Source organism: Periophthalmus magnuspinnatus, chromosome 5 (genome assembly GCF_009829125.3).
Source record: "Periophthalmus magnuspinnatus isolate fPerMag1 chromosome 5, fPerMag1.2.pri, whole genome shotgun sequence".
NCBI classification, from domain to species: domain Eukaryota; kingdom Metazoa; phylum Chordata; class Actinopteri; order Gobiiformes; family Gobiidae; genus Periophthalmus; species Periophthalmus magnuspinnatus.
Window position 1 is genome coordinate 4,810,755 of NC_047130.1, and position 69,522 is coordinate 4,880,276.

Genomic DNA, 69,522 nt, shown 5'->3' on the forward strand with positions numbered 1-69,522 from the left:
AACCTGGAGCCAGGCCTGGGGTGGGTGCTCAGCAGCGAGCGCCTGGTGGCCGGGCCTTTCCCCACGGGGCCCGGTCGGGCCCGGCCCGAAGGAACGACGTGGGGCCGTCCTCCCGTGGACCCACCACCTGCGGGAGGAGCCATGCGGGGCGGGTGCAGAGAGATCCGGGTGGCAATCGAAGGCGGGGACCTCGACGACCGGATCTCCGGACATGGAGACTAGCTCTGGGGACGTGGAACGTCACCTCGCTGGGGGGGAAGGAGCCTGAGCTTGTGCGGGAGGTTGAGCGTTACCGGCTAGATATAGTTGGCCTCACCTCCACGCACATCTTGGGCTCTGGAACCCAACTTCTTGAGAGGGGTTGGACTCTCCATTTCTCTGGCGTGGACTGCGGGGAGCGGCGGCGGCGAGCTGGTGTGGGCTTGCTCATTGCCCCACAGCTCAGCTGCTGCGTGTTGGGGTTCACTCCGGTGAACGAGAGGGTCATGTACCTGCGCCTTTGGGTCGGGGACAGGTCTCTCACTGTTGTGTCGGCCTACGGGCCAAGCAGCAGTGCAGAGTACCCGGCCTTCTTGGAGTCCCTGGGAGGGGTACTAGACAGTGCACCAACCGGGGACTCCGTTGTTCTCCTGGGGGACTTCAACGCCCATGTGGGTAATGACAGTGACACTTGGAGGGGCGTGATTGGGAGGAACGGCCTCCCTGATCTGAACCCGAGCGGTGTTTTGTTATTGGACTTCTGTGCTAGTCACAGTTTGTCCATAACAAACACCATGTTCGAGCACAAGGGTGTCCATCGGTGCACGTGGCACCAGGACACTCTAGGTCGGAGGTCGATGATCGACTTTGTTGTCGTGTCATCTGACCTCCGACCGCATGTCTTGGACACTCGGGTGAAGAGAGGGGCAGAGCTGTCAACGGATCACCACCTGGTGGTGAGTTGGATCCGCTGGCGGAGGAGGAAGCCGGACAGACCTGGCAGGCCCAAGCGCATTGTGAGGGTCTGCTGGGAACGTCTGGCGGAGCCCTCTGTCAGGGGGGTCTTCAACTTCCACCTCCGGGAGAGCTTCTCTCTGATCCCGGGGGAGGTTGGAGACATGGACTCCGAGTGGGCCATGTTCTCCACCTCTATTGTCGATGCGGCTGCTCGTAGCTGTGGTCGTAAGGTCTGTGGTGCTTGTCGCGGCGGCAATCCCCGAACCCGGTGGTGGACACCGGAAGTAAGGGATGCCGTCAAGCTGAAGAAGGAGTCCTATCGAGCCTTGTTGGCTCGTGGGACTCCTGAGGCAGCTGATGGGTACCGGCGGGCCAAGCGTGCTGCGGCTCGGGCAGTCACAGAGGCAAAAACTCGGGGTTGGGAGGAGTTCGGGGAGGCCATGGAGGAGGACTATCGGACGGCCTCAAAGAGATTCTGGCAAACCGTCCGACGCCTCAGGAGAGGGAAGCAGTGCTTCACCAACACTGTTTACAGTGCGGGTGGAGAGCTGCTGACCTCGACTGGGGATGTTGTCGGGCGGTGGAAGGAATACTTTGAGGATCTCCTCAATCCCACTGTCACGTCTTCCGAGGAGGAAGCAGAAACTGGGGACCCAGAGGCGGACTCGTCCATCACCCTGGCTGAAGTCACTGAGGTGGTTGGCAAGCTCCTCGGTGGCAAGGCTCCGGGGGTGGACGAGATCCGTCCTGAGTACCTCAAGTCTCTGGATGTTGTGGGGCTGTCTTGGCTGACACGTCTCTGCAACATCGCGTGGCGGTCGGGGACAGTATCTGTGGAATGGCAGACCGGGGTGGTGGTCCCTCTGTATAAGAAGGGGGACCGGAGGGTGTGTTCCAATTACAGGGGAATCACACTGTAAGGTCTATTCCAGGGTGCTGGAGAGGAGAATCCGACCGATAGTCGAACCTTGGATTCAGGAGGAGCAGTGTGGTTTTCGTCCTGGTCGTGGAACACTGGACCAGCTCTATATTCTCCATCGGGTCCTCGAGGGCTCATGGGAGTATGCCCAACCAGTCCACATGTGTTTTGTGGATCTGGAGAAGGCATTCGACCGTGTCCCTCGTGGTGTCCTTTGGGGGGTGCTCTGGGAGTATGGGGTCCGGGGCTCTTTGCTAAGGGCTGTCCGGTCCCTGTATGACCGGAGCAGGAGCTGTGTTCGCATTGCCGGCAGTAAGTCAGACCTGTTCCCGGTGCATGTTGGACTCCGCCAGGGCTGCCCTTTGTCACCGGTTCTGTTCATTATATTTATGGACAGAATTTCTAGGCGCAGCCAGGGGCCGGAGGGGGTCTGGTTTGGGAACCACAGGATTTCATCTCTGCTGTTTGCAGATGATGTTGTCCTGATGGCTTCATCGAGCCAGGACCTGCAGCAGGCACTGGGGCGGTTTGCAGCCGAGTGTGAAGCGGCTGGGATGAGTATCAGCTCCTCCAAATCCGAGGCCATGGTTCTCGACCGGAAAAAGGTGGTTTGCTCTCTCCGGGTGGGTGGTGAGTCTCTGCCTCAAGTGGAGGAGTTCAAGTATCTCGGGGTCTTGTTCACGAGTGAGGGAAGGATGGAGCGTGAGATTGACAGGCGGATCGGTGCAGCGTCTGCAGTGATGCGGTCGCTGTATCGGTCCGTTGTGGTGAAGAAGGAGCTGAGCCCAAAGGCGAAGCTCTCGATTTACCGGTCAATCTACGTTCCTACCCTCACCTATGATCATGAGCTCTGGGTAATGACCGAAAGGACAAGGTCGTGGATACAAGCGGCCGAAATGAGTTTCCTCCGCAGAGTGGCCGGGCGCACCCGTAGGGATAGGGTGAGGAGCTCGGTCACACGGGAGGAGCTTGGAGTAGAGCCGCTGCTCCTACACGTTGAGACGAACCAGTTGAGGTGGCTCGGGCATCTGCTCAGGATGCCTCCTGGACGCCTCCCTAGGGAAGTGTTCTGGGCATGTCCCACCGGGAGGAGGCCCCGGGGAAAACCCAGGACACGCTGGAGGGACTATGTCTCTCGGCTGGCCTGGGAACGCCTTGGGGTCCCACCGGAGGAGCTGGAGGACGTGTCTGGGGTGAGGGAAGTCTGGGAGTCCCTGCTTAGACTGCTGCCCCCGCGACCTGGCCCCGGATAAGCGGAAGAAAATGGATGGATGGATGGTAATAGAGCAGGTGGGTGTGCAGATACAGATTCCTCTCAGTGTGTATTGGTCATTGACTGTCACTAGTTTATGAGTTGTAAAAATCAAGCAAAAGCTACCACACAATGGCTTATCCTCAAAATACAAGTCAGAGCTTTATAATGAAAATGTTAAGTGTGTTTTCAACATTGGAGTTTACAGTTGGCTTGATTTGGTTTGAAGCTCATGTTTTTCCATAGTTAAAATATAATATTTATACTTCCGATAGGATTAACATACTACACAGGTCATTTTCATTGTATAAGTGGCTAAAGCACTTAATTAAAAGTCTTATAACAGAAATGTAAATGTGATACCGTAAATTTCGGACTACAGAGCGCACCTGAATAAAAGCCGCACCAGCTAAATTTGAAGAGAAAATCAATTTTGTACATATATAAGCCGCACCTGAATAAAAGCCGCAGGTTTTCATATTGTAACATGAGATATTTACACAGAAAGACGGTGCACTGACACGCTTTTTTTTTAAACTGTGCCTGAAAATTGGAACCAACACGACAACAACACGGGATGAACACATCTGCAGGTTTAGAAAATAAAACTGCACCAAAACGGAAAATCTGCTTTTATTTCCTCTGAAAACTTTTGTCGTCTTTTACATTGACCAAGTTGGATTCATTGATGTCGAGCTTACGAGCAGTGGCTCTATTTCAGGAGTCGGCAACCCGCGGCTCCGGAGCCGTATGCGCCTCTTTCAGCCTTATACTGCGGCTCTGTGTGGCTGAAGTGTATTTTATTTGTGTTAGCTCTTTTTTGTTGTAGTTTAAATTGGAAGATTATTATGATCTTAAAATAAAATTATATTTTCTTATTTTTCGTTGCTCAAAATAAGCGTCACACTCGCGGAACAATGTTCAAAACAAACACCGCTTACGTCTCACGTCTCACAGACACAGACACTGACACAGTCCTGCGTAAAGAGCCCTGATTTTTAGACGCTGTGCGCACAGGGGTCAGGAGCAACTTTCGCCCGTCCCTAATGACGCAGTAATAAGCTCGTCCGTAGATGTATCATGAAAATCCTGCTGGAAATCGCCACAGAAATCTGTTTGATGTAATAGCAAGTATATGATCTGCTCTTGTCTCTGCGGAGACACGACGCACAAAAGTAGAGCCACAAGCGAGTGAAAATGAGCCAAAACAAAAGTCTTTGGGGAGCTTTTAACAAAGGGGAAAAGGACAACTGAGGAGCCAGAAGAGGAGACTACGACCTCCAAGAAAAAGAAAGATAAATTAAAGCCGCAAGCGGCATCGAACGGCCCTCGCGGGCCGTGCTTCGCACTCGGCCGACCCGGCACTCCCTGTGGGTGGCGCTAACGCGCCACTTGTCCCTTTTTTATTGCGGCTTTGGGCTGCACTTGTCACCAAACAAGTCAAAACACATTCGAAGTGCTGATGCACAAAATGCAAAAACATGGGTTTTCCAGGCATCGCCATGGCAACACCGTGCAAAATACAAACTTGGCCCCTTGGACTTTTTTGACGGGGACGACCTGAAGAATCACTGTGCCAAATTTCACATTCCTCAATGAAGTGAATAAGTCGTTATAAGACTTTGAAATGTATGAAACTTTGGAAATTTTCCCATTAGGATTACATGGGCGCTTTCGCGCATCGCCATGGCAACCCAGTGAAAAATATGACTTGGGTCTGATTGACTTTTTTGATCAGGATGACATGAAGAGTCATGGTGCCAAATTTCACATTATTCCATGAAACTAATATTTTTCCCATGAATGGGAAAAATTGGGAGGTTTCCCATTAGGATAACATTGGCAGTTTGGCGCATCGCTATGGCAACACGGTGCAAAAGACGACATAGGTCTGATTGACTTTATTGATTGGGATGACCCAAAGGAATTTTGTGTCAAATTTGGTAACATTTGGGAAAACTAAATTTTCGGCCTTCCATACAAATTTATTAGATGTTCTGTAGGGGGCGCTATCGCGCCAATTTAGTTTCTGTCATAATGAGTAGCTTTAGGCCCATAAGTTTTACAACTGATTTGAATTTGAGCCAAATCGGACTTTGCATGCGCAAACGGGAGCAAATTTTGAAATTTGAAAATTGCAAAAATTCCGATGGAATTTTGCGGCTTCGCCGCACGGAAACCGTGATAGGGATCATCATAAATTGGATAACTTTTGATGCCCCACTTGTCTAGATGATGTACAGTGAATTTCAGCCCTGCAGGTGAAGCGCCTTCAGAGGAGTTGACGAAAATGCGACGTCAGCGAAAACGCTGACTCAGCATTTTGGAATTTTCAATCCAAGATGGCCGACTTCCGGTGTGTCAGGGGGCGTGGCCATAATAATATTTTTTGTTTGGCATCACTTGAAGAATGCGTGTACCGAATTTCGTGGCTGTATGAAAAAGTTGACGTCGACGTCTCCCATTGACGTCAAAAATTTGACTTTTGCAGGGGGCGCTGTCGCGCCATTTTTTTATGCCCAATGATGCACCATATAAAAAAATAAATTTTTCGCCAGACCTGAATGATGGGCAAAATTTGGTGAGTTTTTGAATATATTTAGGGGGTCAAATTAGTGCTCAAAGAGCAGAAGGAAGAAGAAATAAAATTAAAGCCGCAAGCGGCATCGAACGGCCCTCGCGGGCCGTGCTTCGCACTCGGCCGACCCGGCACTCCCTGTGGGTGGCGCTAACGCGCCACTTGTCCCTTTTTTATTGCGGCTTTGGGCTGCACTTGTCACCAAACAAGTCAAAACACACATTTGAAGTGCTGATGCACAAAATGCAAAAACATGGGTTTTCCAGGCATCGCCATGGCAACACCGTGCAAAATACAAACTTGGCCCGTTGGACTTTTTTGTCGGGGACGACCTGAAGAATCACTGTGTCAAATTTTGTGTTCGTCGTTGACGGTAATATGTCGTTATAAGACTTTGAAATGTACGAAAATTTGGAAATTTTCCCATTAAGATAACATGGGCGCTTTCGCGCATCGCCATGGCAACCCAGTAAAAAATATGACATGGTTCTGTTTGACTTTTTTGATCAGGATGACATGAAGAGTCATGGTGCCAAATTTCACATTATTCCATGAAACTAATATTTTTCCCATGAATGGGAAAAATTTGGAGATTTCCCATTAGGATAACATTGGGAGTTTGGCGCATCGCCTTGGCAACACGGTGCAAAAAAAAGCATGGGTCTGATTGACTTTATTGATTGGGATGACCCAATGGAATTTTGTGTCAAATTTGGTAACATTTGGAAAAACTAAATTTTCAGCCTTCCATACAAATTTATTTGTTATTCTGTAGGGGGCGCTGTCGCGCCAAATTGATTTCTTTCACAAACATTAGAATTAGGCCGGAAAGTTTTACAACTGATTCGAATTTGAGCAAAATCGGACTTTGCATGCGCAAACGGGAGCAAATTTTGACTTTTGAAAATTGCAAAATTTCCGATGGAAATTTGCGGCTTCGCCGCACGGAAACCGTTAAAGGGATCATCATAAATTGGATAACTTTAGATGCCCCACTGGTCTAGATGATGTACAGTGAATTTCAGCCCTGCAGGTGAAGCGCCTTCAGAGGAGTTGACGAAAATGCGAGGTCAGTAAAAACGCTGACTCGGCATTTTGGAAATTTCAATCCAAGATGGCCGACTTCCGGTGCGTCAGGGGGCGTGGCCATAATAATCTTTTTTGTTTGGCATCATTTGAAGAATGCGTGTACCGAATTTCGTGGCTCTACGCCAAAGTTGACGTCGCGACGTCTCCCATTGACGCAATGTATTTTGACTTTTGCAGGGGGCGCTGTCGCGCCATTTTTTTATGCCCAATGATGCACCACATAAAAAAATAAATTTTTCGGCAGACCTGAATTTTGGGCAAAATTTGGTGAGTTTTTGAATATGTTCAGGGGGTCAAATTCCTGCTCAAAGAGCAGAACGGGAAGAAATAAAAATAAAAATTAAAGCCGCAAGCGGCATCGAACGGCCCTCGCGGGCCGTGCTTCGCACTCGGCCGACCCGGCACTCCCTGTGGGTGGCGCTAACGCGCCACTTGTCCCTTTTTTATTGCGGCTTTGGGCTGCACTTGTCACCAAACAAGTCAAAACACACATTTGAAGTGCTGATGCACAAAATGCAAAAACATGGGTTTTCCAGGCATCGCCATGGCAACACCGTGCAAAATACAAACTTGGCCCGTTGGACTTTTTTGTCGGGGACGACCTGAAGAATCACTGTGTCAAATTTTGTGTTCGTCGTTGACGGTAATATGTCGTTATAAGACTTTGAAATGTACGAAAATTTGGAAATTTTCCCATTAAGATAACATGGGCGCTTTCGCGCATCGCCATGGCAACCCAGTAAAAAATATGACATGGTTCTGTTTGACTTTTTTGATCAGGATGACATGAAGAGTCATGGTGCCAAATTTCACATTATTCCATGAAACTAATATTTTTCCCATGAATGGGAAAAATTTGGAGATTTCCCATTAGGATAACATTGGGAGTTTGGCGCATCGCCTTGGCAACACGGTGCAAAAAAAAGCATGGGTCTGATTGACTTTATTGATTGGGATGACCCAATGGAATTTTGTGTCAAATTTGGTAACATTTGGAAAAACTAAATTTTCAGCCTTCCATACAAATTTATTTGTTATTCTGTAGGGGGCGCTGTCGCGCCAAATTGATTTCTTTCACAAACATTAGAATTAGGCCGGAAAGTTTTACAACTGATTCGAATTTGAGCAAAATCGGACTTTGCATGCGCAAACGGGAGCAAATTTTGACTTTTGAAAATTGCAAAATTTCCGATGGAAATTTGCGGCTTCGCCGCACGGAAACCGTTAAAGGGATCATCATAAATTGGATAACTTTAGATGCCCCACTGGTCTAGATGATGTACAGTGAATTTCAGCCCTGCAGGTGAAGCGCCTTCAGAGGAGTTGACGAAAATGCGAGGTCAGTAAAAACGCTGACTCGGCATTTTGGAAATTTCAATCCAAGATGGCCGACTTCCGGTGCGTCAGGGGGCGTGGCCATAATAATCTTTTTTGTTTGGCATCATTTGAAGAATGCGTGTACCGAATTTCGTGGCTCTACGCCAAAGTTGACGTCGCGACGTCTCCCATTGACGCAATGTATTTTGACTTTTGCAGGGGGCGCTGTCGCGCCATTTTTTTATGCCCAATGATGCACCACATAAAAAAATAAATTTTTCGGCAGACCTGAATTTTGGGCAAAATTTGGTGAGTTTTTGAATATGTTCAGGGGGTCAAATTCCTGCTCAAAGAGCAGAACGGGAAGAAATAAAAATAAAAAAAATAATAATAATATTTTTAGCAAAAACAATATATCCGATAACATTAGAAACACATATTATACGTTTTTTGAAAGCTCTGGACCTTCCCCACGTCACCGTGGGGTCAATGGCGAATGACGAGCGCTAACGCGCTCGTCATTCGCCATGACGTCGGGGTCCGCCATTGACCTCCCATTGACTTCCATTCATTTTAGCAGTAACAAGTATGGCCCATGCCGCAGGCATGGGGGCTTGGATAGGGCTCAATGCCAGGAGTGTGTTTGGGGACATGAGCGCTTCGCGCTGCGTCAGCGTCAACATTGAGTCAATGGGCTTCGCCCATTGACTCAATGTTGACGCTGACATGCTAGCAACAACAAATATGCAAACCCATGCCTACGGCATGGGTTGCTAGGACACAGGAGTCTGTGCAAGGTCGCGGTGCTGCCACGAAGTTGCGCGCGTCGCGCGCAACTTCGTGAAGACAGTCTGCAACGATGAGTGCTTCGCACTCATCGTTGCGGAAGCAATAGGCCCTACGCCCTGTAGGGGCTCGGGCCTAATTAAAGCCGCAAGCGGCATCGAACGGCCCTCGCGGGCCGTGCTTCGCACTAGGCCGGCCCCGCACTCCCTGTGGGTGGCGCTAACGCGCCACTTGTCCCTTTTATATTTCGGCTTTTGGCTGCACTTGTCACCAAACAAGTCAAAACACATCGGAAGTGCTGATGCACAAAATGCAAAAACATGGGTTTTCCAGGCATCGCCATGGCAACACCGTGCAAAATACAAACTTGGCCCCTCGGACTTTTTTGACGGGGTCGACCTGAAGAATCACTGTGCCAAATTTTATGTTCGTCGTTGACGGTAATAAGTCGTTATAAGACTTTGAAATGCATGAAAATTTGGAAATTTTCCCATTAGGATAACATGGGCGCTTTCGCGCATCGCCATGGCAACCCAGTGAAAAATATGACAAGGGTCTGATTGACTTTTTTGATCAGGATGACATGAGGAGTCATGGTGCCAAATTTCACATTATTCCATGAAACTAATATTTTTCCCATGAATGGGAAAAATTTGGAGTTTTCCCATTAGGATAACATTGGCAGTTTGGCGCATCGCCATGGCAACACGATGCAAAAAAAAGCATGGGTCTGATTGACTTTATTGATTGGGATGACCCAATGGAATTTTGTGTCAAATTTGGTAACATTTGGAAAAACTAAATTTTCAGCCTTCCATACAAATTTATTTGTTATTCTGTAGGGGGCGCTGTCGCGCCAAATAGATTTCTTTCACAAACATTAGAATTAGGCCGGAAAGTTTTACAACTGATTCGAATTTGAGCAAAATCGGACTTTGCATGCGCAAACGGGAGCAAATTTTGACTTTTGAAAACTGCAAAATTTCCGATGGAAATTTGCGGCTTCGCCGCACGGAAACTGTAAAAGGGATCATCATAAATTGGATAACTTTAGATGCCCCACTTGTCTAGATGATGTACCGTGAATTTCAGCCCTGCAGGTGAAGCGCCTTCAGAGGAGTTGACGAAAATGCGACGTCAGTGAAAACGCTGACTCGGCATTTTGTAATTTTCAATCCAAGATGGCCGACTTCCGGTGCATCCGAGGGCGTGGCTATAATAATCTTTTTTTTTTGGCATCACTTGAAGAATGCGTGTACCGAATTTCGTGGCTCTACGCCAAACTTGACGTCGCGACGTCTCCCATTGACGCAATGTATTTTGACTTTTGCAGGGGGCGCTGTCGCGCCATTTTTTTTATGCCCAATGATGCACCACATAAAAAAATAAATTTTTCGGCAGACCTGAATTTTGGGCAAAATTTGGTGAGTTTTTGAAAATGTTCAGGGGGTCAAATTACTGCTCAAAGAGCAGAAGAATAAAAAAAATAATAATAAAAATAATAATATTTTTAGCAAAAACAATATATCCGAAAACATTAGAATGACATATTATACGTTTTTTGAAAGCTCTTGACCTTCCCCACGTCACTGTGGGGTCAATGGCGAATGACGAGCGCTAACGCGCTCGTCATTCGCCATGACGTCGGGGTCCGCCATTGACCTCCCATTGACTTCCATTCATTTTAGCAGTAATAAAGATGGCCCATGCCTGCGGCATGGGGGCTTGGATAGGGCTCGATGCCAGGAGTGTGTTTGGGGACATGAGCGCTTCGCGCTGCGTCAGCGTCAACATTGAGTCAATGGGCTTCGCCCATTGACTCAATGTTGACGCTGACATGCTAGCAAGAACAAATATGCATGTCCCATGCCTACGGCATGGGTTGCTAGGACACAGGAGTCTGTGCAAGGTCGCGGTGCTGCCACGAAGTTGCGCGCTTCGCGCGCAACTTCGTGAAGACAGTCTGCAACGATGAGTGCTTCGCACTCATCGTTGCGGAAGCAATAGGCCCTACGCCCTGTAGGGGCTCGGGCCTAAAAATAATAATAATATTTTTAGCAAAAACAATATATCCGATAACATTAGAAACACATATTATACGTTTTTTGAAAGCTCTGGACCTTCCCCACGTCACCGTGGGGTCAATGGCGAATGACGAGCGCTAACGCGCTCGTCATTCGCCATGACGTCGGGGTCCGCCATTGACCTCCCATTGACTTCCATTCATTTTAGCAGTAACAAGTATGGCCCATGCCGCAGGCATGGGGGCTTGGATAGGGCTCAATGCCAGGAGTGTGTTTGGGGACATGAGCGCTTCGCGCTGCGTCAGCGTCAACATTGAGTCAATGGGCTTCGCCCATTGACTCAATGTTGACGCTGACATGCTAGCAACAACAAATATGCAAACCCATGCCTACGGCATGGGTTGCTAGGACACAGGAGTCTGTGCAAGGTCGCGGTGCTGCCACGAAGTTGCGCGCTTCGCGCGCAACTTCGTGAAGACAGTCTGCAACGATGAGTGCTTCGCACTCATCGTTGCGGAAGCAATAGGCCCTACGCCCTGTAGGGGCTCGGGCCTAATAAAAAATAATAATAATATTTTTAGCAAAAACAATATATCCGAAAACATTAGAAACACATATTATACGTTTTTTGAAAGCTCTCGACTTTCCCCACGTCACCGTGGGGTCAATAGCGAATGACGAGCGCTAACGCGCTCGTCATTCGCCATGACGTCGGGGTCCGCCATTGACCTCCCATTGACTTCCATTCATTTTAGCAGTAACAAGTATGGCCCATGCCTGCGGCATGGGGGCTTGGATAGGGCTCGATGCCAGGAGTGTGTTTGGGGACATGAGCGCTTCGCGCTGCGTCAGCGTCAACATTGAGTCAATGGGCTTCGCCCATTGACTCAATGTTGACGCTGACATGCTAGCAAGAACAAATATGCATGTCCCATGCCTACGGCATGGGTTGCTAGGACACAGGAGTCTGTGCAGGGGGCGATGGGGGACGAGTCCTCCTATTGACTCCTGTTAACGCATGTCAGCGTCAACATCGAGTCAATGGGCTTCGCCCATTGACTCAATGTTGACGCTGACATGCTAGCAAGAACAAATATGCATGTCCCATGCCTACGGCATGGGTTGCTAGGACACAGGAGTCTGTGCAAGGTCGCGGTGCTGCCACGAAGTTGCGCGCTTCGCGCGCAACTTCGTGAAGACAGTCTGCAACGATGAGTGCTTCGCACTCATCGTTGCGGAAGCAATAGGCCCTACGCCCTGTAGGGGCTCGGGCCTAATAATTAAAGCCGCAAGCGGCATCGAACGGCCCTCGCGGGCCGTGCTTCGCACTAGGCCGGCCCCGCACTCCCTGTGGGCGGCGCTGACGCGCCACTTGTCCCTTTTTTATTGCAGCTTTGGGCTGCACTTGTCACCAAACAAGTCAAAACACATTGGAAGTGCAGATGCACAAAATGGCAAAATTTGGTTTTTCCAGGCATCGCCATGGCAACACCGTGCAAAATACAAAATTGGCCCCCTGGACTTTTTTGACGGGGACGACCTGAAGAATCACTGTGCCAAATTTTATGTTCGTCGTTGACGAAAATAAGTCGTTATAAGACTTTGAAATGTACGAAAATTTGGAAATTTTCCCATTAGGATAACATGGGCGCTTTCGCGCATCACCATGGCAACCCAGTGAAAAATATGACTTGGGTCTGATTGACTTTTTTGATCAGGATGGCATGAAGAGTCATGGTGCCAAATTTCACATTATTCCATGAAACTAATATTTTTCCCATGAATGGGAAAAATTTGGAGATTTCCCATTAGGATAACATTGGCAATTTGGCGCATCGCCATGGCAACACGGAGCAATAAAACACATAGGTCTGATTGACTTTATTGATTGTGATGACCCAATGGAATTTTGTGTCAAATTTGGTAACATTTGGAAAAACTAAATTTTCGGCCTTCCATACAAATTTATTAGATGTTCCGTAGGGGGCGCTATCGCGCCAATTTAGTTTCTATCACAATGAGTAGCTTTAGGCCCAAAAGGTTTACAACTGATTCGAATTTGAGCCAAATCGGACTTTGCATGCGCAAACAGGAGCAAATTTTGAAATTTGAAAATTGCAAAAATTCCAATGGAATTTTGTGGCTTCGCCACACGGAAACCGTAAAAGGGATCATCATGAATTGGATAACTTTTGATGCCCCACTTGTCTAGATGATGTACAGTGATTTTCAGCCCAGCTGGTGAAGCGCCTTCAGAGGAGTTGACAAAAATGCGAGGTCAGCGAAAACGCTGACTCGGCATTTTGGAATTTTCAATCCAAGATGGCTGACTTCCGGTGCGTCCAAGGGCGTGGCCATAATAATCTTTTTTGTTTGGCATCACTTGAAGAATGCGTGTACTGAATTTCGTGGCTGTATGCCAAAGTTGACGTCGGGACGTCTCCCATTGACGCAATGTATTTTGACTTTTGCAGGGGGCGCTGTCGCGCCATTTTTTTATGCCCAATGATGCACCACATAAAAAAATAAATTTTTCGGCAGACCTGAATTTTGGGCAAAATTTGGTGAGTTTTCGAATATGTTCAGGGGGTCAAATTCCTGCTCAAAGAGCAGAAGAAAGAAGAAATAAAAATTAAAGCCGCAAGCGGCATCGAACGGCCCTCGCGGGCCGTGCTTCGCACTCGGCCGACCCGGCGTTCCCTGTGGGTGGCGCTGACGCGCCACTTGCCTCTGTTTTATTGCGGCTTTGGACTCCGTTTGGCACCAAACAAGTGAAAAGACATCGGAAGTGTTGATGCACAAAATGGCAAAATTTGGCTTTTTCCAGGCATCGCCATGGCAACACCGTGCAAAATACAAACTTGGCCCCCTGGACTTTTTTGACGGGGACAACCTGAAGAATCACTGTGCAAAATTGTATGTCCGTCGTTGACGGTAATAAGTCGTTATAAGACTTTGAAATGTACGACAATTTGGACATTTTCCCATTAGGATAACATGGGCGCTCTCGCGCATCGCCATGGCAACACAGTGAAAAATACGACATGGGTCTGATTGACTTTTTTGATCAGGATGACATGAAGAGCCATGGTGCCAAATTTCACATTATTCCATGAAACTAATATTTTTGCCATGAATGGGAAAAATTGTGAGGTTTCCCATTAGGATAACATTGGCAGTTTGGCGCATCGCCATGGCAACACGGTGCAAAAGACGACATAGGTCTGATTGACTTTATTGATTGGGATGACCCAATGGAATTTTGTGTCAAATTTGGTAACATTTGGGAAAACTAAATTTTCGGTCCTCCATACAAATTTATTAGGTGTTCTGTAGGGGGCGCTATCGCGCCAATTTAGTTTCTACCATAATGAGTAGCTTTAAGCCCGAAAGTTTTACAACTGATTCGAATTTGAGCCAAATCGGACTTTGCATGCGCAAACGGGAGCAAATTTTGAAATTTGAAAATTGCAAAAATTCCGATGGAATTTTGCGGCTTCGCCGCACGGAAACCGTAAAAGGGATCATCATGAATTGGATAACTTTTGATGCCCCACTTGTCTAGATGATGTACAGTGATTTTCAGCCCTCCAGGTGAGGCGCCTTCAGAGGAGTTGACAAAAATGCGAGGTCAGCGAAAACGCTGACTCGGCATTTTGGAATTTTCAATCCAAGATAGCTGACTTCCGGTGCGTCCGAGGGCGTGGCCATAATAATCTTTTTTGTTTGGCATCACTTGAAGAATGCATGTCCCGAATTTCGTGGCTGTATGAAAAAGTTGACGTCGACGTCTCCCATTGACGTCAAAAATTTGACTTTTGCAGGGGGCGCTGTCGCGCCATTTTTTTATGTCCAATGATGCACCACATAAAAAATTAAATTTTTCGCCAGACCTGAATTATGGGCAAAATTTGGTGAGTTTTGGAATATGTTCAGGGGGTCAAATTCCTGCTCAAAGAGCAGAAGAAAGAAGAAATAAAAATAAAAATAATAATAATATTTTTAGCAAAAACAATATATCCGATAACATTAGAAACACATATTATACGTTTTTTGAAAGCTCTCGACCTTCCCCACGTCACCGTGGGGTCAATGGCGAATGACGAGCGCTAACGCGCTCGTCATTCGCCATGACGTCGGGGTCCGCCATTGACCTCCCATTGACTTCCATTCATTTTAGCAGTTATAAGTATGGCCCATGCCTGCGGCATGGGGCCTTGGATAGGGCTCGATGCCTGGAGTGTGTTTGGGGACATGAGCGCTTCGCGCTGCGTCAGCGTCAACATTGAGTCAATGGGCTTCGCCCATTGACTCAATGTTGACGCTGACATGCTAGCAAGAACAAATATGCATGTCCCATGCCTACGGCATGGGTTGCTAGGACACAGGAGTCCGTGCAAGGTCGCGGTGCTGCCACGAAGTTGCGCGCTTCGCGCGCAACTTCGTGAAGACAGTCTGCAACGATGAGTGCTTCGCACTCATCGTTGCGGAAGCAATAGGCCCTACGCCCTGTAGGGGCTCGGGCCTAATAATAATAATAAAAATAATTAAAGCCGCAAGCGGCATCGAACGGCCCTCGCGGGCCGTGCTTCGCACTCGGCCGACCCGGCACTCCCTGTGGGTGGCGCTAACGCGCCACTTGTCCCTTTTTTATTGTGGCTTTGGGCTGCACTTGTCACCAAACAAGTCAAAACACATTGGAAGTGCTGATGCACAAAATGCAAAAACATGGGTTTTCCAGGCATCGCTATGGCAACACCGTGCAAAATACAAAGTTGGCACCTTGGACTTTTTTGATGGGGACGACCTGAAGAATCACTGTGCCAAATTTTGTGTTCGTCGTTGACGGTAATATGTTGTTATAAGACTTTGAAATGTACGAAAATTTGCAAATTTCCCCATTAGGATAACATGGGCGCTTTCGCGCATCGCCATGGCAACCCAGTGAAAAATATGACATGGGTCTGATTGACTTTTTTGATCAGGATGACATGACGAGTCATGGTGCCAAATTTCACATTATTCCATGAAACTAATATTTTTCCCATGAATGGGAAAAATTGGGAGGATTCCCATTAGGATAACATTGGCAGTTTGGCGCATCGCCATGGCAACACGGTGCATAAAACAACATAGGTCTGATTGACTTTATTGATTGGGATGACCCAATGGAATTTTGTGTCAAATTTGGTAACATTTGGGAAAACTAAATTTTTGGCCTTCCATACAAATTTATTAGATGTTCTGTAGGGGGCGCTATCGCGCCAATTTACTTTCTGTGATAATGAGTAGCTTTAGGCCCGAAAGTTTTACAACTGATTCGAATTTGAGCCAAATCGGACTTTGTATGCGCAAATGGGAGCAAATTTTGAAATTTGAAAATTGCAAAAATTCCGATGGAATTTTGCGGCTTCGCCGCACGGAAACCGTAAAAGGGATCATCATAAATTGGATAACTTTTGATGCCCCACTTGTCTAGATGATGTACAGTGATTTTCAGCCCTGCAGGTGAAGTGCCTTCAGAGGAGTTGACGAAAATGCGACGTCAGCAAAAACGCTGACTTTGCATTTTGGAATTTTCAATCCAAGATGGCCGACTTCCGGTGCGTCAGGGGGCGTGGCCATAATAATCTTTTTTGTTTGGCATCACTTGATGAATGCATGTACCGAATTTGGTGGCTGTATGAAAAAGTTGATGTTGACATCTCCCATTGACGTCAAAAATTTGACTTTTGCAGGGGGCGCTGTCGCGCCATTTTTTTATGCCCAATGACGCACCACATAAAAAAATAAATTTTTCACCAGACCTGAATAATGGGCAAAATTTGGTGAGTTTTTGAAAATGTTCAGGGGGTCAAATTACTGCTCAAAGAGCAGAAGAAGAAATAAAAATAATAATAATAATAATAAAAATAATAATATTTTTAGCAAAAACAATATATCCGAAAACATTAGAATGACATATTATACGTTTTTTGAAAGCTCTGGACCTTCCCCACGTCGCCGTGGGGTCATTGGCGAATGACGGGCGCTGACGCGCCCGTCATTCGCCATGACGTCGGGCTCCGCCATTGACCTCCCATTGACTTCCATTCATTTTAGCAGTTATAAGTATGGCCCATGCCTGCGGCATGGGGGCTTGGATAGGGCTCAATGCCAGGAGTGTGTTTGGGGACATGAGCGCTTCGCGCTGCGTCAGCGTCAACATTGAGTCAATGGGCTTCGCCCATTGACTCAATGTTGACGCTGACATGCTAGCAAGAACAAATATGCATGTCCCATGCCTACGGCATGGGTTGCTAGGACACAGGAGTCCGTGCAAGGTCGCGGTGCTGCCACGAAGTTGCGCGCTTCGCGCGCAACTTCGTGAAGACAGTCTGCAACGATGAGTGCTTCGCACTCATCGTTGCGGAAGCAATAGGCCCTACGCCCTGTAGGGGCTCGGGCCTAATAAAAATAATAATAATATTTTTAGCAAAAACAATATATCCGATAACATTAGAAACACATATTATACGTTTTTTGAAAGCTCTCGACCTTCCCCACGTCACCGTGGGGTCAATGGCGAATGACGGGCGCTGACGCGCCCGTCATTCGCCATGACGTCGGGCTCCGCCATTGACCTCCCATTGACTTCCATTCATTTTAGCAGTTATAAGTATGGCCCATGCCTGCGGCATGGGGGCTTGGATAGGGCTCGATGTCAGGAGTGTGTTTGGGAACATGAGCGCTTCGCGCTGCGTCAGCGTCAACATTGAGTCAATGGGCTTCGCCCATTGACTCAATGTTGACGCTGACATGCTAGCAAGAACAAAAATGCATGTCCCATGCCTACGGCATGGGTTGCTAGGACACAGGAGTCTGTGCAAGGTCGCGGTGCTGCCACGAAGTTGCGCGCTTCGCGCGCAACTTCGTGAAGACAGTCTGCAACGATGAGTGCTTCGCACTCATCGTTGCGGAAGCAATAGGCCCTACGCCCTGTAGGGGCTCGGGCCTAAAAATAATAATATTTTTAGCAAAAACAATATATCCGAAAACATTAGAATGACATATTATACGTTTTTTGAAAGCTCTGGACCTTCCCCACGTCACCGTGGGGTCAATGGCGAATGACGAGCGCTGACGCGCTCGTCATTCGCCATGACGTCGGGGTCCACCATTGACCTCCCATTGACTTCCATTCATTTTAGCAGTAACAAGTATGGCCCATGCCTGCGGCATGGGGGCTTGGATAGGGCTCGATGTCAGGAGTGTGTTTGGGTACATTAGCGCTTCGCGCTGCGTCAGCGTCAACATTGAGTCAATGGGCGAAGCCCATTGACTCAATGTTGACGCTGACATGCTAGCAAGAACAAATATGCATGTCCCATGCCTACGGCATGGGTTGCTAGGACACAGGAGTCTGTGCGGGGGGCGATGGGGGACGACTCCTCCTATTGACTCCTGTTAACGCATGTCAGCGTCAACATCGAGTCAATGGGCTTCGCCCATTGACTCGATGTTCACGCTGACATGCTAGCAACAACAAATATGAAAACCCATGCCTACGGCATGGGTTGCTAGGACACAGGAGTCTGTGCGGGGGGCGATGGGGGACGACTCCTCCTATTGACTCCTGTTAACGCATGTCAGCGTCAACATCGAGTCAATGGGCTTCGCCCATTGACTCGATGTTGACGCTGACATGCTAGCAACAACAAATATGAAAACCCATGCCTACGGCATGGGTTGTTAGGACACAGGAGTCTGTGCAAGGTCGCGGTGCTGCCACGAAGTTGCGCGCGTCGCGCGCAACTTCGTGAAGACAGTCTGCAACGATGAGTGCTTCGCACTCATCGTTGCGGAAGCAATAGGCCCTACGCCCTGTAGGGGCTCGGGCCTAAAAAAAAATAATAATATTTTTAGCAAAAACAATATATCCGATAACATTACAATGACATATTATACGTTTTTTGAAAGCTCTCGACTTTCCCCACGTCACCGTGGGGTCAATGGCGAATGACGAGCGCTAACGCGCTCGTCATTCGCCATGACGTCGGGGTCCGCCATTGACCTCCCATTGACTTCCATTCATTTTAGCAGTAATAAAGATGGCCCATGCCTGCGGCATGGGGGCTTGGATAGGGCTCGATGCCAGGAGTGTGTTTGGAGACATGAGCGCTTCGCGCTGCGTCAGCGTCAACAATGAGTCAATGGGCTTCGCCCATTGACTCATTGTTGACGCTGACATGCTAGCAAGAACAAATATGCATGTCCCATGCCTACGGCATGGGTTGCTAGGACACAGGAGTCTGTGCAAGGTCGCGGTGCTATTGCTTCCGCACTCATCGTTGCGGAAGCAATAGGCCCTACGCCCTGTAGGGGCTCGGGCCTAATTTAACAGACAATACCTACTTATAATCTGGGTTTGTCGCTGCAGGTGACTCACGCGCACAGTCTGCTCTACGTAACATACGGGAAAAGCAAATAAGGCAATGAAACCTTCAAAACTGCTTTGGCACATGGAGAATAAGCACCTGGGATTAAACGATACGCCTTTAGAGTTTTTCTTTTTGTTGTTTTTTTTTTTTTTGAAAGAAACTGCGGAGCAGAGTAGACATAATCACATAATCAGCGCAGGGCTCCCTCTGATGCAGCGGTTTGGTGAGTTGTATTTTTTTAATGCACTTAAGTTGTTTTTGCCATATTTATCTGCCACGTGTAGAAGGCTTGTCCGTGAAAATAAAACCCAGGGGCCGTTATCCAGTAAAAAATCCATAAATAAGCCGCACTGCTGTATAAGCCGCGGGGTTCAAAGCGTGGGAAAAAAGTAGCGGCTTATAATCCGAAATTTACGGTAATTTGATTCTTTTAATAAACCATTTAACTTGGATGGATGCGATGCAGCATGACCACAGTGCGCACGTCTGATGTTGCTCACAGTGGTCCATGGGACCGCTCAGGGAGTTTGTGTGTTTGCTCAGACTCGCGAAAAATTAGAGGGAACATTGGTTCCATCCTATCTCTTGTTGTGTTCTTAGGCAAGACACTTCACTTAACTTGCCTGTGTATCATTGTGGTTACTTTTAAGTGTTTTTCTTTCTCTTTTGGTTAATTATTTATATGACATACCCTTAGGTGTCCCGTTTCATAGTTAAGTATTTTTCTTCAGAATCCAGTGTTTGTTCAGACACACCCGGGCACTATCACACAAAGAGCAAATAATCGTAAACGGTCTTGAGACCACAGGTTCATTCTGAGGAAGTCAGTGCCCACGCTCACACCCACACACACACGCACACGGTCACACCCACACCTGCACTCAGATGCACACACACACACACACACGCTCACACCTGCACTCAGATGCACACACACGTAAACACACAGACACACATGCCCGCACACGGGAAGGGACTCAAGAAGAGACTACTGTTACAATTTATGTAAGTTCTGTTTTGAACTTAACATAAATTGTAATGGTAGGTTGAGTAATGCTCTTCATTATACTTTATACATGTAATGCTCTACATATACATTATAAATCATACTTTAGCTCTTTTAAAGGTGTATATACAGTTCCATCGATTCTACTCCAAAAATGGAATTTTACTTTTTTTTTTTTCCTTTTTTTTTTTTTTTTTTTTTTGGAGTTGATCATTAACCCCTTTCGAGGGGTTAAAATAAACTCACATAAAAACGTTTTTAGAGATTTTTTACCTTTTTGGGGAGTTAAGATTTGGGGGTTTATTATAATATTCATTTCATACATATAAAATTATAGAAAAGAGTGGCTGTGGATTTCCTTCAATAATCAGAAGGTTATACTCAAGGCTTTGGAAGGGCTGAAATAAACACAAAATACAAGACACTTGCTTATAAAAAGGTGCAAGACTTCTTTAAACAAACCTTTTGATATTTCACCAGATGTTCTGTAACTTCCTCAACACTGATTTTCTTTGTCCACTTTTTTGCAGCAGCTTGTGGTGAAAGAAGATACAGCAGAAGAATCAGCAAATCATCTCTAAAACAAATCATTACTTGTTAATATAAATACAATCCTAACGTGCATCAAAGTTAATAGTTATGCCTTGTGAGGAAATAAATAATATACAAATTGTATGTGTTTACCTTGCTCCTCTGTGGCCCCACAGAGGAGCAAGGTAGCTTCACTGAGGGCTGCCATTGGACATTTTCTAAGATATGTCTCTATCAGGGTCTGTGCTTCTTTGATTACTTTAAAGTTCATGGTCCATTTTTCGTGGAATCTTGTAGAAATCCCATCTTCAAACATCAAAGAAAAATCTATTAATGGAGAACAAGCAACAAGTATTACCCACCATCAGTATTCACACATCTTGTGGCAGTGTTGGAAAGAATGAATTCACACTTCATATTTATCAGTTGAAGGTTTGTCTAATCTTTGAGACCAGTTCTTCGTCAGTTGTGTGAGTAAGAAGTACCATTGCTTCCAGGCATTCATCACCTGAATGCTGCACAGAAGCAGGCAGTCTTGGAGACATTGGCCCACCTTTGTGTGGCTGCTTGCTGCGATCTATAGACACCATTCTCAACTGGCACTGCACGGTTTTTAGACACCACTGAAGGAACCCAGAGTTGCTTTTCATATCAAGGACGTGTTCCTAAAAACAACAGATTTAGCCCAGTTTCCAACATTTAAAATTGTGAGAAAGTGAAAGTCTTAGATATTCCTTTTTGGAATATGGAGGAGAACAGCTCTACTATGCCAAGAGCACGAAACTCTTTAGTTTGTCTGCGAACTGCTCTCCTAGATTAAGAGAAAAACATGAAATAGTTTGTAATAATGTTACAAACACAAGGCATGTGTGATACAGTATTTTCTTACCCTTCTTTTTCACACATGGCAGCAACGACATTCACCATAATGCGTTGAGTTGAGTCTTTCAAAGTTCCAGTTTCTATGTATTCTGTAATTACATTTCTGCTCTCAGAATTACATCTCAGAACTTTCTTCACATTCTGAAATAAAAAAACCAAACAAAAAAAACAGAATCTGTAAATATTTAAAAAGTGCACTGTAACTTTTCTGGTGCGAGTTCCACTACCCACTTGCCTCAGTGGAGATCATATAGCTTTGTCTAAACAAATTCACAGTCATAAACTTGCTTATCTTACATCTATACAGTATACAAGTGTATAGTACAAGTGTTTTATTGATATAAAACATATACAGTATTGTGTTAGTGGAAATAAATTAATGACTGAAGATTAAGACTGTGGAACATTTCACCAGAAAAGTTGCATAGTGTACCTTTAATACACCATGAAGGCTATCACACTAACTGCAAAAATTATTATTTTTTGGATGAACAGTATATAATTTCACTCAAAACAGACTCACTGCTTAGACTGCTTGAGATGGACAATGGGTCAGTCCCACATATATACATTTTGGATCATTGTCATCCTCTAAAATTCACAAGTCTGTCAGACGTGATATTCCATGAATAGGCACATAAATTAATACAACTTTTCTTGTCTTACTTACCAAGTGTCATATAGTCAGACAGGTTTGAGGCATCACCAAACACATTTAGGTCTGTGCAGGCAGACAAATTCACTGGCTCCAAGTGAAGCACTAAAATCAAAAACTCATTTTAAAAAGCATAGACAGCTCTCCTTAAACATACTTTAATAAATCATATTAACGCACATTTAGGCCTACTTGTAGCAATGATGAATCCCATGTCTTTATCAGCCAGATCTGCAAAGACGTCCTCATCAACATCCACTCCATGGTCATCTGTGACCTCAACAGTGGTTCCCCACTATCTGGAACTTCTCAAACTAAAACACAAGTACAATATTTACTATAACTTTATGTGAGTTGATCATTTAATGTATTTGTGTGTATTTATGCACTCACCAGTGTGTGAGATCTCATCTTTCTTATTGCCAAAGAAAAGTAGCAATGACATTATCTGCTAGAAATAAACCATATTTTAATGTTTGTTGTACATAAATACACGTTCACGTATAAATGCAGAAAACATTAACATATCTAATTAAGACCGAGGCTACACAGTCACTTATGTCCACTCTGCTGCTAAAGCCACTGCAAAGTGTTAAAATGTCCGTAACATCTAACACACTGGGTCATTTGTGGTGTGGGTCTGCTAGTTTCCACCTGAGGCAGTGACACCGCCAACCCCTGCACCTGTCTAACCCCGGCACCTGTCCAACCCCTGCACCTGTCCAACCCCGGCACCTGTCCAACCCCTGTACCTGTCCAGTCCCGGCACCTGTCCAACCCCTGCACCTGTCCAACCCCGGCACCTGTCCAAGCCCTGCACCTGTCCAACCCCGGCACCTGTCCAAGCCCTGCACCTGTCCAACCCCGGCACCTGTCCAAGCCCTGCACCTGTCCGGGCCACTAGGTGGATCATTCCGTGGTCAACATCGGTGCTGAAAATGCGTTCAAGGCTATAGCTAAAAAAACACTAACTGTTCTATTGAAATAGAGTGAGCGAAGATACACCAGCAAAACTTACAAATTAGTGTATCAATGCTAAATTGTAATGACTCTTGGTTCACAGAGCCTCGCTATTCTCCGTGAAGCTAAAGGTTTATCCTACCTCGATAAACGGAGCCTCGCCTGCATTTGAGCTGAACAGGTGCTTTGTTGTTGACTCCTCTCACACTGTACATGAAAGACAACATTTAGAGCGAGAGACATTAACATCTGTCTAAGAGGTCATAAAGTGTGTCTTACGCCACTGAAGAGGAGACACCAGCGGCCATGAGCCCGCTACAAACTCAGGCAAAGTGTGGGCGTGAGCCGCAGTCAAGATAAAGTTTTACAACGTTATGTCACGTTATTTAATATTATAGCTCGATTACACACATAATTACTGCTGAAATAATGTAATTCACTACAAAATAATTTGTTTTATATACCTTGCGATGAAGACCTTGCTGCGTTTTCTGAGAGAAAGAATTATTTGTGCTCTTAAACACCTGTTCAATTAACCCCAAAACTGAACCCCATGCAGGGATGCTGGATAACAGACTGTGCTGCAAAACATACTGAATAAACTTCTAAATAGTTACACCTTTATACTTTTCTGGTAAACTCCTATTTTTTCTACCCCTCAAATTTAGTGTGTACTTATTACACCTGCCTAGTCCATGTGGTGTATAATCCGCAAATATGGCACCTCAGCTTTAATCAGTCCTTTGATTTAGAGTCTCATGGCTTCACACATTTGTTCAGTGCTTTGTCCTCTAAACACTATTAATACCTGGCCAAATCTGATTGCCAAAGCCAGATTTCATCATATCTCAGAAACTAAGCAAGGCTAGGCTTGGTTAGTACATGGATAGGACCACAGTGAATATCAAGTGCCACAATGTCCTATCACCCACATTTGGACTCCTAAAAAGGAGCGGTACAGATCACTTTATGCAGTGGAAACACTCAGGGTCCACACTATACCACCCTGTACCGGCCCTATGGAAACGAGGCTTATGATTATCAGTCTCACTTCCTTCAGTCTATGCCAGGGCGGCTGTGGCTACAGTAGTGCCTTACCACCAGTATGGAATTAATAAACAATGCACAAAATTGACTGTGAGCATCTAGAAAAGTGCTTTATAAGACTTCTGCATTATAATTATTATAAAAATATGCAATTAGGGAAGTGATGTGTGATGTCATGTAGTACTTGAAATTACAATGGCCACTGAAGAGGGCATGCACTCAGTTTTTGTCTATTTCTGACAGGAAAGCTGCACATAAATCCAATTTAAATTATTTATTTATTTATTTATTTATTAAATGGCAAGAAAGGACTAGGAGCAGTAGATGATATTAAAACACTATGTATAGAGTTTAGTAACAAAAAAAGTTGATGTAGTTACACTTTAAAATAGCATCTACACCAAAGTTTTGTACTTGACAAGATTTGTTGATATCTCACTCTAAACCTGATAAATTTATAACCTGAATTTTAGGTACATTTCCAGCCAAATCTAGTTTACTCTAATACTAAATAAAATACACAAAATAAAACTGTCTAAATTTTTCAGATTTACAGGGGCAATTTTTACCTTTTAAACACAAAAATGCCTTATTTATTTGAAAAATGTAACAAATATTGTAACAATTTAACTGCCTAATTTTTGAAGCAGGAGTCGCAGCATTAGGTCAGAGGTTTCATCCCAGCTCTTATTGTGTTCTTGGGCAAGACACTTCACCCGATTTGCTGTGTATGATTGTTGTTATTTTAAAGTGTTTTACTTTCTCTTCTGGTTAATTATTTTATGACATCCCCTGAGGTGACCCTTTTCATAGTTCAGAATTTTTCTTCAGAATCCATGGTGCGACGCGCCAGAGCCTGGCCCCTCCTGGGTCTTCACCTGTGGCTACCACTGTCACGGTTCCTGCTATGCTCTCCCTGTGCCCTCGTCTTCCCCCCTCCCTCACCTGTCTGTCTCCGGGCAGAATCCGGACTCCTCCCACGCGCACCTGCTCCCCATCAGCGCAATCAACGCCACCTGCCGCGGATAAGAGGGGTTCGGACGAGTCACTCGGGGCCGGAACGTCCGCGTGTTTCACGTGATTATACTCATGGCTTAGTACTTTGATTCTTGCTTGTACATTTTTGTCTCATTGGAACCTTTTTGCCCTGCTCCAGATCTCCGCCCCAGAACCTGCTCCGGACTACCCCAGCACCCGCACCTCCGCCTGGTATGGTCTTGTGTCTTCACTGTCGTGCACTTTTGTCTCTCTGCGCTCACGGACCCGCACCCACGCTCCCCAGCTACTTTGGATTTATGAACTATGTTATGTCGGACACTATGCTATGAAGCAGCCTCGTTCCCCGGCCTTGTGGATAAATGAACTTTGGTTTCTATGAACACTTATTGTGAATAAAGACATTGTTAAAGTTTCGTGAGTCTCGCAGCTTCGGTCCCTACGCCCCGCTGGTTACGACAACCACTCCTTAAAAGGGCCCGCCTCATGCCACTCCTGGCTGCAAGGTTCTGTCAGGAACAACTACTTTTGTTCTGTGTGATTCTTGTAATTTGGACTTTGAAATTGTGACACTCATAGATCTTTGGTTAATTCTGAGACTTTTTTTGTTTTGTGTAATTGTAATTTTAGTGCTATTGTTTTGCTAGCTGTATTTAAGTTACACATTGAAAACTACTGTTAAGAGCCTCTTTGTTAGTTTTTTACTTTAACATTTGTTTTAAATTATAACTTTAGTTTCACAATGTTCCACCTTGTTTTGTTACTTTCCCTAGCTAAGCTGGGTCGTAACAATGCAGTGTTGGTTCAGACACACCTGGGCGCTATCATTCAAAGAGCAAATAATAGTAAACAGTCATCTGAGGAAGTCAGCGCCCCACGCTCACACACACACACCCCGACAGACACATGCACACAAAAGTGACTCAAGAAGAGACTACTATTACAATTTATGTAATTCCTGATCGGAATTTAACATATATTGTAATGGTAGTTTGAGTAATGCTCTACATTGTTTTTATTACACCTGCCTAATCCATGTTGTGTAGAATCATCAAATATGGCACTTCAGTTTTAATCTGTTTAACCCATATGTCCTTTGATAAGAGTCTTATAGCTTCACAAATTTGTTCAGGGATTTGTCTTCTAAACACTATTAAGGCCAAGTTGATCATTTCACCTTTCACATTCAAATGCCTTTCTCCACCTAAATACACTAAACACATGTTTATTTATTTAAAGGACAATATGCAGTTACATTAAAAAGATGGCTGCACCAGATTTAGCATAATGCTACTTTCCATCTGTAGTCCTAAAACAATTAACACAACAGTTGTTAGTTTGTGTTGTTTTCAACACGTTTCTTCCTCCAGACCGACACCATTTCACAAACTGAAGCAGAGTCAGCCCCACACAGAGAACTGCAGTGTCATCGTTTTAAATACTCATAGAGGACAGTGTATTCTTCATCTGCACCAGAGCCAAAGGGACAATTGCGCTGTTTTGGCGCAGTTGAACGAAGCGGACACAGCTGCTCATCTGTGCTGTACGTGCGCGCGCGTGTGAATGACGCTGCAGTAGTGGGACCGGAAGTACAGACGTGATCAGAGGCGGCACTGCTGAAGAGAAAGTGTCTTATAAGTGAGTGTGCCCCTCCTCGCTCACATTCACGGTAGTGCGGAGCCACAGTGAGCTCCCATCAGGGTGTAAACATGATCCTGCTCCCGCTGTTCTGTCTCCTGTGTCCGGGCTTTGGACCAGCGTCTGCGCAAGAGATCCGTAAGAAAACTACACGATACTTATTGGCTCATTTGTCACAGTTTGTGCTGTTTCGACACCTGCATCACTGGATTAGCCCAGTGATTTTAGACATCAGTGAAGCCTGTTTCACATTAGGTTGTTTTACTGCGAAGTCTGTTATTGATGAAAGTGTGCACGTGCTCGTGCACAATGTCTTATTGCACTTATAGATGCTACATGTGACGTCATTAGGTGTGTCTCATAACTTCAGCCTGTATGGATGCGCAGGCCTTTATAGACTCGGCTCCTGCATATATATTATGTGGACTTTAGTGACCTCTAGTGGCGAGAGCTTCCATCGTCTTGTGGTGCATGAAAAACATTCACAGCCTGATTCTTCCTTTGGAGGAGGTCTGACTAAAGCCTATGTTTAATTAAAGTAGGCCTACAAAAAACTAAAATGTTCTAACTATAGTCTATTGATGAAAGTACTTATGCTTAAATGTTGCTCTGTGCATTAATTGACCTACTGTGGCTTTTCAAGTTTCTTTTGTATCCTCCATCTCTCCGTGATGTTAGTAGAGTCGGTTTAAAAAGATTGTCTATACCTGATACTTGTTGTGTTGTGTGTTGTAGGGCCTGGTGTAGTCACTGTGTCAGAAGGTGCACATGCTCTCCTCCCTTGTGCTCTGGGCCCTGGACAAGACAAGTTTGACTGGAGAAAAGACCACGGAGTAGAGAAGAAGGAGGTGTTTATGTATAAGAGAGGCTCATACTACGGCCATGGCCTCGACGGTCAAAGTGAACAGTTCAGAGGTCGTGTTTTGTTCTTTAAAGATGAACTCAGATCTGGAAATGCCTCCATAAAAATACAAAACACACGTCTGGAGGACAATGGCACGTACACCTGTGTGTTATTTAAGCCAAACACCAATGAAGTTGAAAAGGAGATTACCATTAGGCTCAATGTTGGTGAGTATTTATCACAGTCATTCAAATAAACTTTGTTTTACAGCTTCTGTTTAGCTTCATTGTGTCTGCTTTTTGTCTGTTGTGTGGTGTGTGCTGTTTTAGTTTGGATTTGCATCTTTTTCATGTATTTGCTCCTCAGTATTTTCTGTTGCCATTTAATACATAAAAGACAAGGTCCTAAGACTTAAACCTGCTCAGATCCAGGTGCAAATCACATGCTCTGCTACAGGTAATGTTGAGTCAAGTGTTCCACTGAGGACCAGGCTTGGACTGGATAGTCAGGGACATAAAATACTTGTACTCATATCATTTGTTTTATCACACAATTATTAATGCCTTTCAAAATGTTCTTTTTTATTTCTTGCAGTTGGTGTTTTAAAGATTAGAAAGAACATCGCTGGTGAGTATTCTGAAAAACATCAACATGTGAAATGTTTCTGACTGGAAGCAATTTGAATCTTATTTTCATTTACTATTGACCTAAACAGACTGGGTTAGGTTGGATTCAGGTGATAAACTCTGAATGTAACTGTTTAAAATGAAGTTGTTAATAATGCAATAGTTTTGACAGTGTTTATGGGTAGTAGCTCTGAAATCACAGGGTTTATCCACAATATAAAACAAATGGCACAATGTGAAAGACCTTCTGACAGAACAAATGTTTTTATTTTACATAGTACTATTGTCTGAAAAGACTTTAAGAGGCCACAAGATTGATATGGCAAGTTTGTGAACCAAAATCTCAATTAATTACATAATCTAGTTTCACAAACTTTGAGCCAATTGAGTTTTACCTTACCCTCCATTTGAGGTTATGACATCGCATTGGAACAGAAACGTTTTCTGTATTTTCAACCAAGCTTTTTAAGCAAAACTATTATGCTATTGATTTCACTTGAAGGCTGTCAACTAAACTTGAACTGCCACCTTATCATGGTGGGGGAGTTTGCATACCCAAATGATCCTAGAAGCTATATTGCCTGGGGCACTATGCCCCTGGTAGGGTCTCCCATGGCAAACTGGTCCTAGGTGACTGGTCAGCCAAAGAGCAGTTCCCAATACCCCTATGATGAGTAATATATCAAGGATCATGAGCAGCCGGGGCCCCACCCTGGAGCCAGGCCTGGGGTTGGGGCTTGAATGCAAGCACCTGGTGACCGGCCGGGCTCAGCCCAAAAGGAGGACGTGGGTCCATCTTGTTCACGAGTGAGGGATGGAGGGAGCGTTAGATTGACAGGCAGATCGGTGCAGCGTCTGCAGTGATGCGGTCGCTGTATTGGACCGTTGCCGGAAGGCAAAGCTCTCAATTTACCGATCAATCTACGTTCCTACCCTCACCTATGGTCATGACCTTTAGTTAATGACCAAAAGGACAAGATTGCAGATACAAGCGGCCGAAATGAGTTTCCTCTGCAGGGTGGCTGGGCACTTCTTTCAAGATAGGGTGCGGAGCTCAGTCACACAGGATGAGCTCAAAGTAGAGCCGCTGCTCCTCCACGTCGAGAGGAGCCACTTGAGGTGGCATCCATTCCGGATGCCTCCTGGACGCCTCCCTAGAGAGGTGTTCTGGGCATGTCCCACCGGGTGGAGGCCCCAGGGAAGACCCAGGACACACTGGAGGGACTATGTCTCTCGGCTGGCCTGGGAACACCTCGGGATCCTCCTGGAAGACCTGGAGGAAGTGTGTGTGGAGAGGGAAGTCTGGGCCTCCCTGCTGAAACTGCTGCCTCTGCAACCCAGCCCCGGATAAAGTGGAAGAAAATGAATGGATGGATGGATAGTAGGATGATCAGCACAGGTGAAAATGACTTAATAAAAAAAATGTCAGAAAAAATTATGTACTGTATCCCTCATTCAAAAAAATCAACTTTACTTTAGATAGTTTTTTTCATTAGGAACAGAAATGTCTTCCATTGTATTCCTATGTCAGTGAAATAAAGTAACATTATGGGGAGAAAAGTTTGAATTATTTTCCTTTTATGTTGTTTAAAAAGTCAAAGAGACACACATCCTATTTTACAGTCTTTTGCCTGTACAATGACAAACCTCTTCCGTTGTAACCCAATAGGAGCCAAAGGTAATCACCATTATGAGCAGACTGAAACACTTTGGTTGTCTGATCATGTGAAACCTGAATCATTTTGCAGTTGTGCTGAAGTGGGCGATCGCAAGGCCTTTATTGCCATTTAATTATACTTTTTATGTTCTACTTTTGATAACAACAACAGTGTTTAGTTTCAGTGTATTTTTACTGAAATGCCAAATACATTTTGAATCTTGTTTTTCTCTTGGATCTTCTCTCTCAGGGGCAGTTCCTAGGCCAAGTGTTCAGCCAATTCGTATAGAAAATACCTGGTGGTTATTGCAATGTCAAGTTCAAGGTCACCCTAAACCTGAGGTGGAGTGGAGAGACAGTGCTGGAAAGCCCCTTCTGCTCTCAACTGAAGATAAACATGTAACATGGAGTGAAGACCTTTCAGGACGATTTTTTGTGGAACTTGAATTAAATGTGACCAGGAGTGACGAATACACCTGTGTGGCAACTCAGAGAGAGATTCACCATCAGATTAACAACACACTGCTAGTAAGAATTCAAGGTGAGAGTTATTGTTAAGGTGTAACAATGAGTGAACCTTCAGCTGTAGCAAAAACACCAATATTTACAAAACACAGAAGGTAACAAATATTTTATGTTCATTATTTTAGATATTGTAGATGCTGTTGCTGTGTCAGAAGGAGAAGACGCTATTCTGCCTTGTTCTCTGGAATCTAGAGAAAATATTCACAGGTTCAGCTGGAGCAAAGATCATAAGGAAGTGTTTTTCTACGACACTGACAGAGTGAAGTCAGAGGAACAACGACTTACACATTTTGAACACAAACTCAAGTCTGGTAACGCCTCCATCAAAATACACAACACACAGAAGTCTGACAGTGGACGTTACAGCTGTAAAATCCCAGATATCCAGACATCATACGTTATACTCAACATAGTAGGTATGTCCTCATTCAAACCTAATATGACAATTGCATCTTAAACCCATTCCACCATTCCCACTTTCCGTCTTGGATGTCTGTTGCTGTGTGTGTGCGTGCGTGCATGCGTGTGATTTTTATTTTATTTTCAAAGGTGCTATTGACATGAAATGTTTTATCTGATGTTAATAACAAAAATGCCAACCTACAGTGTGCAATTATGTGAAAAGACCCATTTACAGATTGAAAAGTAGAGACTGTTTATGAAAAAAATGCTTCAAGTCCCCTTCTGTGTTGAGAAAACATGCATTGGTCTGATGTGATGTTTGAAATTGGACACTTTTTTAGGTTTTCTATTTCTCAAACCTAGTGATTACTTGGGTCTTTTTCACATCTTGGCTTTTTTTTTCTCTGAAACCAATTTTTGAATTTCCTTCACTGTGTTTGTGAGCAACCTCACACCATGACGTAGTTAATGTGCACTATCATTTGATCTCTCTTCAGTTTTAGTCTAGTCATTTGACCGGGCCGTAGAAAGATAGCTAGGAACCTTATTAATCCTGAAGGAATTTTTAGAGTGACCAACTTCAGGTTCAAGGGTGGGTGAAGGCCTCATGTAGAGGGTGTGGGGCATTGTCTATGATCGCCATAAATCTGTACCGTGTTCTATGCTCCATCACCTCTTCCACTTGAGCCATCCAAAAAACCCATCCAGACACAGGGAGAAACATGAAAAACTCCACACAGAAAGGCCTGGGCGACCAGGGGATCGAACCAAACCTTCTTGCTGTGAGGCATGAGTGATGCCACTCAGCCACCGTGCTGCCTACACACAGAAACAAAGCAACAGGAAAAAATCAGACAAAACAAGAACAGTTATTATTATTAGTTATTATCAGTTTGTGAAATAATATGAGTCAATAGTTCATAAAACACACGGGAGGCGAACCAGGCGTGCGGAGTGTTAAGCAGAAACAGGGAACACCAGGACCAGACGAAGACAGGATCGGACTCAGGAACAGAGCAAGCCAAGCGGGGGAAGTCCGGAGCAGACACGGAGACAGCCAGGGCTGGAGCGGGACAGGACCGGAGACGAGACCGGGGGGAACCGGACAGGAGTAATCCAGGGAGCGAGGACCAGGGCAGGAGACAAGAAGCAGGCCGGAGACCAAAACAGGACAGGAGGCGAAGACGAGGGGTGGACTGTACCGGAGCTGGAGCGCAGGGTCAGGAGCAGGAGTGAGCGAGGGAGCAGGAATCTGGGAAACAGCAAAATCCAGTAAGACACGAGTAGACAGGTAACAGGATACAAAACTGAGCTGGAACATTCACGTTTACACGCGGACGGTCTGGCTCCAAGTGTCATCTGCCGAGCCCTCATATACTCGACAGCAGGTGGTGATGATTGCGCTAATGCTCTCCAGGTGCGCACGGGAGGAGTAGGAACTCCGCCCAGCTCCGGATTCAGACAGGTAGGGGAGGGGGAGAGCACACAGGGAGACAGACAATGCAGGCATCATGACACTTCTGCATTGGTGTTAGGATGGAAGTAGGCTGTATACAGTGTGAATAGAAATGGCGAGAGCACTATGCCTTGGGGTGCAAACATGAAACACAATATTACACATACATAGTTCATCGTAGGTACTACCTTTTGGATTTTTACATTTTCAAGAAAAAGCAGTTGTTTTATCCTTTGCTTTGTAGTGTTGAATGTAGGGATTAATGTAAGAGGAAGGAGTTTGTGCATTTAACATACTTACGTTTGAAATTGCATTGATTACCAAGATAGATACCCATGGTTTTTAATACAGGTTTTGTTAATGCATAACAAAGATGCTTGGAGGTTATGGCTTATTTTCTAATAATAAGAGTTCTGTAATTGATTCTAATGATTTGAATTTTTTGTGTTTCAGAAAAAATGAAACACAATGGTAAGAATTTCCTCTTGGAATCATACTTCCTCAACTATGTGACATAAAGTCAAAGTAATGGTTCAAATTGATGATGAGATGAACATGTTCAAAACACAGATGCACCAATCCAGCTTTTTCAGTTCCTATACCACTATTGATACTTTGGCTTTAAGTATCTGCCAATAACCCATACCGGGATTTGGACTGAAAATGGCATTTTTTTCCCCCCCTCAAAACACAGTTACCTTATTACAGAATTGATCCATTTATCTTATATACCTGTCATTTATCATCTGATCCGATGACACAGAACCGATACCCAATCTAGCAAATTTCCCTGGATCGGTGCAGATATTCAATACCAGTATCGGTATTGGTGCATCCCTAGTTCAAACACTACATTTATACAGGTAGGACAGTTCACAACAGCAGAATGTAATGCTAACAGTGAAAATTTAACCACAACAATCAGATTATGGTATTAAAGTGTCTATTCATAATAAACTGGTAAACATGTACTGTTTGCTTAATTTGTAAATAAGAAAAGATAGGATAACCTTTTTCTTGGAAATTTCAGTTCTTGTGCTTTCCATTGCAACATTAAAAGTCCCTGATTGTGAGACAAATAAATATTCTTATCTAATGTTTTGTTTTTTTAATTGAGCTATGTACCAGTTTATTATGAATTTAAGTGCAATGTCTGTTTTAGTCATACCACCTAAAATACTTTTATACTTGTATTCAGTGGAGATTCATATTGCCTAATTTTATTTTATTCCTCCACCAGCCTATACATTACTGTAAGAAAAGCTTTCAGTTAGTTTTAGGGTCACTGGGTACACCCACTTTGTTCTAAAAAAAATCAGTGTGGACACAGGATCAATCAGGTCAGTGTTGCATCACTGACTCAAACTTGTTCTGCCAACAGCTGTGAGATTGAAATAATATTAATTCCAAAGGCTAAAATCATTATTGGACCAGAGGAAACTTTGGCTACTTCATATTGATTTCTTTTATTTAGATCTCATATTTCATATTACTCAAGGTCAAGTCAGTTTGTTGCATACATTAACTGAAGCATATCATCTGATCACTGGCAATCCTTTTTTCTAGATGCTGGTACTGGATCAACTTCTACAATTCTTGGTGTTCTTTTAGGTTTTGCTCTATTCTGTCTAGTTGCAATCGTATCTTTTTTCTGCTGGTATTATGTTGCTTACCTAAAAAAGCCTTCAAGTAAGTTTTCATTTTAAGTGCTTGGAATGTGAATTCATATAAAATCTCTTGATACTGACAGTTTGTTTTCTGGTTTGCAGATGAGCAACCAAAGCAATCACATATTGATGACTCAAGTTCATTTGAGCCTTTTAGCCCCCAGTCCTCATCATGACCATGATCGGCGTTTGCTTCACACAAGTACTTTGGTTTTGCTTAGTTTTTTGTTTGTTCTATTTTAACTTTTCTTTGTTACCTATTTACTTTTACTTTTTTACTTATTTTGTATATGATAGTAGTTGTGAATAATGCATTATGTTTTCATCTTTTGAATATGTTTCCTTTAGAATGGAGCTAAAACAATCCCCCTCCATACTCTGAGTCATATACAAACCTCCCCAGCACTCCCTAATGCTTAAGCTTTATTGATAATTTTACTGAGATACTTTCAGTTGTAACAACTCTCATGTCCTGTTTGCAACAGTAAACAGATTAACAAACCCTCCAGCTCCGCCGCCGTTAGAACTAATTTCCACATCTAAGTGCAATGAGTTTGCAGTATTGTTTAATGACAAGGTTCAGGGCATTAAAATGCCATCAATTCCACAACACAAATTGAATTAAATTTCATTTATATATTTATTTGGTTGGGGCATAGCATGTTACTGAACAGACATGACATGACAGACATGAACGTAAACCCGCCAGATTATAGGCAAAGGGTAATTTCTATCCGTTGTCCCAAGGGCTGGGGTCACAGAGGGCTCAAAATAAAAATTGCACAATTCCCATAGTTGCACATTCCACTCATTGCACCTTCCAAAATAATACACATTGCATTTACATTTTACATTTTATACCCACCCCCTCCATATTTTGCCCATACATGCAAAATATGTCTCTATAGAAAAGTTACAATCACATTGTCACTAGAAATGAATGCATGTTTGGTTTGACCATAACCAGTTTTTCCTTTGAGCTTTTGGTTTTAAGGGTGGTTTTAAGACCAAGTAGTTAAACAATAGCCTATGTGGGAGATAATCATAGAGTAGAAATATGTTTTAGCAGCACTCATGTCAAAGTTATTCCGGATGTGACGAAAATTCTGATTATTGAATTGAATTACCTGGGACACTTTTTTTTTAACGTGACTTTTAAAGGACAATGTTGGGTCTAGGATAACTCCGAGGTATTTAAATTCTGAGACCAGATCAAGTTCAATAAAGACATTAGATTGTTTTAGTTCAGTATAATGTTTAGAGAAGTACAGGCAGACCATTTTTGTGATTTTTAACAAGAGGCATGAGTCCTTAAGGCAGTTATGCACCCATTATAAGGCAGCTGTGAGGTCATCAGCAGCTTGCTGAACATTTTCGGCTTGAGTGTAGATGATTGCATCATCCGCATACATCTGTGAGAATACATTTGGACATGCATTTGGTAAGTTATTGATAAAGAATAAGACCAGCCCAAGGATTGACCCCTGCGGGACACCAACATCTAAATGTGAACATTTTACACCATCAACTACCACATAGTATTTCCTGTGGGACACATATGATGTAAACCATTGAGCATGGCTGGAAATGTTAAACTGAGTCAACCTGGACAGCAAAATCTAATGGTTTACAGAGTCAAAGGCTTTCTTCAAATCTAAGAAGACAGTCCCAACACAGGGACTCCTATCCAACAAGCACTTTATGTTTTCTATTAACACACACAGGGCTGTGTCTGTGGAGTGATGGGTGTGAAAGCCAAACTCTAGTAGATGTAAAGAGGGTTTGGTGTTTTCTAAATGAGCAGTGAGTTTGACCACCCACTTCTCAGCTATTTTCAATATTACAGGAAGTATGCTTATAGGCAGATAATTAACCATATCTGCTTTAGCACCTGATTTAAAAACTGGTGTTACTGCAGCTACTTTGCAATCAGTTGGGACAACCAACCTTAGGAAGGACATATTGAGGACATGGGTGATTGGTCATACAAAGGGATCCTTAAATTCTTTAAAAAAAAATTGTATTTAGGCCAGTTGCATCAAGTGCTTTTGAGTTTTTTAAGCCTGTAATTACTGTGGCAACTTTGTGGTCTGAAATATCAGTGATCCTGAACAGAGCCTGATCAGGGTCACTGATATTATCAGTGTAAGCAGATTGGGTGAAGTGTTCTCAGTGATCTCAGTTACAGAGGTTATGAAAAAAATGTTTAAATGAGTAGCTAAATAAAGCAGTAGTTCCATTGTCTTGTTATTTTTGTTTGATTGACCATTTGCAGTTTGTTTAAATGTTGCTAAAAAAAAAAGTTTACCATTTCCTTCTGCATTTTCTTTTACATTTATAAAGACGTTTTGGCCTGTCTTAGACTTGCAGCTACTTTATTTCACATGTGACTAAATCTCGATCTGTCTATGATTAGACCTATTTTCAAAAATTGTTTCAGCAACTGGTTTCTAGTTTTCATCAGATTCCTACATTTTTTGTTCAGCCATGGCAAATTACATTATTGTTTTAATGTAAAATCATTAGTGATCCTTGACTTGATGAGTTTCCTAGAAAATAACAAACTTGTGGTCTGAAATACCAGTCAGAAAGTTATATGACTTGATTATCCATTCAGGCTTGTTAGTAAAGAATAAATCTATTTTGTTTTTTTAATGTCTTGTGATTCTTGTAGGTTGCTCAATGAGTTGAGAGAAATTTAGAGTCTCCGCAGTATGTTTAAATGTTTTTCTGTCCTTCTTACACTCCCAGTTCACATTAAAATGACCAATCACAATTATTTCGTTGGACTTGTTTTGTATAGTGTGGTGCTTAATTAGTGCCTCCAGTTCTTCATAAAAGTACATTTTTGTCGAGGGAGGATGATACAGGCAAATCAGTGTAAAAATCATCTCTGGAAAAAGAGATTTTTACCAAGTCGTTCTTTATTTCGACCTCTTTTGGTACACTAAGTTGAGAGCATTCTAAGTGATTTTTTACATAAAGCAAAAATTAGCCCTTCTTTCCCCCCGACTCTATCCCTCTATCTACACCTTGTAGTTTGCGACAAATGATGCCAGAATCAGAAGAGCTTGTGAGCCAGGTCTCTGATAGTCCTAAAATATCAAAGTTTGAGTTACTTAATAACAACCCTACAGCCACCTAGACACTTAGAGCTGACTCACTTTGCACATTTAACTGACAAAACTCCAGGAGCTCTACATGCTGCCTCAATGTGTTACCTACTAGATTTCAAATGTATGTGCTCAACAGTTTACTGTCACCGCTCGTTTGCATAGTTAATATGTCACTTCAATCTGGAACATTCTCAAGAGCTTTGAAAACTGCAGTTATCAAGCCTCTCCTAAAGAAGAATAGTCTTGATGTCACAATATTGAACAATTACCAACCAATCTCAAATCTGCCGTTTTTAGGCAGAGTCCTTGAAAAAGTTGTTTACCAACAGCTTAAGTTTCTCCAAATTAACAACTCCTTTGATGTTTTCCAGTCAGGTTTTAGACCCCACCACAGCACTGAGACTGCTCAAGGTGACAAGTGTGAACACTGATGCAGGAAAAGTCTCTTTCTTGATCCTGTTAGATCTGAGTGCTGCCTTTGACACTGTGGATCATAGGATCCTCTTACAGAGAGAGAGACTAAAAGAGGGAGGGGCATCTCTGGTACAGCACTAAACTGGTGCACTAAAAGTCCTATCTAGAAGACAGGGAGTTCTTTGTTGAAATTGGAAAATGTGTCTCTAATAAAATGATAAAAACGGTAAACACAGACGAGACTGAATTCATAGTCTTTGGCCCACAGAAACAGAGAAAGTGTCAGCAGTTACCTCCAGTCTCTCTCTCTCTCTCTAAAATCTTCAAATCAGGCTAGAAATCTAGGGGCAATAATGGACTTGAACATCTGCAGCTTTCTACCATCTAAAAAGAATTGCAAACATCAAAGGTATACTGTCAAAACCTGACTTGGAGAAACTTATTCATGCATTTGTCTCCAGTAGGTTAGACTACTGTAACTTCCTGCTCACTGGCCTCTCCAAACAAGCGTTAAAACAGCTGCAGTACATCCAGAACACTGCTGCTCGGGTCCTGACTAGAACCAGGAAGTACGGGCACATAAGTCCTGTGCTCAGGTCTCTGCACTTGCTCCTGTGGCTCAGAGAATAGATTTTGAAGCGGCTCTGTTTTTGAACAAGTCTCTCCATGGCCTAGCAACAAAGTACATCTCTGACATGTTAATGCCATATGAACCATGTCACACTCTGAGGACTTCAGAGATCGACCTCCTGCTGGTGCCCAAAGTCAGGACTAAACATGGAGACTCAGCGTTTGAGTTGGAGCAGTCTGCCTGAAGATGTGAGACAGGCCTCAAATCAAGGCTCCAAACTGTTGTTTATCTGTGCATATGACTGAAAGGTTTTTATTCTGCACTCTTCTCCTTTAATGTTAATCTTATGATGATTATTTATTTTTCGATTTGTTGTATGGTGATTTTAGTGTCTTATTCTGTAAAGCACTTTTAATTACTTTGTGTACAAATTGTGCTGTACAAATAAACTTGTGTTGCCTTTAATACAATTGGCAATATATTAGTTATTTCAGTAAACTTTGATTTTATGTGAGCATTTAAAGTTATGTTTGAGAGATTCAAAATGGAGTTCTTTTCAAAAGGTGAGTAAAACAGCCAAAATTGTAATTAATATTACTTAAGTTATGATAATATTATTAAAGTAGAAGTACAAACTAGTGGTCCAAGAGATTGTACAAGTAAAACACATTTAATAACAATAATAATAATACATTTTATTTGTATTGCACTTTACATTTCAAAGAAATCTCAGAGTGCTACAGACACAGAAAAAAAACATACAAAAACACTACAAATCAGAAAAGGCAATAAGCATAGAAAGACATTACAATTGCATTTGGGAGTAACTGGGATTAACATGTGATTTACAATTTAATGTCATTTGAAGGACAAAACTTTACATGCAAAATCTATTTTCAGTAAATAAGAATATTTAGATAATTTCATTTTGTCAACAGAAGGCTTTTGTCATAGCGAGAAGAGTAGCCACAACTTTTTCTTGAGCAAGAGTACAGAGTTACGACAGAGAATAAAGTCGTAGCATTTCGACATTAAAGTCGTAATTTTATGAGAATAAAGTCGAAGCCAGAAAAAGTCATAATATTATGAGAAAAAAGTAATATTATGAGAAAAAAGTCAGAATATTACGAGAATAAAGTCGTTATATTACGAGAATATAGGCTGCTGTGCGTGAATGAGTGACGAGTGCATTATGTGTTATGGAGAATTTGGAGGATTTTGTTCAGATAAACTTTCAACTGGAGTTTACGCAGGATGAAATACTATGTCTTTTAGCCCACCATCACCACACTATCATTAGTATAAGTACTTTGAAGGGACACTGCAAGCATTTGAGTTTGTTTAGTCGAAGGAACCATACAGATTTGGAAGAAATTGCTATATCTGAACAAAATGCTCCAAATTCTTCATAACACACTGGCCATTCATTCATGCACAGCAGCCTATATTCTCATAAAAATACTTTATTCTACGACTTTGCCCACAATAACTGTTGACCTCATAATAAAGAGTACAGTGTAATGACAGTAAAAGCATTTTTTCTTTTTTCAGGGAACATGCTGCTTAAAGTTAAAATAGCCAACGTCCATAAGTTTGTAGAGTTCCTGAGCCAAATCTGACAGCGTTTCTGGATGCAGGTAAGCAATATAGCATAATGACAACATTTTCAGCTTGTATCTGGTAGCTAATGTAAACAAATGTTTACAGTAACATAAACTGTTGAGCAGTTTAGTGCATAAACTAATCGGAACTAATAGTACTAATCTTTACTGTCAGATGTGGTGCTGGGATTACAGCATTACAGAAATATTTTAACAGGAAAAACTGATAAATTTATCTCCAGTGCAAAAAAATTCAGTAGCTGATTGACATTTTTATTTACAAATTGTTCACAATGTTTCATTAATTTCTTTGTAGCATTTATTAAGTTTGACTTTCAAACTGTGACAGAAGGTGTGCGCATCCTTGACAGTTCTGGAACTGAGCTTGGATGAGGTTTTTGAGGATGTGGTTAGATCCTCAAACCAGTGTTCTGACCATCACATGATACTGGTTTGTATTGTGTGTAAAACATGACTTGATCTTGCTTAGGCAATGCTTGAATTGTTTTTCTTAAGTCAGTGATGGTCTGAGAATACAGTATGTTTTTTAATGGTTGTTTTACTTTTCTTCTTGTGAAGTGAATGTTGAGTCTGTAGCCTCTCCCAGGCCATGTGCGTCTTTGCCCAGCATTGGTGACTCCCAGGACACAATCATCCTTCCTGTTAGTCCTGCTACAAAGTGTCAGTGGTTGGATGACGAGGCTAAGCATGTATGACTTAAGCAAAGGTGTTTAGCTTGAATACTGTACAAATGCATTAGCCTATGCTGCACATATGATGGTAATACCCATTTTCTCTTGTCTTTTTGATATAGTTGGTGAAAGGCATTCTTTCCAAAAAGCCCGAGGGAAAAGGGTAATAATGGAGAACAATCGAACAGTCTTTGGCATATGACACCCGAAAAAAAATGGTGAACATTCTTGCTGCTGACATAACAGAGAAAAATGGGTATGTTTTTTTTTTTATTATTTATCTGCAGATTTTAATGTACAGAAATGCTAATGTTTCTGTCTGATTTTGCAGTACATCTCCATCCAGACAAGTGAAAGAAAAATATGTCAAAATATTTTGATTTTGCTTATCATCGACTCATAGTTCTGGACCCCCAGTTGTCAAGCAACATACTGTCACACTTTCCACAATTCAAAGATGTCACAGGATGGGTAAAAAAGAGAATGACTGATTCAAAGGTGGCTTAAATGTTTGTTTTTTTTAAATTAAATATATATTATATCTAGATGTCATTATTATATGCATATTTTATGAGTAAATAATTCTGTAAAATGGGTTTACTCAATGTCATATTGCAATAATATATATATTCCCTGACAACTTTCAAATTTTCATTTTCAACAAATATCAACTAAGCAGAGCTAGAGTAGTCATGTTTGACACACGGACGATCTGGCACCGAGTGTCTGGTCCTGGCTCCTCTTATCCCACAGCAGGTGGCGTAGATTGTGCTGATGGGATTCAGGTGCGCGCAGGAGGAGCCAGGAACTCCGCCCAGCTCCAGGCTCAGGCAGGTGAGGGAGGGGAAGGAGCACACAGGAGGCAAAACAAGGAGCAGGAACACGTGGATCATGACAATCTGGCAAGCTGGAGAAATGGCCAACAATGTTCAAGAAGAATATAATCAAGCAGTGCTGAAAGCTTCTATCTACCACAGACCTGGATGACCTATTGGTTGCAGTTGTGTTATTGACTGAGTAAATAAACTGCTAGACTAAAATTCTGAAATTCTGCGCTATACAGATAAATTTGCCTTGCCAATTCTTGTCAATGTGGCTCCAGAGTGTCAAAGGTCTCAAAAATCTAACGGCATGAACTCATATGTAGCAATGCTAATGAATCAATGTGCAAACGTATTTGTGCCTGAGCAAAAAAAAAGTCAACAATTTGCATGTTACCACAACTGAAGCCAGAAGTCATTCGCCCCAAACAAAACTTCAATGAAAATCTCTCAAAATAAAAATGTTGATTCTTGCATGCAAATGGCCCAACCCACGTCATGTGACGAGGTTTAAGTACTACCGCAAATAAACCATCAACTAGGTATGATAGATGTTATGCAAAGAAAAAATGCAAATTTGCTGGTCCAGCATAATCTGAGCTCAGTTCTGCCCCCTCAAAATGTCCCTGTCCCTGTGTGCCTAATGGAGACCCACTTTAAAATAAAAACCTCCATAAGGGCATTTGAAAGTGGCCTTAAAAAAAACTTAAAACCTCAGATCTGAGTGCTCTGTCTGCAGACCAGTGCTATTACAAAGCCCAAAATTTCCTTGCTGAGCATTTTGGGAATGAACATAAACTCACACATGCTTATATGTGTAAGGTTTTTTTTTTTTTTAACAATGTAATGCTACCCTCAGATGCCTGTAGCCCTACTCACCAAAGACCCCCACCCTGAGAGGGTCGTAAAGCAATCTACAGCACTGGGGCCAAGAAGATAACACCTAGGACCAGGGCCACTTCTTATCTGTGGCCCTGTTCACCAAGGTCTGAGTGCCCCCATCCTGTGAGGGTCATAAAACAATAAGATTGATTGACTTAAAAACGCACATTCAGGGATTTTGCCAAAAAAGGTTTTTAATGTGTAATCACATGCTGCCGAGAGGAAGACCCGCCTCACACACTGGGAGGCCTATAAAAGCTGGAAAGACAAACATCTCAGGACTCTCTTCCTATCCTTTCCTGAGAGTCCGGTGCTCCATTGTTAACTTTACCTGTGATGAACTCATTAAACCCTTCTGACTTATATTTCAGTCTCTTTCTCCTCTTTGACGCTTGCATCAGAAACGAACATTTCTATCATATGGAAAAGATGAACAACAACTAATAAAAGGTGAAAATGTTAAAGCACTGCAGCATTTCTCACTGTTTCTCAGAGGATGCTCAAACTTAACTGTACACATTGCTCATATGAGAGCTTTTTGCCAATAAGTATAAGAAACCATTCTAAAGCTGTCTTGTAAATCAAGGGAAAGATGGAGATGTGTGGCTTGTGAGCAATTTGTTGATGGTCACAATTGCATCTGATCCAACTTTCCAGATGCACAGCACTCTACACAGCTCCAAGAGCTCCAACAACAGTCACATGAAACAAAGGAAAAAAAGTGAGTTTTGCTACCAATGTTACGGTCGTAAAAACATTCACAACAAATAAAACAAAATCTTCTGTAAATTATGAATGTTTATTCTGTTCACTGAGTACTCACACTCTGGACACAAAAAGACAAAGTGAACTTTATTAAAGACAAAGAAATATGTTTTGGCTGTCTGAAAACCAGTCATACAAGTAAACAATAGAGAAATCAAATGGAATCTTGTGTATGTGACCAACAGCATCCTCCAAGCACCCCCTGCAGCCTGTTACAGCCTCCACCAACTCTACATTGACTCAGACCTGTGGCCATATTGTGACCAAGACCATTCAGTCCAGTCTACCGCAGCTATCCAAGTCTGTATTAGCGTTTTCCCAACAAAAATTGTGTGAAAGAGAAATATTTTATTGAAATTTTCCAAAAATTGCGATTTTGTTGAAAATTTACCCTGACCACACCCAAAGTCATAATCAAAATCTAATTGATAATCTTTAATCACACATGGGTTTAGTGGGATTTGGCCAAATTTGAAGTGTTTGTGATGAAAACTGTGCGAGAAAATGTCCTGAATGTGAGGGTGTGCACTTTTGTCATTCCCGGGTTTGATCCAATATGGCCGACTTCCTGTACATTTTAGGGCGGGGACACAATATCATTTTTGTCATGTCCTGACATGTTCTATTTTTTTATGTGAGTTTCAGATTTTTACGTTGACTTTTTTCCAAGTCGGGCTCCCATTGGCCCCATGAAAATCAAAGTTTGAGGTGGCGCTATCGACTCGTCTTTCGTTATTTTTTCTCAGGGTCTTTTGTGAGAATTAGAGCTCATCGAGTTCTAATTTTTGACACCACTCACTGCCATGTCGGGGCGTGTTTAATACTTGATTTTTGCCATTTTCCATTCTCCGGACGCGGTTTTAATGAGTCCCTCGCCAGGACGTAGTCCCAGGCTCGGGCCTAATAATAGAAACGCATTTTCCACCCATTATTTTTCTCCTAAACTGTAAAAGCTACAGTCATGTGACTTTCTCACATTTTGCCCCATCACAAATAAGGCCGCTGTGAATTTCTTCACAGGTCCACGACAATTGGATTGTCTTGAATTTGGCCGACTTCCTGTACATTTTAGGGCGGGGCCATAATATCATTTTTGTCATGTCCCGACATATACTATTTTTTGATGTGAGTTTCAGATTTTTACGTTGACTTTTTTCTGAGTCGGGCTCCCATTGGCCCCATGAAAATCAAAGTTTGAGGTCGTCTTTCGCTATTTTTTTCTCAGGGTCTTTTGTGACAATTAGAGCTTGTCGAGTTCTAATTTTTGACACCACTCACTGCCATGTCGGGGCATGTTTACTACTTGATTTTTGCCATTTTCCATGCTCCGGAGGAGGTTTTAATGAGTCCCTCACCGGGACGTTGTCCCAGGCTCGGGCCTAATAATAATAACCCATTATTCTTCTCCTAAACCATAACAGCTACAGTCATGTGACTAGAACTGATTTAGCTACAGCACAGTTTCTTTTTCATTGTTTGCTTTATTGCATCAGAATTTGCCCTTGAATTGTGTCTTTTTCTGTTAACAACTACTTACATTGCCAGATAATATGTGCCAACTTTGACTTTACACTAGTTAGTAGAGAGTAAAGTTAATAATTATATGACTGAACAGAAACTCTTTAGGAAAAGATCTGGATAAAAATGTGTAAGCTTGTGTCAAGACATGATATTTCATTTATGAACAGAAGTACATGTCATTAAAAATATAATACAATCTGGTATTTTCACCACAATAAACAAATACATAAATTGTAAAAGGGCAGTGCAACAAACACAAATGTCCAAATAAACTGGAAGTGGAAAATGGAAAAGTATGGTATCTCAAAAGTACTTATTTTTTTCAAGTAAATGTAACTGCACCATTTTATTCAGTAGCATCAGTCTTCATCAGTACCTCACATTAGTTTTTGGTTTCAGATTAAATAAAATATATTTTTGTAAACAATGGATTTTTAATGTTGATCTACCTCTTTAACTCTGTATAGACTGTGGTCATTTAAAATATCTCCATGCAAATAAATTAAAGTAAAATAATAGTTAAAAATCATCACGTTTCCATTTCCTCCAAACAGGTGAGATCAGCAGTCAAGACTGGACAAGCAGCACATGTAAAAATGTTTTCATGCAAGATTAAAAATATTTACCGTTTGAGGATTAACTGGTTGCTCTGGATGCCTTCACATTAATGCACAAAAGATAGGGTTGGGCTAAGAGTAATAGTAGTAGTAGTATTTATCAAAGAAAACAATCCAATGAAATGTATAATGGTCAGTGAAATAAAGGTATTTTGTAACAATCCAGTCAGAGTACTGGATTGTGAACACAGATGATTAAAACAGTTTTATGTTTGTAGCACTGTTCATTTTTCATTTATTTATCACTAATTAGAATAGAAGAGCGCTTGATAGAAGTGTACGGAATTTAGGAGCAAGAATATAACGAAAGTTACGTATGTAACTACGGTTCTATGAATCCCGGATGACCGCCAGAGGCGGTGCTTCAAGCACTGGATGATCACTCTTGCGCATGCGCAGGTCGAGATTTAATAACAACAAATTCACCTATGACCTTCCGGTGACCCACGTGAGGCTATATAGTCACGTGACTCCGGAAGCACAGTCCCTTAACCTTCTCGCGAGGGCACGAGGATTCCGAGGGACAGAGACCTCTGGCGGTCATCCGGGATTCATAGAACCGTAGTTACATACGTAACTTTCGCTCTATTTCATCCCTTCTGACCGCCAGAGGCGGTTCTTCAAGCACTGGATGACTTGTAACAACATGGTCACGAGGAATCCATAGACCACGACAAGTAACCTACCTCCTCATAATGAAGCATGATGCTTGCGTAACACTCCATCCAGGGGATGGGGGACCGCGACATTCACCCGGTAAAATCTGGCAAACATGCAGGGTGAGGTCCAAGAGGCCGCAGCACAGATCACATTTAGGGGAATCCCATGCATAGCAGCCCAGGAGGTAGAAAGGCCCCTGGTTGAATGGCATCTCACGCCCTCAGGCATCAGCCGCCCCTGCGAGGTATAAGCATGTTTAATGGTCTCTACAACCCACCGAGAGAGACGCTGTGTAGAGAGAGCCCTACCCTTACGTGGGCCAGCATAACACACAAACAGACTTTCCGACTGTCTTATACCTGCCGTAACCTGTATATAAGCCTCCAATGAGCGAACAGGGCAAGGTTCTGTGGTGAATTCCGTGCCAAACCAATTGGAGCGGTTGGGCATTATCAGCAGAAGATAACACCTTAGGGAGGAAAGAGACATTAGGCCAGAGAGTTACACCTGAGCCATCAGCATGCCATCTACAGCAGGACTCATTGACAGACAGGGCCTGCAGTTCACCCACACGCTTACCCGAAGCCATGGCGAGGAGAAATACCGTCTTAAACGACAGCCACTTAATGTCTGCCTGGGCAATAGGCTCGAATGGATGAGCTTGCAGAGTCTCCAGGACCAGTGAAAGATCCCAAGAAGGAGCCACTGGTCGTGTAGGTGGATGAAGCCGTCTAGCACCTTTCAAGAAACGGGAAACGTTCTTGTCACTGCCCGCAGTGCCACCATTCACCCCACTGTGCCAGCGAGATATTGCTATCCATAAAATGTTTGTAATAAAATGTCCACAGGGAAAAGTTGGATTTCTGGAAGGGCATAACAATATCTCTGTAAAAATATCCACAGAGATATGACCCAGGCGCCCACGACAGTAGCGGGGTCCCCCTCTTAGTCCTGGGCCTCCAGGCTGCACTACCGCGTGAACCCTGCGGGGAGGACACAGACCAGCACCAGTAGCGTGTACTAATCATCCATTTCACCAGCCCAACCCAAGCGTCACCGACTCACCGCACTGGACGGCGACAAGCCGTCCAGTGCGGTCGATCCGCCTCTGGGTCTGCGCCTCCTCCAGCCGCCGCACAGCGTCGCCCTGGGTTACGCTCCTGGCTCCTCCAGGCCAGAACCACCGGTTACTCCTACGGGGAAGGGACAGGACAACTGCCAGTGGGGTGTACAATCGGCCCACTATAACCCACCCCACATGCGGCCGACTCACCGAGCTGGACGGCTTTTAAGAGCCGGTCCCCCTCCTCCCACCCGTATCAGTCTGGTGGGCCACCAGGAGGTGGCCCTTGGGGGGGGGTACTGTCATGATGCATGCCTTATCTGCCTACTGTGTTGCCTCCCTGTGTGCTTTCCCCTCCCCCACCTGTCTGAGTCTGGAGCTGGGCGGAGCCCCTGGCTCCTCCCGTGCGCACCTGCAGCCCATCAGCACAATTACCTCCACCTGTTGCTGGGTATAAAATGGACCATCTCAAGACATTCGGGGCTAGATTGTCTGTTTGTCTTCCCCCTGCTCCCAGGACTGTCTAGGACCAGACACTCGGGGCCAGATCCTCCGTGTGTCTAACATTCCTGCTCCCTCGCTCCCTCCTGCCCTATGGTTCAGCTCCTGACCCCGCGCTCCGGCTCTGGTACAGTCTACTCCTTGTCTTCACCTCCTTGTCTCGTCCTGGACTCCGACTTGCTCCATGTCTCCAGCCCCGGCTCCCGTTCTTCGGACTGCTCCTGCTCGGTCTTCTCTGGCTCCGTCCCCGATCCTGTCCTTGCTCTGGTCCTGGTTGTTCCCTGTTCCCGTCTCCGCTCTTCGCGACGCATCCTCGGACTCTGACTCACATCCCGCTCCCCGTCTCTTGCTGGTTAAATGAACTTTTGTTATTTATTGCACAAACTGTAAATAAACACTGGAGTTCTGCACTCTTTGGTCCGTCCTACACCAGCCATTACGACAATAGCACAATTCGTATACAACATAATTCAAAGTGCTTTACAGAATAAGGACATTAAAATCACACAAATCAAAACATAAATAATCACAAATATTCATCATAAAATTTACATTAAAACAGAAAAGTGCAGAATAAAAACCTTTCAGTCATATGCACAGCTAAAGAGAACTGTTTTGAGCCTGGATGTTTAAACATTGTTGAAGTAGAGGCCTGTCTCACATCTTCAGGAAGATTATTCCAAGTTTTAGCTGCAGACAACTGAAACGCTGATTCTCCATGCTTAGTCCTGACTCTGGGCACCAGCAGGAGGTCGGTCCCTGAAGTCCTCAGAGTGTGAGATGGTTCATATGGCACTAACATGTGGGAGATGTAAGGAACAGTGTGATTGGTCTAACAGCTGTCCATGCTTGAAACGCTGCCCTTGCATCCAGGATTGTAATCAGAAACACCTGGCGTAATTAGGGTGTTGCGTGATGTCACGTAGTACTAATACAGCAAATTTGAAGGGTAGGAAAAATGCGAGTTAAGCAGAAAAGTATAAAGTTGTAACTATATAGGAGTTTATTCAGTTTGTTTTGCAGCTGCGTGGGGTTCAGTTTTGGTGTTAATTGAAGGGGTGTTCAGGAGTGCCCCCTGACGCCCTGTGGGAATTAGGCTTAGAGCACGAGTTACCCTTTCTCTCAGAAAACGCAGCAAGGTCTTCATCTCAAGGTATGTAAAACAAATAATTTTGTTGTAAATTACATTATTTCGGCAGCAATTCTGTGTGTAATCGAACTGTCGAATTAAATAACATGACATAACGTTGTAAAACTTGATCTTGACCACAGCTCCGCCAGTGAGGGCGTGAGCCGCGTTTGCCTTTGGCATAAGACACACCTTATGACCTTACAGACAGATGTTAATGTCTCTATAACTCTAAATACTGTCTTTTGTGTACAGGGAAAGAGGAGTCAACAACAAAGAGCCTTTTCAGCTCAAATGCAGGCGAAGCTCCATTATTGATCCAAGATGGCGCCACGTACGGTCGCCCTGGTGATTTGGTGCGCTGTGTGTTTTTTGTTTTTGTGCGTTTGTCCTGTGTTCGCGTGCTCTTACACCCGTGAAGAGCTCTTATCCATCAGAACTACCACTCCTGTCGATCTACTGCCGGTCTTTTTAGTTCCTGCAGTAGATTTTGTTCACTCTTTGGCCAAAAGAGTGAGACGCCGAAGACGAGGAAAGCGGGCAGGGGCCTTGGTGCGCCTCCGGAGACGCGGCGCTCGCACGCCCCTACCTGGAATTTTCCTGTCTAACGTTCGCTCACTCAGCAACAAGACGGACGAACTGGCGCTGCTGATGAGGAGAAACAAAGACTTCTCTTCCTCTTGCGTCTTATGCTTCACGGAGACATGGCTCAATGAGCGTATCCCGGACTGTGCGCTTCAACTGGAGGGATTCCAACTCCTCCGCGCGGACAGACAACGGGGACTCTCCGGGGGAAAGACGAAAGGTGGAGGTGTCTGTTTCTTCATCAACAACGCCTGGTGTACGGATGTGACTGTGATCTCCCAACACTGCTCTCCCGCCGTGGAATATCTTTTCATTAACTGTAGGCCTTTCTACTCTCCACGTGAGTTCACTTCATTCATTCTGGCCGCTGTTTACATCCCTCCGTGCGCGGACACGCACGAGGCCCAGCGCGTGCTCGCGGAGCAGATTCTGGATGTGGAGCGAACCTTCCCGGACTCTTTACTGATCATCCTGGGGGATTTTAATAAGGGAAATCTGAGCCAGGAACTACCCAAATATAAACAGTTTATTAATTGCCCGACGAGAGAGCAGAAGACGCTGGATCACTGTTACACAACGGTCAGTGGAGCCTACAGAGCCGTGACCCGCGCTGCTCTAGGATACTCTGATCACGTCATGGTTCACCTCATCCCTGCTTACAAACAACGGCTGAAACTCTCCAAACCTGCTGTGAGGACTTCTAAGAAGTGGACCAGTGAGGCTGTGGAGGAGCTTCGCACGTGTTTGGACACTACAGACTGGGATGTGTTTAAGGCTGCCACAGACAGTTTGGATGAGTACACAGATACTGTGACGTCATACATTCAGTTCTGTGAGGACAGCATCATTCCATCATGCACCAGGGTGACTTTTAACAACGACAAACCCTGGTTCACACCCAGACTTAGACATTTGAGGAGGGAAAAGGAGATGGCTTTCAGGGCAGGAGATCGTGAAGGCTACAGGCGTTGCAAGTATGCGTTTAGCAAAGAGGTGGAAAAGGCTAAAGCGAAATACAATACACGTCTGGAGCAGCAATTCTCCACCAACGACTCTGCTTCTGTCTGGAGAGGGCTTAGGCAAATCACCAACTACAGGCCCAAAGCCCCTCCCGCCGTGGACAACAAACAACTAGCAGAAAAGTTAAACGGCTTTTATGCGAGGTTTGAAGTTTCACACCCCTCCCCCTCCTCCCCCACCATCATGGACATTACCTCCAAACCCACCTCGGACCCCCCCTCCTCCCCCACTGCCCTCACAGTTGTGGAGCAGGACGTGACTAAGCTTTTCAGGAAGCAGAATCCCCGTAAGGCCGCGGGCCCAGACGGTGTCTCTCCTTCCACCCTTAGACACTGTGCTGAGGAACTGGCTCCTGTCTTCACGGACATTTTTAACACCTCCCTGGAGTCATGTCATGTCCCAGCCTGCTTCAAGCTGTCCACCATTGTCCCCGTCCCCAAGAAGCCCAGGATCACTGGACTTAATGACTACAGACCTGTGGCGCTGACGTCTGTAGTCATGAAGTCATTTGAGCGCCTGGTCCTGCACCACCTCAAGTCCTTCACCTCCCCCCTCCTGGACCCTCTGCAGTTTGCCTACAGAGCCAATCGGTCTGTGGACGACGCCATTAACCTGGCCCTTCACTTCATCCTCCAGCATCTGGACTCCCCGGGAACCTACGCCAGGATCCTGTTTGTGGACTTCAGCTCTGCATTCAACACCATCCTCCCTGCTCTGCTCCAGGACAAGCTCGCTCAGCTCAACGTGCCTGACTCCACCTGCAGGTGGATCACTGACTTCCTGACAGACAGGAGACAGCGCGTGCGGCTGGGGAAGAATGTCTCGGACACTCGGACTATCAGCACAGGATCTCCACAGGGCTGTGTACTTTCTCCCCTGCTCTTCTCCCTGTACACCAACTGCTGCACCTCCAGCCACGACTCCGTCAAACTGGTTAAGTTTGCGGATGACACCACCCTCATCGGACTCATCTCGGACAGCGATGAGTCTGCCTACAGGAGGGAGGTGGACCGGCTGGTGTCCTGGTGCAGCAGCAACAACCTGGAGCTCAACGCCCAGAAGACAGTGGAGATGATCGTGGACTTCAGGAAAGTCACAGCCCCCCTGCCTCCCCTCACCCTGACGGACTCCCCCATCACCACTGTGGACTCTTTCTGCTTCCTGGGCACCTGCATCACCCAGGATCTCAAGTGGGAGCCGACCATCAGCTCCCTCATCAAGAAAGCCCAGCAGAGGATGTTCCACCTGCGGCAGCTGAGGAAACGCAAGCTGCCAGTCCAGATGATGGTGCAGTTTTACACGGCCATCATTGAGTCCATCCTCACCTCCTCCATCACTGTGTGGTTCGCTGGGGCCACTGCCAGGGACAGACAGAGACTGCAGCGCATTGTGCGCTCTGCTGAGAAGGTGATTGGCTGCAGCCTTCCATCTATACAGGACCTGTACGTCTCCAGGACTCGGGGGCGAGCAGGCCGTATAGCAGCTGACACCTCTCACCCTGGACATGGACTATTTGAGCCACTTCCCTCTGGCAGGAGGCTACGGTCCATTGGGACCAGAACCTCTCGCCATAAGAACAGTTTCTTCCCCTCTGCTGTTTGTCTCATGAACACTCTATAATATCTGCACTAAACTGGACACTTTATAACACCGGTCACTTTAATAAGCCACTTTGCACTGTTGTTCTGATGCTGCTATTGTACATATGTTTTCCCTTTAAGTATTTCATTTGATTTTTTTAAGCATATCTTTTTAACTTTGTGCATGCTCTTATTTGTATTTGTATTTATTCAGTGTGTTTATGTTGCACTTTTTCACCGTATCAAGTTCCTAGTTTGTGAACTGTGTTCACAGACTATGGCAATAAAAGTCTTCTGATTCTGATTATTCGAGGTAAGATAAGCCTGTGAACCAAGACCACTGCGTGTTCCCAGCGAGGCTAACTACTAGCAGGTGGAGTCATTGCAATTTAGCATTGATACAGTAATTTCTGAGCCGTGAGCCGTGAATGCATTTTCAGCAGCAATGTTGACCGCAGAATGGTCCACCTTGTGGCGGTGTGGCCCGGACAGGTGCAGGGGTTGGACAGGTGCAGGGATTGGACAAGTGCCGGGGTTAGACAGGTGCAAGCATTGGACAGGTGCAGGCGTTGGACAGGTGCAGGGGTTGGCAGTGTCACTGCCTCGGGTGGAAACTAGCGGCTACACGCCACAAACGACCCGGGGTGTGTTAGATGTTACGGACATTTTAACACTTTGCAGTGGCTTTAGCAGCAGAGTGGACATAAGTGAATGTGTAGCCTATGTCTTAGTTAGATATGTTAGTGTTAAAATGTTTTCTACATTTATACGTGAACGTGTGGTTATGTTCAACATATATTCAAATACGGTTTGTTTCTAGCAGATAATGTCATTACTACTTAAAGGTTTCTTTGGCGATAAGAAAGATTAGATCTCACACGCTGGTGAGTGCATAAATACACACAACTATGTTAAATGATCAACTCACATAACGTTAGTAAATATTATACTTGTGTTTTAGTTTAAGAAGTTCCAGATGGATGAGAATACCATTATTGAGGTCACAGATGACCATGGAGTGGATGTTGATGAGGACGTTTTCCAGATCTGGCTGGTAAAGACATGGGATTCATCATTGCTACAAGTAGGCCTAAATGTGCGTTAATATGATTTATTAAAGTATGTTTAAGGAGATCTGTCTACGCTTTTTAAAATGGGTTTTTGATTTTAGTGCTTCACTTGGAGCCAGTGAATTTGTCTGCCTGCACAGAGTTAAATGTGTTTGGTGATGCCCCAAACCTGCCTGACAACATGACAGTTGGTAAGATAAGAAATAGTGGCTGCTGATTAATGTATGTGTGTATTCATGGCATATCATGTCTGACAGGCTTGAGCATTTTAGAAGATGATAATGTTTCAAAACTGTATACATGTGGGGCTGACACTCTGTCTATCTCAAGTAGCCTAAGCAGTGAGTCTGCTTTGAGTGAAATTGGACATAACTCATTCTTCGGACCAAGCTAAAAGGGTATTTTTGTAATTATTGTGATGTTGTTATTAATCTTATTTCCACTGACACAATATATTTTTGGTATCAATAAAAACACTTGTACTTGTCTATTATATAGATGTCAGATAATTAAGTTTGAGTTTATGTGGAATTGTTCAAACAGAGCTATATGATCTATTGAGACGGGTATTGGAACGTTATCTTTTATTTCTTAAATGATTCTATTTCATTATTTGATTTTGTTTTTTCATTTCAGAATGTGGAAAAAAATTCTAAGATGTAATCCTGAGAGCAAAACTGTGATTCAAAAATACATAGAAACTGGAACTTTGAAAGATTCAGCTCAACACGTTATGGTGAACGTCGTTGTTGCTGCCATGTGTGAAAAAGAAGGGTAAGAATGTATTGTATCACACATGGCTTTTGGGACCCCATGGGTTGTTATTCTTCAAAATCTTTAAAATGAGAAGCTGTAATACACTCACCTGAAGGATTATTAGGAACACCATACTAATACGGTGTTTGACCCCCTTTTGCCTTCAGAACTGCCTTAATTCTACGTGGCATTGATTCAACAAGGTGCTGAAAGCATTCTTTAGAAATGTTGGCCCATATTGATAGGATAGCATCTTGCAGTTGATGGAGATTTGTGGGATGCACATCCAGGGCACAAAGCTCCCGTCCCACCACATCCCAAAGATGCTCTATCGGGTTGAGATCTGGTGACTGTGGGGGCCATTGTAGTACCCAATTGGCACTAAGGGACCTAAAGTGTGCCAAGAAAACATCCCCCACACCATTACACCACCACCACCAGCCTGCACAGTGGTAACAAGGCATGATGGATCCATGTTCTCATTCTGTTTACGCCAAATTCTGACTCTACCATTTGAATGTCTCAACAGAAATCGAGATTCATCAGACCAGGCAACATTTTTCCAGTCTTCAACTGTCCAATTTTGGTGAGCTCGTGCAAATTGTAGCCTCTTTTTCCTATTTGTAGTGGAGATGAGTGGTACCCGGTGGGGTCTTCTGCTGTTGTAGCCCATCCGCCTCAAGGTTGTGCATGTTGTGGCTTCACAAATGCTTTGCTGCATTCCTCGGTTGTAACAAGTGGTTATTTCAGTCAACGTTGCTCTTCTATCAGCTTGAATCACTTGGCCCATTCTCCTCTGACCTCTAGCATCAACAAGGCGTTTTCGCCCACAGGACTGCCGCATACTGGATGTTTTTCCCTTTTCATACCATTCTTTGTAAACCCTAGAAATGGTTGTGCGTGAAAATCTCAGTAACTGAGCAGATTGTGAAATACTCAGACTGGCCCGTCTGGCACCAACAACCATGCTACGCTCAAAATTGCTTAAATCACCTTTCTTTCCCATTCTGACATTCAGTTTGGAGTTCAGGAGATTGTCTTGACCAGGACCACACCCCTAAATGCATTGAAGCAACTGCCATGTGATTGGTTGATTAGATAATTGCATTAAGGAAAAATTGAGCAGGTGTTCCTAATAATCCTTTAGGTGAGTGTATATTCATATTCCAGGTATTCCTCACAAAACATGTTTGTGACATAAGGCAATTTGCATTTTTCTTTATTTTTGCATTCATTTTAAGATATTGCAGTTTTTGTATCACTACCCCACTCTTCCACAAGCGCCGTCAAAAATGACCCCAAGTAATTCCAACAGAATCTTCTTTGAACCTTTAATTCTTAGGAAATCTGACTGATCAACTTACACATCTAATGTCAGCAGTCTCACCACCCAGGAGGGGTGGGTTTTTAAGTTGTGCAGTGAATTCAGACACACAGGTTGCAACATCACCAAGGACAACTTCTTCACTAGTGTGCCTCTTGCAGAGCATCTCCTGGAGAAGGGTCTGACTGTTGTGGGAACTTTGCAAACAAGCCAGACATTCCACCAGCCATGAAGTCTTCCAGGTCCAGAGTGGTCCACAGCACTGAATTTGGGTTCAGTGGCAGCATGACCATGATCAGCCATGTGAGACAGAAGAGAAAGGCTGTTCTGCTGCTTAGCACATGCACCACAGCAAGATAGTGGATGGAAACAGCCCAAAGAAAAAAAAAAACAAAAAAACAGAAGCGATCCGCTTCTACAACCAGATAAAAGGAGGAGTAGATATTATGGACCAGATGGTTGGCAACTACACCTACTACTACCATGGTGCTCTGAATGCCTTTTCATTTTTCAGGGCTCAGCACCCTGAATTTTGCGTAGACATCACCAACAGATGACGACACTTCCTCACAGAGGTCTCAAAGGAGCTTAAGACATCTCACATGAAAAGTCGACTGGAAGGTACACCGACCCTACCAACCTACATCACTGAAGCAATGGGAAGGTGTGGCGTGACAAAAACTTCTGCGACCTGGCCACAAGAACGAAGCACACAGAGCCAGCAGAAGAGAAAGAGGTGCCAGTTGTGTCCACGACACAAAGATTACAAAGCCACTGATTGCTGTTGGAAAAGCTTTACACCTGTGTGCAATGGTCACAGCCACAAGCAAGTAGCTTGTGACAGTGCACACAGTGAGATAAGATGTTTGTATGTGTACATATGCGTGGACAGTGTTATGGTCTTTGTTGAATGCTCTCTGTTCGACCTTCAGACATAGGGACACACAAACATGTTTTGTCACCTGATTGACCTGATTGATTATTAAGTGCTAAAATGTGAATGAAAAGTAAAAAAAAATGTACATGTCAAAAAGGAAGTTACTCTTTGTTTTAGCAAAATATATCATCTTAACCAACATGAGAGAAATCTTTAGTTTATTGCAAAAACACGTTGATTTCAATTTGGTCATTTTTGACCCCACTTATGGAAGTGGGGGGTAATGATACAAAAATGGCAATTTCTTAAAATTAATGAAAAAATAAATAAAAATGCAAATGGCCTCATGTCACAAACATGTTTTATGATGAGTACCTAGAAAATGGAAATATTCCAACTCTTTGTAAAGATTTTCAAGAATAACACCCAGGTTATTGCAAAAATGCATTGATTTTAATTGGGGTCATTTTTGACCCCACTCGTGGAAGAGTGTAGGTATTGGTAAGTTGTGCATCCAAGAGCAGTTCGCAGACAAACTAAAGAGTTTCATGCTCTTGGCATGGTAGAGATGTTCCCCTCGCTAAAGGGTCCATAGTCCAAATATGGTCTTTCACTTTCTCACAATTATAAATGCTGGAAACTGGGCTAAATCTGTTGTTTTTTAGGAACACTTCTATGACATGGAAAGCAACTCTGGGTTCCTTCAGTTAAGAATGGTGTCCACAGCTCGCAGCAAGCAGCCACACAAAGGTGGATCAACGTCTCCAAGACTGCCTGCTTCTGCTGCGCAGCACTCAGGAGATGAATGCCTGGAAGCAATGACACTTCTTATTCACACAACTGACAAAGAACTGGTCTCAAAGATGAGACAAACTTTCAGCCATCTGCAACAGATCCTCAATGATCCAGAACAGTCTTTGGATAATTCTGCAGATGTTTCCTCGCTTTATGGAGACAAAAGGACTGGTAAATATGAAGCTGTTCAAATCTAAATAAAATATTTAGTTTTAAATTAATTATTTCCAATGCTGCCACAAGATGTGTGAATACTGACGTTGTTTGTTCGCCATCAATAGATTTTACAAGACTTTTCTTTTATGTTTGAAGATGAGATTTCTGTAAGATTCCTTGAAAAATGGACCATGAACTTTGAAGAAATCAAAGAAGCACAGAGCCTGAAAGAGACATCACTTCTTAGAAAATGTCTAATGGCAGCCCTCACTGAAACTACCAGCCGCACAGAGTAACAAGGTAAATACATAGAACTTGTACATAATTTATTTCCTCACAGGGGATAACGATTAGCTTTGATGAATGTTAATATTGTATTTATATTGACAAATAATCATTTGTTTTAGAGTGGGACAGCGATATGTCCTTGCTGATTCTTCTGCTGTATCTTCTTTCACCACAAGCTGCTGGAAAAAAGCGGGCAAAGAAAATCAGTGTTGAGGAAGCTACAGAACATCTGGTGAAATATGAAAAAGTTTGTTTAAAGAAATCTTGCACCTTTTCATAAGCAAGTGTCTTATATTTTGTGTTTATTTCAGCCCTTTCAAAGCCTTGAGGATCACCTTCTGACTACTGAAGGAAATCCACAGCCATATCCTCTTACCCAGGGAACATCAAAAGTCCAGGTTTCATTGTTCCACATTGTTCTCGACAAAAAGCTGCTTCCCTGCCAGTCAAGCACATATTTGGGGTGTTTGACAAAATATTTAAATGTCATTTTGTCATTTGCTTGAGGTATGATGACTCCCTGTCCAACAAGATGTTTAGATGTGACTTTTGCACTTTGTTATTTAGCACTGCTTTGATTTTATTCCAGCATCTCAAATTTATCCATGGAATGTGCCCCGGGAAAAATCAAAGACTAAATTGTGGCCAGGTAGGCTGTAGCTTAATGTAGCTTCATTACTGTGAAAAAATATTGTACATGTTCAAAACTACAACTGCATTTTAATGTTAGTGGATACAAATGTTTTATTTTAGTATTTGCTAAATAAAATGTCTTATTTTGGCAGATAATGGCTCTTTCCTATAATTTTATATGTATGAAATCAATATAATAATAAATCTTAAAAAATCTTAACTCCCCAAAAGGGTAAAAAATGGCTCAAAAAACGTTTTTATGGGAATTTATTTTTAACACCTTAGGGAGATGTTAAGTTCAAATCAAAACTTAGATAAATTGTAACAGTGGTCTCTTCTTGAGTCACTTCCTGTGTGCAGACATGGGTGTCTGTGTGTTTACGTGTGTGTGTGTGTGTGTGTGTGCACCTGACTGCAGGTGTGTGTGTGGGTGTGAGCGTGGGCACTGACTTCCTTGGAATGAACCTGTGGCCTCATGACTGTTTATTATTATTTGCTCTTTGTGTGATAGCGCCCAGGTGTGTCTGAACCAACATTGGATTCTGAAGAAAATTACTGAACTATGAAAAGGGTCACCTCAGGGTATGTCATATAAATAATTAACCAAAAGAAAAAGTAAAACACTTCAAAATAATCACAATCATCCAAGAACACAACAAGAGCTGGGATGAAACCTCTGACCTAATAAGGCATTTTGTGTTTAAAAGGTAAAAAATGCCCCAGTTTGGTGGCATATAAATCTGAAAAATGGAGAGACAGTTTCATTTTTTGTATTTTTTTTTAGTACACAACAAATTTTTCACTTTGGAAGAAACTCCATGGCATGGACCATTCCATAGTCAACTGGAAGGTACACCGACCCTACCAACCTCTTTGTTGTTGACTCCTCTTTCCCTGTACACAAAAGACAGTATTTAGAGCTATATTAGAGACATTAACATCTGTCTATAAGGTCATAAGGTGTGTCTTATGCCAAAGGCAAACGCGGCTGATGCCCTCAATGGTGGAGCTGTGGTCAAGATCAAGTTTTACAACATTATATCATGTTATTTAATTCGACAGTTCGATTACACACAGAATTGCTGCGGAAATAATGTAATTTACAACAAAATAATTTGTTTTACATACCTCGAGATGAAGACCTTGCTGCGTTTTCTGAGAGAAAGAGTAATTCGCGCTCTAAGCCTAACTCCCACAGGGTGTCAGAGGGTGCCCTTGAACACCCCTGAAATTAACCCCAAAACTGAACCCCACACAGCTGCAAAACAAATTGAATAAACTGCTAAATAGTTACACCTTTATACTTTTCTGCTTAATACCTATTTTTTTCTACCCCTCAAATTTGGTGTGTACTTATTACACCTGCCTAGTCCATGTGGTGTAGAATCCTCAAATATGGCACTTCAGCTTTAATCTGTTTCAGCCATATGTCCTTTGATTTAGAGTCTCATGGCTTCACACATTTGTTCAGGGATTTGTCTTCTAAACATTATTAATACCTGGCCAAATCTGCTTGCCAAAGCCAGATTTCATCAGATCTCAGAACCTAAGCAAGGCTGGGCTTGGTTAGTACTTGGATAGGACCACAGTGAATATCAAGTGCCACAATGTCCTATCACCCACATTTGGACTTCTAAAAGGGAGCGCTACAGATCGCTTTATGTAGTGGAAATACTGTCTGAACTGTACCGGCCCATACCTGCCTTATGGAAAAAAAGGCTTATGAAAGTGTTGAGTGAGTGTTGGTGGTGGTTAGAGGGGCCTATGGTGCAGATTAACAGTCTGACTTCCTTCAGTCTATGCCAGGGCGGCTGTGGCTACAGTAGTGCCTTACCACCAGTATGGAATGAATAAACAATGCACAAAATTGACTTTTAGCATCTAGAAAAGCGCTATATAAGACTTCTGCATTATAATTATTATTATATGTAATGGTTGACTAAACTGGTAGCAGTTCACCTTTTGACCATTAGATGGTGCTGTTACAGTTTCATAATACTTCAGAGTTTACTTGGCTTGTTTTCTTTATGCATTTCATGTTTAATTTTCTTGTATGTATTAATTATTTATGAGATTATAATGGTGATAATTTTTCATTTGTAACAGTGTTGTAAATGTTTAATTTATCGTAAGTCTAGTTTGGGGTCGTAAATCTACTTCCTGTTTCCGGGTCGTTTTTTCCTAAGCGCTCGTGCAAAGTCCTGCCCGGCAGCACTATTTAAGATCAATAACAAATAAAGTAAAGGTTTTTAGTTCACCGGTTTGTCCACTTGCAGGCCAAAGTGGTACGTATTTTTCATGTGTTTATATGTTATTTTGTGTATACTGTATCTGTAATGTGAGCCATATTTTATTTTGTACGTTGACAGTTCTACGGTGTGGACTGTGAAGAATAAACGCAGTAACATCAGTCAAAAGAACTTGTGTCTCTCGTGTATGTGGGCAATCCAGCACAGTAGAACACTTACTGCCCCTGAGAAGGCAACGGGCGGTACCGAAGCTACTAGCAGCATGCTACATACAAGGGAAGTACCACGTGTGCTAACAAAGCACCGCTAAAGTCAAGACAAAGATATTAAGTGAATGCTAAGCGAGCAAGAACCCAAGTTTGTGTCCTGGAAGTAGCGCAAGCACTTGTAAGTTGCATCTAACTCTAAAATAATAAGTCAAATAGACCAAACAAGTAAAGGCATAAACAGCATGAGAAAGATTTAAGCTGCAAAATAAAGTTAGAATGGCAAATGAAGATAAAGATACAGTGCAGCCCGCTGAAGAAGATAGTGCAAACCTTGATTCACAAGATAATGATAGTGCAGCGCAGCTCCACAACTCTCTGCATCAGCTGATGACACATGTCAACAAGATGTTCGTAAGAGCCAGCGAGTACGCACACTCACTGAAAAGGGAAAATCTCTACAAGAGGCTAAGCAAAGTGAACTAACCAAAGATTTTGAACGTCTGTACAAGAAATGGAAATACCATATAAACTGTTTTAAGAGATTTCTTAAAAGTGAAGACATTGAGCTAATTGCTGAAGGTATGAGAGTAATGGATACATTTTCAGGCTGAAATGCAAAACTTATGACGAGATAAGAACGATTGGCAAGGCAAGGCAAGGCAAGTTTATTTGTATAGCACAATTCGTACACAAGGTAATTCAAAGTGCTTTACAGAATAAGAAAGACATTAAAATCACACAAATCAAACATAAATAATCACAAATAATCATCATAAAATCAACATTAAAAGAGAAGAGTGCAGAGTGCAGAAAGTCCTGACATGGAAATAAGAAGAAAATGCGATGTATGCTGGGCTCTTAGTCAAGCTGCTAAGGCTAAGGCACAGTGCCTTCTTAAACAAGATGGCAATCCAGAAGATATTCCATGGCCAGAATCGGAGTCAGTGTTCGATAGCAGTTCAAGCAGTGTCTCTTTAGGGATTACCTGCAAGTCAAACGCTATTTCCAGTGTGTCTAAGCGGTCATCTACAGGCACATCACAACAAAGACAAGAAGCAGCAGCTGAAGTAGCAGCCTCAGAAGAAGTAATTAAAATGATGAAAACACAACATCAATGTGAGGAAGAAATTCGAGACCTTGAAATAGAAGATGCAAAGAAAAGAGCACAGTTTCTAACAGAAAGCACAACAATAAAAGCGAAGTTGGAGGAAAAGAGAAAGGAAGTGGAATTATTAAAGGAGATGCAAAGGCATAATGCAGCACAAGCAAGGCTAAAAGTTTATGCTGAAAGTATCAACAGTGAGGATGAAGACAAGGCTCCTGTCTTGCTCCCACAAGTAAAGGAAGATAGTTCCCTCCTATCACCAAGTTTTCCAAATGTGCATTTTAAACCATTCTTTCTCTCTAAATCTATAGCTCCTACAAACCACCAAGCTGTTCTGCAAGCATCTGTGGCTCAAACAGCTGCATCCCCTACAGAGCAAGTAGCCTCCATTGATCTGGTGAAAGCACTTGCTGAAGCTATAACCACTAACAGAATCCCAATCCTGGAGCCTGCAGTCTTCACAGGTGATCCACTGCAGTATAATGATTTGAAGCTGTCCTTTCAGACATTAGTAGACCGTAAAAACCTGCCAATACAAGAAAAGCTCTTCTTCTTAAGAAAGTACGTTGGAGGTTCAGCAAGGAAGGCTGTTGAAGGTCACTTTCTAGTTGGAACAGATGCAGCATATCTTGCAGCCTGGGAAATACTTGAAGATAGATTTGGAAATCCCTTTGCGATAGGCAAGTCCTATTGTGACAAGATACAGCTGTGGCCAAAGATCACAACGAAGGACATCAAGGATCTACGTGAGTTTGTAGACTTCCTGAGTAGTGTTGAGTCAGCGATGCCATACGTACAAATGCAACCAGTTCATATATATGTATAATTACACAAAATGCTGCTTTTGTTTGTCACAGTTTTGTCCATACCTGGTGATTTTATGTGCAGCCTTGGTCCTCCAGCCACTTCTTCTTTGTTTTGCTTTCTTCTTCGTGTGCCCCTCACCTTGCTCCTGGTATAAAATTGCAAACCGGTATTGGGAAGAGGTCAGTCAGATTTATTTTAATCCCAAGTGTCCTCTTTTAATCGTCTTTATCTTTGTTTACATCTATGGTTATATTTTCTTTGTATTTAAGTTATTATTGAGCTCCTGTATTGTTTCGTTGTTTTTGTTTGTTCATGTGAGCAAGTGCGGGGAGTTGTTGTCTTTGTCCATTGTCTTCTTTTGTATAGTGTGGGCTGGACCGACGGCACGTTCATAAAGTTTTATACTTTTTATGAAACAGGTATGTTGTTGTTGTGGCCCTTTGCAAACCGGTAATGGGAAGAGTGTGGGCTGGACTGACGGCACATGTTCATAAAGTTTTATACTTTTTATGAAACAGTTTTATACTTTTTATGAAACAGATTAAAGGTGACTCCAAAAATTCCCACGGTGTCTTGTGGCTCCTTACAACACAACGCAGAAGTCCACCGGTCACACAAGGCTTACAAGTATTAAATGACTGTGTTGAAAACATGAGAATAGCAGCAAAGCTACCAGACTGGTTAAGTTCACACTGGAACAGAACAGTGACAGAGTTTCAAGACGAATACAAAATGTTTCCTAATTTTAGCCATTTTGTCAAATTCCTAAACAAAGAAGCGAGAATTGTCTGCAATCCTATGACCTCACTACAGGCAATAAAGCCATTTGACCTGGACCATAAGCATTTCACATTTCACGAAAGACAAGTCTAGAAGAAGTCATGCTCTTAATGCCAAAACACTGAGCACAAGCAGTATTGAAAAGACAAGTGTGGCATGTCTCTTTTGTAAGAAACTTGGTCACACACTTCACAAATGTCGAAAATTAATGGAGACAACTCTTGAAGAGAGAGAGTTTGTGCGGTCTGAAAGGCTGTGCTTTGGGTGTCTTAAGCCTGGCCATAACTCCAAGAGCTGCTCTTCCAGAAGTGTCTGTGACAAATGCCAAAATCCGCATCCAACATGTCTGCACCAAGAAAGAGAGAAAAGAGACAAAGAACAAATCTCAAAGACCAATCAAGAACTTCCAAAAACTAATGAAGAGACAGGAAAGGTGTCTGAACCACAAGAACAAGAATCCAAGCAAGTCACGTCAAACAGAGTTGTGCAACAGAAAGCAAAGGGTTGTACCTCCTCGGTTATTCCAATCTATATCTCCACTCTAGACAATCCAGGAAAGGAGAAGCTGGTGTATGCCTTGCTTGACACTCAAAGTGACACTACCTTTGTCCTAAAGGATACAGCTGAGTCGCTCAGCACCACATCTGTGCCAGTCAAGCTCAAGATTTCCACAATAACATCCAAATCTAAGATTGTGTCCAGCCACAAGTTACAGAATCTGCAAGTAAGAGGTGTGAACTCTGAATCAAGAATCAAGTTGCCAACAACCTATACCAGAGACTATATTCCTGCCAACAGGTCCCACATTCCGACAAACAAGACGGCAGAGAACTGGTCCCATCTAAAACATTTATCAAAGGAAATGTCTCCCAAACTTGATTGTGAGGTTGGACTACTCATAGGATATAACTGTCCTCAAGCTCTACTCCCTTTAGAAGTGGTCAGTGGTGAAAGAGACCAACCATTTGCACAAAGATCTCTGCTTGGTTGGAGCATCATTGGCTACAGCCACTCTGAGAACGAGTATGAAGATGAGATTGGAGTAAGTCATCGTGTTATTGTAAAACAAGTCCTGCCAGTTATTCAGCCATATCAAGAGATCAAAGATGAAGTCTGCTTTGTGAGCAGAAGCAAAGTTAAAGAAGTGATTACACCGGCAGAGATATTAAATTTGTTGGAAATGGACTTCGTTGAAAGAAGCGTTGAAGAAGAATCTATGTCACAAGAAGATCTCATGTTTTTTGTCTAAAGTTAAGGAAGGCATAAAACTAAAGAAGGACGGACATTTTGAAATGCCTCTACCCTTTAAGGAAGAAAGACCTGTTTTGCCCAACAACAAGCTTTATGCAGAACACAGGCTTAAGTGCTTGGAAAGACGTTTAAGAAAAGATGAGTGCTATCATAGTGACTATGTGGCTTTCATGCAAGATATCATCTCAAGAGCCGATGCTGAAAAGGTGCCAGAGGATGAGATAAGCAAGTAAACAGCCTGGTATATCCCTCATCATGGCGTATATCATCATCAGAAGCCAGATAAAATCAGAGTTGTTTTTGATTGTAAGTTTGTAAGTTTAAAACTCAAGATGGCCGCCGCAGCAAAAGTCACAGTTGTCGTACTCGGATTATTGTTGTTTTAAACTACAGACTTCTAAACCCATAGCTCGTTTAAAGACAAGCCAATGTTTTTATGGGCGATCTGTTTTTAATCAACCAAGAGATGCGACATTTTCTGTGCTACTAACGGTGTGTGCCCTCACCTGCCTGTATCGCTACCTGTTGCTACCCACGGATAATGAACAAGCCTACTTCCCAGCAGCTCGCAGTCAACTCCTTCTGTACTCAAACTTTTTGGACAAGGGGCATCCACGAGTAAAAGAAAGACGTCCGACGGAAAACGGGCCATGGAATGTTCAGGCTACACTTATGTACTATGTAGTGATAATTCTACTGGTAGGTGATGTTGAATTGAATCCCGGACCACAAGGGCTAGCGGCCGGGCCAGACGGGCTAGCTTTAGCTTTGACGCAAATAGCCCCAGAGCTACTATCATTGGCAAGCCGCGGGCTAGAATTAGAGCTACCACCTCTAACAGTGGGGCTCTTCGAACTAGACCCAGAACTATTACCACCAGCGGCGTGCAGCGGGCTAACCCCGGAGCTACTACCATCAGCGGCGTGCAGCGGGCTAACCCCGGAGCTACTACCACCAGCGGAGGGCCGCGGGCTAACCCCGGAGCTACTACCATCAGCGGTGTGCAGCGGGCTAACCCCGGAGCTACTACCACCAGCGGAGGGCCGCGGGCTAACCCCGGAGCTACTACCACCAGCGGAGGGCCACGGGCTAACCCCGGAGCTACTACCACCAGCGGAGGGCAGCGGGCTAACCCCGGAGCTACTACCACCAGCGGAGGGCAGCGGGCTAACCCCAGAGCTACTACCACCAGCGGCTGATTGTGGGCTAAAATTCAAACGTGCACAATGGAAATATGCAACAAATAAGGTAATAAATAAACAACAGCAAACTAAACTACTACAAACTGTTAATCATGCAAAAATCCTCTGGGATCCTGAAGTTAAACCAAAGGGGATTTTTGGTGGCCACATTAATATCAGAAGCTTACCTTCCAAAATAGAACAAGTGGAAAAACTATTGCATGACTCAAATCTTGACTATATAGGCCTTTCAGAAACATGGTTGAGTAAAAATACTCCAGCTGGTGCCTACACTATCCCAAACTACAATATATTTAGAAGAGACAGACCACATAAAAAAGGTGGAGGTGTATTATTATATGTTAAAAGCAATATCCAATGTAAGCAGATTGAATTTCCCCATAACGAATTGGAATGTGTGGGAGTTACAATGTGTTTATCACCTGAAATGTCATTTAATATTGTGGTGCTATACAGACCACCAAATGAGAAGGAGGTATTTCTTGCTATGTTGAAAGAGGTACTTAAAATCTGTAACAATAAGGAGACCATTTTAATGGGTGATTTTAATTTGAACTGGTTCGATAAGGCGCGCTCCAACAAGTTAAGAGACTTAGCCAAACAATTTAATCTAACTCAAATGATGAAGAATCCAACTATAATAACCAGCTCCACAAAAACATTGCTAGATCTGATATTTACTAACAAATTAAATCGTATAAACAAAACTTATAATTTAATTACTGGTTTGTTGGATCATAACTTAACCCTGGCTTCAAGGAAGCTTAATAAATCTCGTTATAAAAATCAAAATCGGGAAAAATCATATATATCTATTATCCCAAAGCATGACATGGAGCTCTTGGACAATGAAATAAAAAACACCGTCCAAATTGATTTAGTGTATGGTCAGGACACTGAGCAGGCTTGCAGTACTCTTAAAAATGCTATTGTTCAAATTCTTTCTAAATTTACAAAAACGCTACCACGAAAATTTAAAAGTAAAAAAACTTTACCTTGGCTCAGTGAGCGGGTGTGGTTTTTAATGAAGGAACGAGATGCTGCCTTAAAAAAGTATCTCAAGTCAAGGTTGACCACGGACCAGCTGATTTTTAAAAGTCTTAGAAACAAAGTTATAGGGCAGCTGAGAAGGGCAAAAGCTGACTTTTTCTTAGACATAATAAAACAGGCTAAAGGCAACAGCAAAATGCTTTGGAAATGTATCGATAAACTTTCTGGGAAAGAGTGGACTGGAAATGCCCCTATTGAATTTAATATAAACTCTTACAACAGTCGAGCACTCTTACCTGAAGGACAAGAAACTATAAAGGACAATCTCACTGTAGCAAACATGTTTAATGACTATTTTATCACTTCCATCTCAGAACTGTGTAATCCATCGAACACAGAGCAACCTACGACGTCGCTTGCTGGCTCTGTCGAAATTGTGGCATGTGGCCACAGAGGAGGACCACTGTCCACTCAGGTGGACGTTATGGATTTATGTGGTGTGAGTGAAAACAAAGTCATTAACATAATTTCATCACTTTCAAACTCCAGAGCAAAAGACTCTTGGGGACTTGACATGCTTTTCTTTAAGAAGCATAAGACTATTTTGGCAGCACCAATTATGCACATAATTAATCAGTCGTTACGTGAATGTGTGTTTCCAGACTCCTTTAAAACAGCTATTGTGACACCTATTTTTAAATCAGGAAATCGTATGGATATCAAGAACTATAGACCTATTAGTGTGCTTCCTGTGGTCTCCAAGGTCATAGAAAAAATTGTTGCGGAACAACTTATTGACCACCTCGACGACGGAAATATGTTGCATCCAATGCAATTTGGTTTCCGGTCAAAACACTTGGATACAGCATGTTGCTATTTGCTTGAGGTGATCAAGTCTAGTCTGGACAAGGGAGGGGTGGTTGGGGCTATTTTTTTGGATCTCCGTAAGGCATTTGACACTGTTAACCATTCAGTGCTGTTGACAAAAATGCAAAATTTCAAACTCTCAAGAAACACTGTCAGTTGGTTTCAGTCGTACTTGGCAGATCGTCACCAGTGTGTAAGGATAAATGACAAAACATCTCCACTTACTACTTGCTTAGCAGGCGTGCCCCAAGGGTCCATTCTGGGGCTGTTGCTCTTCAGCTTGTACATCAACGACCTACCTTCTATTTGTGACGATGTAGAAATCGTGATGTATGCTGATGACACAGTATTCCTTACACACGGTCCTGACGCAAATTCTGCCGCAGCTAAGTTATCTGTGGCAATGGTAAAAGCAATAGAGTGGTTTAACAAATCTTTCCTTACTCTGAATACGGACAAAACTGTTACAATGTACTTCTCAAACAAACAAAGTCAAAGTGTATGTCCAAACATTTATGTCAATAGTTGCATGATTAAAAATGTCGAGGAAGTTAAGTACCTGGGAATCATATTAGACCCTACCCTTAATTTTAAACAACATATTAAAAAGGTCTGTAATGTCTTGAAATTCAACATCGCTGACTTCCAACATATTAGAAGCTCATTATCATTAGAAGCAGCAAAATCCTATCTCAGCGCTATGATTATATCTTACATTTTGTATTGTATTTCCTCATGGTCTCAAGCCAAAATAACAGTACTAAATCCTCTCAAATCATTGCATAATCAGGCGTTGAAAATTCTCGATAAAAAGCCCAGACGTTATCATCATTGCTACATATTGGACAAATTTAAAATATTAAGCTTTGACAACTTGATCAGGTTCTCTGATATTCACCTGGTACATAAAATCTTGCATGACGCAGCCCCACCCCCACTAAAGAAATATGTACAGCCTCGCTCTCAACTAACAAGTAGAGTGTTAAGGTCCGTGTCTAGGGGTGACTGCAATGTTCCTATAAGAAAGTCCGCTTTCTCTCAATCTGCCTTCTCTTTTAAAGCCATCAAGGAATGGAACGGGCTTCCAGAAAATCTTAAGAACATAGCAGATTATCACAGTTTTTCAGGGGCTGTTAAAAACTGGCTTCTTGACCATCAGTCCTGCTCACACTAACTATACCAGACGGGTATTCGGCCATCAGATGTTACCCTTGTGGGTACCATCTGATGGCCACTAGATTACCATATCATGAGTGTTATTGTACTGTTTGAGTGTCATATTACTGTCTTGTTTACATTCACAATACCAATAAGGTACAGCGCTATCAGATGCTACCCTCGTGGGTATCATCTGATAGCGACTACACTGTATTTATTCTGTTATTTGTTGTTTATGTCCTGCACTTTAGCTCCTGTACTGTATTATATTGCATATATTTTATATTGTATTGTTTATGTTCTGCACTTTAGTTCCTGTATTGTATTATATTGCTTATATTTTATATTGTATTGTATTATATTGCTTATATTTTATATTGTATTGTATTTTTCACCTGTTCAGGGACTACAGATGGAAATTAGCTTCGGCTACAATCTGGTGCAAAGCATCTATTAATGTTTTTTTTTTGCACACTGTCCCTTCAAATAAACTAATAAATAAAATAAATAAATAATAAATGATTGCTCTGCAAGGTTTCAAGATACATCACTAAATGAGCATCTCCTGACAGGACCAGACCTCACAAATACCCTAGTAGGAGTCCTGTGTCGCTTCAGGAAAGGACAGGTGGCCATCATGTGTGATGTTGAACGCATGTTCCACCAATTTCATGTTGCCAAGATTACCTCCGTTTCCTATGGTGGGAGGACGGCATCATGGAACTGCCACCATCAGTGTTTCGTATGAAGGTCCACTTGTTTGGCGCAGCCTCATCTTTGGACTCAAGCATCTAGTTGCTCTAGGTGAGAGCAAGTTCTGTCAAGCTGCAGTAAAGTTTATACATCGTAACTTCTAAGTGGATGATGGGTTGGCAGCTGTGGACTCAGAGCAAGAAGCCATTCTACTTGTAAAAGAAGCCAGAGACCTCTGTGACACAGGAAAGCTGCACCTGCACAAGTTCATCAGCAACAACAAACAAGTGATTGCTACAATCCCAGAAGAGGAATGTGCAGCAGGAACTGCTAATCTGGGTCTGGCACTAGGAGAACCGAAGATGGAACGAGCATTAGGGGTCCAGTGGTGTGTAGCATCTGACACATTTCGCTTCAGAGTTGTTGTTGAAGAACAATCCCTTCACCAGGAGAGGAGTGCTCTCTACAGTGGCATCTATATTTGACCCCCTCGGCTTTGTTGCCCCATTCATTCTAGTTGGCCAAAGAATGTGTCAAGAAAAGCTAGGTTGGGACGAGCCG

The 69,522-nt window shown here is 43.1% G+C and overlaps 1 protein-coding gene and 1 long non-coding RNA gene across 3 annotated transcripts; both read left to right on the forward strand.

Annotated features, from left to right (window-relative positions):
• Window positions 1-27,058: 27,058 nt before the first annotated feature.
• On the forward strand, window positions 27,059-36,987 carry LOC117371388 (butyrophilin-like protein 2). Of its 2 annotated transcripts, XM_055221771.1 has the most exons (8): window positions 27,059-27,174; window positions 27,772-28,107; window positions 28,475-28,507; window positions 30,414-30,704; window positions 30,814-31,104; window positions 33,000-33,017; window positions 34,113-34,235; window positions 34,316-36,987. In XM_055221771.1, exons 1-8 carry the CDS (start codon window positions 27,108-27,110, stop codon window positions 34,387-34,389), a joined length of 1,233 nt encoding a protein of 410 aa, XP_055077746.1. In that variant the 5' UTR covers window positions 27,059-27,107; the 3' UTR covers window positions 34,390-36,987. The 2 variants fall into 2 exon arrangements, with proteins under 2 accessions (XP_055077746.1, XP_055077747.1); XM_055221772.1 differs by lacking the exon at window positions 28,475-28,507.
• Window positions 36,988-40,464: 3,477 nt separating this feature from the next.
• On the forward strand, window positions 40,465-40,971 carry LOC129456242 (uncharacterized). The gene is made up of 3 exons (XR_008648696.1): window positions 40,465-40,625; window positions 40,730-40,863; window positions 40,939-40,971. It is a non-coding gene; the product is annotated as an uncharacterized LOC129456242 (long non-coding RNA).
• Window positions 40,972-69,522: the final 28,551 nt, after the last annotated feature.

Bases quoted from the DNA above. Each gene is read 5' to 3' on its own strand.
- LOC117371388 (XM_055221771.1), top strand. From the start codon at position 27,108: ATGATCCTGCTCCCGCTGTTCTGTCTCCTGTGTCCGGGCTTTGGACCA. The intron at 28,508-30,413 runs GTGAGTATTCTG...CTTCTCTCTCAG, and splicing joins GATTAGAAAGAACATCGCTG to GGGCAGTTCCTAGGCCAAGT. The intron at 34,236-34,315 runs GTAAGTTTTCAT...TCTGGTTTGCAG, and splicing joins TTACCTAAAAAAGCCTTCAA to ATGAGCAACCAAAGCAATCA.